Genomic DNA, 72,089 nt, shown 5'->3' on the forward strand with positions numbered 1-72,089 from the left:
TCTAGATACTATGCTGAAATACAAATGGACACCACAAATTTCATGATGAGCGTGCGGAAAAATGTTGGCAACGGATGTTGCTATAGATGGAGACCTATCAGATATAATTGTAAGCTCCTGCATATTTCCTATGCAATCACATAGTTTTTGAAAAAACCATGTCCAAGAATCGGTACACTCATTTTTGCATATACCATACGCAACCAGTAATATTTGGTTTTGTCTGTCCTTAGGAACTGCAAGTAACATGGTACCTTTGAACTCTCCCTTTAGATGGGCTCCATCTACTACTAGGGTCGGTTTACAAAATTTGAAAAAAGCGCGTACCTACAATACATTGTATATCTATTCAAATACAACAAAAAAATTAAAAAATTAATAAAATATTATAATACTAACCGAGCAACCGAGTGCGACATACAAAAACTCAAAGCGATCATCACCATCTGTTTTAATATGTGTGACAGTACCCGGATTATGTTTGGCCAAGTTGTGGAAATAAGCTGGAAGTTTGGTAAAAGAATCATCTTTCGTACCCCTTAACGACAACAATGCATATTGCTTCGCACACCATGCCTGATGGTATGAGATATTGATATTCAATTGAGCATTCATATCATTAACAATATCTTTTCCCCGATAAACTCTACTATAATCTTCAGCCAAAACATCAACAAGATATTCACCCAAAACATATTTGTTTGCTTGTCGATGATTAGGTTGCAAAATTGTTGAGGAACAAGTATGTACATCAACAAATTTATTCACTTGGAAAAGTCCATCAGAATTTTTAATTGCTTTTGCTCTTAGTAACCAAGAACAATTTTTCGAAACACACACAACCTCATACCTTGATTTGGTGGATCTACTTGTCCTCGTCTGAAAACCTTCTCGAAGACACTTTTTACCAATACACCGCTTTAAAAGTTCTTTGTTCTTAAATATACTCTCACATTCAATCTTTTGAAGATTCTTGTCTACCATCTGTGTTGGGATATCTTCATTAATATCAACTGGGCATGCTGGTACAGAGGGCATACCGTACAAAAGGTTATCGGGAAACTTAGCTTTAACTTCATCACCCAAGTCATCTCTATCTGAATTGGTTTGTAGGTCGGTTATATCTAAACGTACATCAGCAACATCAACATAATCCCCGTAAACATGCTTTTTTTTCATTTTTTTGACTCTGATTTTTTTTCTTTTTACTTTTATCTACCACACGCCTATTCATAACTTTAACTTCTTGTTCGGCAACATCATCACAATGACCACCCACATCATTAAGATATGTACCAACATCATCATCACCAACATACTTGTAATTCTCAGGATCCACATAGTTAATAGGTGAATAACTAACATTAACATTTTCAGCAACACTGTGAAATTGAGGTACACTAGGAGTATTGAAAGTACATATCGGATCGTTGCTCCCTTTATAACTGCATAAATTACCAACCGGCTGATTTCCACTGTGACCACCCTCCTTAACCTCATCTACTGCATCAACCACCACAAACACTTTCACAGCCCTTCCTCCACTACATTTGATTATATTTATCAACATTCTAACATCTATGTCTTCAACTATAGCTATATAATAATTTAATTCAGGATGATAGAAACGAAGATTAATTCTATATTTGTCTAACAAACCAATTTTGCTTCTCACCAAAGATACAAAATCACTATAACTAATATACTCAGAAAATATCAAAGCAAATTCAGAAATACCTCCCTGTGGACATACGTATTCCAGATTTGTTCCAATAACTTGCCATCTTCCACCGGTTACAAGACAAACCAAATATTCAATCATTTTTTAGAGAAAATTTTAAAGAAATTTCCTGAACAAATAACAACTAAACTGATAATTTTCTAAAAAACTTTTTATATAGTAACATTATTTCGTAGTCAAACCAATTGATTTCATAGTCAAACTAGAAAAAAAAATTTAAAAAAAAACACGTAATTTCGTAGATGGACACAGAGTAAATCGCAGATGGACACAATCCATTTGCGATTTTAAGCTTCAAATGCCTTACATATAGAGTAAAAAAAATTTAAAAAAAAATCCACCTGCGAATGTACAAGCTGCTAAAGCACACTTGTGCTTTAGCCACTTGTACATTCTCAGATGGAATGTGCAAATCGCAGATGGGGCAATTCCATCTGCGAAATTGAGGGCTATTTTTGTCATTTCGATTTTTTTTGGCTATTTTTGTAATGTAATTAGTATAAATGACTATTTTTGTAATTTTCTCAATAATCAATCATTTAAGTCAAACTGCCATTAAGAGGACTAAGAACAGTCCCTCCCTCCGAAAACCTTAACAGTTTTAGTCCTGGAAACTCTAAAATAGTTTTAAATGTGCATTTCCAGCCCATCCCATCGAAAATCTTAGCAAGATGGGTCCGAAATTTGGCATTTTAGGTTTTGAATGTACAATTTCAGTCCATTCCTTGGAAATATATTACCATATCAGTCCCTCGTTGAATGGTTTTAACAAAATAAATCCCTAGAATTTATTTATTTTAATAAAGACCACTCCATACTTAATAATTAATATCAAAACTACCCTTTTTGGTTTATTAGGTAATATAAATAGACCTTGTCATTCGTTTTAAGGGCATAAAACGTCACAGAAAGACATTCACGACAAATTCACTCTCGAGCCTCGTTCACGCTTCAAGGGTGAGTGTTTACGGCCCTTTTTTAATATTTTTACGCTTTAGGGGAGAATACATGTGCTATATATATATATATATATATATATATATATATATATATATAGATCTTGACAAACACTTACCGTTTTCAAAACTAGTTTATAAATATTATTTCGTTAAATAATATTTTATTTACAAATAAACTAGTAATAACTATGTTTTATGTAAATATGTTACAATTGTTTCTAAATAATTCAACTAGTCGAGACAAATGATTTCTGCATACTAAATATTATGATTTTATGACAAAATATGTTATTCAACTTATGTCATAAAAAGTTACCACCTTTGTAGTATTTCAAGTTCATGCCAAACATACATATACGAGTTACATAGCTTGGTTATAGGACTCACTATAAGCAACTAGATCTCATAATCCAGAAACCATGGATCCGGTTTCTCTGATTATCAAACATTTTGAGTATGCATTTACTGCAAACATTTTGAGTATGCATTTACTGCAAACATTTTGAGTATGGATTTACTCACACTTCTCTGAGTACGAAACATTTTGAGTATAGATTTACTCGCGGTTCCATTGGTTACTAAACATTTTGAGTATGAATTTACTCACGGTTTCACTGATTACCAAACATTTTAATTTCGTATTTACTTATGATTTCTCTGTCTATCAAATATTTTAAGTATGAATTTACTTACAATTTCTCTTTTATCAAACATTTCCAAATATGGTTTAAACTAAAACATGAATACTTTTTAGTCTTTTAAAGTATCGTTACTGCGGTTAGCAGAAAACCTGTAAACTCTCACTAACCTTGTGTTGACCCTCAAAATTTCATGTATTCTTAGGGTATCACCAAACGAGCTTTCAGTAAGAAGATTAGTCATGGATTTCAAGCGACCTAGTTTATCTAGTTTTTGTTAAATCGGCCTATCTGTTAAGGAAACTTTATGAATTTATTATTATGAACTTTGTATTCAAATCTTAAAGTGTAATGTAACTTCTATGTTGTTATAGTTGTAACTTGTGATATATATTCAATATGCTTGTGATCCATGATTTAAGTCACATAGCCCGTCATATTCCACCGCCTTGGCCGGGGGTGTGACATGTAACAACATACATTGTTTACATCGAGTATTGTGTTTAAATAGTACATGCCAAAATAATTAAGTATGATGAAACAAAATATAACAAAACATCCATTAGATTGTTCAGCCCAACCTGCTTCAACGGTTTCCTGAGAATACAAGTTAATTTCAAAAGGTCAACATAAAAATGTTGGTGAGTTCATTAGCATGTTTGAGAAAATGATTTGTATGACTTTGTAATCACAAGAAAATCCTGTATTTTCTTAAAATAGTTTAGTATGTTCGTGTCCGATCTTGTATTAATGCATTTGTGTTATTGTTTAATAGAATTCCAAAAGTGAATGAAGAGAATGTAAAGAGAATGCCCCGAGACAACCCTATGTTGCCTGTAAAAGAGAATGTTGGTATATCGACCCCCGAGTATAATTGAAAAGGAAGAGAGAATGAAAGAGTTTAGGCCCTTTCTTGATTTAGTTTGAATTTAGGAGGCCCAAGATGAAAATTTTCGGCCCATTGGGCCATTATGAGGGTTCACTGCCCAATGATGCCCAAGAATGTAGTTTACGGCCCATTAGGGCTTATGAAACCATTTACGGCCCATGATGGCCCATTAGAGATAAGATGAATCATTCTAGGCCCACATGACTCAAAATACATTAGTTTCGTGGATGTGGGTCCAATTAGAGCCCAAATAGGGTTCCTTGGCTCAAAATAGCCAAATTGAAAATTTACTGGTCCATTAGACCCAATAAGAGGATCCTAGTCCATAATAAACTTGAACCGAGATTTTTTGGGTTTTCAACCCATAGTTGAATATATGAGATGTATTGTATTAGGTTTTGAACTTCAATCAGGAGTTTAGATTCAAATTGATGATTTCATTTTATCATATAGCATGATATTCACTTAGAGTACAAGTCTTACAATAGCTGATGTTTACATGAAAATAGAATCTCCTAGCTAATAATGCTAGTTGTGACAAGTAAGGGTTAATTGACAACTTAACCCATCAAGTGAAGGTTTGTGTCAATCGATACACTTCAAGTATAATAAACAAAAACAAAATTACTAAACGAATAAATAATAGAAAAAGTAAAGAACACAAGGAATTCACCAAATTGTCTTTCACCAAGAAAGGATTTGTTTTCACCAAGAAAATGAGTTGTCACAAAGATGCTCACCAAGACGATTGAATTATGATTTCACCCTAATGTTGAATATATACTAATCTATACAATTATATCCATTGATTGAAGGGATTGTATCTAATCTATACTAAGAATCGGTCTTCATAACAAAGATATCATATCTGCTATCTATTCTATACTTATCTGTATCATTACCTAATATACAGAGGTTACACGAAACTACTATCTACATGCTGACGCTGATAGACTTGATACACTGACGTTGATGTTGATCTTGACACAGGTGCTAGCAGATAGCATATATGGTGTTTGACTCATCAAATCATAAGGTGTGACCTTACAATCTCCTCCTATATGATGATGTCAAAAATAATCTTCTTCTTCAGAGTCATCAAAACCATTGTAGAACTTATCAAATTCTTTTAAGATATCAGGCTTAACCCATCTGAATTCATCAATTTTAAGTTCTTCCAATCTTTTACTAAGCTCCAGGGAGATCAGCACTAGATATCCTCTTTCTAGTTCAAAATGACTAAGTCCTTCCATGCGAAGATGAAATAAGTGTTCAGTGGGAGCATTAGGAAGATCATCAGTGCATTGAAAGCACATGTGATTTTAACTATCAAGATAGAAAATGCCATGTTCTGGTTCTTGAATAAACATGTACTAAACTGGTTAACACACTCGTTGATAGTTCATTGTTGATGTAGCAGGTTCTATATGGAAGACGAAACTTAGTATTCCTAGACTTTCTGGGAGCTCCTGGTCTTCCTGAGGTAGATGGTCTAGAAGGACCAACTGATGGTACAAGATTCAACTTCTTGACTTTATTGAGTAGCTGCTGAATCACTAACTTCACCTATTGAGCACGAATACCTTTGTGTTTGTCGATAATTTCTTGAATTTTTATCCACTTGCTGTAACCAAATTTGACTAGCTTACAAGCAAATACAACCTCAGTGTATTCGTACTCAGTCTTCTGAAGGGTTTTGAGCATTCTAACACTTCCTAAGTGTACATGCAACCCTAATAACCTTGGATCTATGTTTGTCTAATTATCATGCAAAGTTGAATTCCAAGGTTATATTCCTATCTAGCATACATGGGGAACAATTTTAACTTGAATCATAGATAGAATAACTTACCTTGTTGTTGCTTGTGTTCCTTGAAACCTTGTGAGCCTAGCACCCCAAGTGTGATGCCTCAAATGCTTCACACAACACCAAATGCTCTTGGAAAGACTCTTGAGATAACACACACTTGTCAAAATCGGCCAAGCCCTCTAGTTTCTTTTGTCTAGCCGATTTTGGTGGAGAATATGATCCTTATATAGTGTTGACACATCTAGGGTTACACCATGTAAACCCTAATGTGTCATGACTCTTCATTTCCATGACCCATGGGTTTGTAACTCCCATGGAGCATCCTATGGGTAGAACCCAACTTGATAATCCATGGAGCCTCTTAGCCCACTATACAAGATATGGATGATTTACATAATCAACCCATATATTTAATTAGTTATCCTTTGATCACTTAATTAATTCCAAATTAATTCTTTGATCAACTAATTAAATAATATTATTAATATATTAGAACTTATAATATATTAATAATCTCCAAGTGTTATTTCTCTCATTTAGTCTATCCAATTGCATGGTGCCATGCAACCCAAATGGACCATGCCGGGTCGGGTCAAGTACAAGCCCGAAATAGTTATGGACTTAGACACCTTATCCAACAGTCTCCCACTTGGATAAGTCTAATAACTATATCTCTAGTACTTCAGGAACCGACCGGCAATCGTAGCTCTTTCAAGGTCTCTCGGAACTGAGAAGATGATGATACGCCATTTAAGATAAGTGATCATATAATCCTCCGTTCTAGATATCAGCCGGACAAATACATGGAACATAGTCTTGCTTATTGTCCAGCATTTGTTTCCCGATTTCCGATTTGTTTGACATAGAACTTAATTGAACACATCAACTTAGTTCTGACCGGGCCCGGTACATGGGTCAAAACAAAATCATCGAGGGGCCCAGATATCAGCTTCTAATCCAAGAAGGAACAGATAAATTTCGACTCATATGTTTGTTCTACCACTCATTGAATTACACACAAAAGTACGTTTTATAACATCGAGTTACCAATGCGGTTTCGTACAGTCAATGCATAACCAACTCGTAAGTAACAAATCATATCTCTAGGTTTGAAGACTTATATGATATTACCGTCTCACGATCACTCGAGATAGAATTCCATGAAGTGATTCCAGTGAGCGTGGGTTGAGTCCAATGCTCAGAACTTATGAGCACTCATGATTGTTGTAGCCTTGTCCAAGACCTCTACAACCAAACATGACAGTCTTGATTCATATCTACTTCCAACATATGACCGACTGTGGAGGTTTGAATAATATGTTATACCAAACAAAATTATTCTGGAAGTCAAAACATGCAAAAGAAATATAGTAAACGATCGACAAGAGATAGCAACACTTTACTCATAAATAAAACTCCTTTTATTCATCATCAAATGTCAATTACACTTTACAAATTTCTGGGTTATCTAACTACTAAAACTTATATCATCCTTCAGCCCTATGCTCCGAGCATGCTGAAGATGCTTAACCCTACTCAGTCCTTTCGTGAGGGGATCTGTTGGGTTCTCATCCGATGATACCCTCTTTGCCACGAGGAGTCCTTCTTCGATCCGATGTCTAATGAAATGGTATTTTCTGTCGATGTGTCTGGATCTCCCATGATCCCTTGGTTCCTTGGCTAAGGCAACAGCACTTTCACTATCACAGAAAATTTCCATTGGCTCTTTAATAGCTGGTACAACTCCAAGGTCTCCAATGAAGTTCTTCAGCCATATAGCCTCCTTTGCTGCTTCGCTAGCTGCAATATACTCTGATTCACAAGTAGAATCTGCCACTGTCTCTTGCTTGGAACTCTTCCAAGAAATTGCTCCTCCGTTTAGGGTAAAGACCCAGCCCGACTGAGAGCGGAAATTATCCCTATCAGTCTGGAAGCTAGCATCACTATACCCTACAACTCTCAAGTTATCACTCCCACCGAGGGTAAGAACCCGGTCCTTAGTCCTCCGTAGGTACTTGAGGATATTCTTTACCGCAGTCCAGTGTGCCTTGCCAGGGTTCGCCTGATACCTGCTAACCATGCTCAAGGCAAAAGCTACATCGGGTCGAGTACACGTCATAGCATACATGATCGATCCTACAGCCGAAGCATAAGGTGTTCGACTCATTTCTGCTATCTCAGCCTCAGTGCTAGGGCTTTGTGTCTTACTCAATCTGGTGTTACTCTGGATGGGTAACTCTCCTTTCTTGGAATCCTGCATGCTGAATCGCTTCAGCACTTTATCCAAGTAGGTACTCTGACTAAGTCCAATTAGTCTTTTACTCCGATCTCTCAAGATCCTTATCCCTAAAATATAGGCAGCTTCACCAAGGTCCTTCATAGCGAAACACTTCCCAAGCCAGGACTTTACTTCCTGCAGAGTTGGAATGTCGTTTCCTATGAGTAGTATGTCATCCACATACAATACCAAAAAGCTAACTATACTCCCACTAGCCTTGACATACACACAAGATTCATCTTCACTCCTAGAAAAGCCAAATTCCTTGACCTTTTCATCAAAGCAAAGATTCCATCTGCGAGGTGCTTGCTTCAATCCATAAATGGATTTCTCAAGCTTACACACTCTATTAGGGTACTCGTTGCTGACAAAACCCTCTGGCTGACTCATGTAAACATCTTCAGCCAACTTTCCATTAAGGAAAGCGGTTTTGACATCCATCTGCCATATTTCATAGTCATGAAATGCAGCTATGGCTGACAGAACCCGAATAGACTTAATCTTGGCTACCGGAGAAATGGTCTCATCATAATCCACTCCAGGAATTTGAGAGAAGCCCTTTGCAACCAGTCTAGCCTTATAAGTGTGTACTTTACCATCCATGTCAGTCTTCTTCTTGAAGACCCATTTGCACCCTACTGTCTTACGACCTGGTACATTTTCAACCAAGTTCCAAACTTGATTGTCATACATGGATTGTATCTCGCTATCCATAGCCTCTTTCCATTTAGCAGACTCGGGGCCTGCCATGGCTTCCTCGTAGCTGTTAGGGTCATCTTGACTTACTAGTGTTTCATCACTAATAAGTGTCTCACCTTCTGCAGTAATATGGAATCCATAGTAATGCTCAGGTGCACTCCTAACTCTCGTGGAACGTCTCAGAGGTACAGATTTGTCAATTGGCTCAACAGGAGTTTCCTCCTCAAGTTGAGGGCTAGAGTTTGAAGTTCCTTCACCGCTTGATTCTTGAATTTCTTCAAGATCAATTTGTCTCCCACTGTCTCCTTGGCTTATAAACTCTCTTTCTCGAAAGACTCCTCTTCTTGCTACAAAGACCACATTGTCACTAGGTCTGTAGAAGAGGTAACCAAAGGATCGCTGTGGGTAACCGATGAAAATACACCTCTCGCTTCGAGGTTCGAGCTTATCATGAGTCTCGCGTCTCACGAAAGCCTCGCAACCCCAAATCTTGATGTGGTCTAGTTTAGGTACTTTACCAGTCCACATCTCGTGAGGAGTTTTGGCAACTTTCTTTGTAGGGACTAGATTAAGAATATGGGCGGCAGTCTCTAAGGCATACCCCCAGAATGAGATTGGTAGCGAAGCTCGACTCATCATGGAACGAACCATATCCAACAAGGTTCAATTACGCCTCTCAGCCACACCATTCAACTGTGGTGTCCTGGGAGGTGTCAATTGTGAGACTATCCCACATTCCCTTAGATAGTCGAGGAACTCTGAACTAAGATACTCACCACCACGATCGGATCGAAGCATCTTAATATTCCTACCCAATTGATTCTCGACTTCCTGTTTAAATTCCTTAAACCTCTCGAAAGTCTCTGACTTATGCTTGATCAAGTAGACATATCCATATCTACTATAATCATCAGTAAAAGTCAAATAATAACGATTAGCATCCCTTGTGGCATGTTTGAATGGTCCACACACATCCGTGTGTATAAGGTCCAACAAACCTTCACCCCTCTCACATGAACCTGTGAAGGGTGACTTTGTCATTTTTCCAAGTAAGCATGATTCGCAACTATCACCTGACTTTAGGTCAAACGACTCCAAGACTCCATCTTTTTGGAGTTGGCCTATGCGTTTCTTGCTTATATGTCCAAGACGACAATGCCATAAAGATGCTTTATCCAAGTTATTATTAGTAGAATCAATACACAAAACATTATTTCCCAAGTTATCTACAACAGATACAGCTTCATACACACCATCACAAGGTAATGCTTTAAAATAAAAGACATTATTATAGAAAACATCTATAGAACCAACTTCATTATTAAATGAAAAGGTAAACCCTTGTTTGTACAAAGCATGAAAGGAAATAATATTTCTTGCCATTCCTGGCGAATAACAACACTTATTCAAATCTAAACTAAACCCACTACTTAGCGATAAAGTATAAACTCCAATCTTGGTAACAGGTATAGCTTTCCTATTCCCCATGATCAAGTTTATTCTTCCTTGCTCCACATCCTCACTTCTTCTTAGTCCCTGCAAGTCACAACAAATGTGAATACCACACCCGGTATCAAGGACCCAAGAATTAGAATGGGGTGAGTTATTAGAAATGATAGTGTAAATACCTGCATGGTTGGGTTTAACTTTCCCATCCTTCACATCTTGCTGGTATTTTGGGCAGTTCCGCTTCCAATGAGCTTTTTCATGGCAATAGAAGCATTCAGCCTCTTTTGGGTCAGAAGAAGGAGTAATGAAACCTTTCTTGGTTCCACTTGAAGAAGAGCCATCAAGGGTCCGAACCTTGGTACCCTTAGAAGAGCTCTTTCTCTTCCTCCCTCGACTTTTCCCGATTGCCAAAACCGGAGTAGAGTTTTGAGTAGGAGTGATAGCAACCGACTTCCCCTTAAGACCTGTTTCTGCGGTCTTGAGAAGTCCCTGAAGTTTGCTGAGGGTGACTTCTTCCTTGTTCATGTGATATGTCATGCGGAATTGATCATAGCACGATGGTAAGGAATGCAAAATAATATCTATTGCAAGATCCTCCGGGAAGTTCACATTAAGCTTCAGCAAACGATCCACATACCTTTGCATTTTCTGCATGTGGCTCGTGACGGATTCCCCGTCCTTCATCATGGTTGTTATCATGGAGCAAATGATTTCATACCTCTCTTGTCTTGCACTTTGATGGTATCTTTCCATCAAATCTTGGTGCATTTCATAAGGGTAGAAATCCTCATAAGACTTTTGGAGTTCCGCTGTCATCGTGGCCATCATGATGCAAGCCACTTTCGTAGCATCCCTTTCATGTGCCCGAAATTCAGCGATCTCCTGAGGAGTTGCAGTGGACTCATCAATCTCCTTAAGCTCCTTGTCAAGGACATATTCTTTGTCCTCGTAGCGGGTAATCATCCTGATGTTTCTGATCCACTCATTGAAGTTGGATCCATCAAAGGTGACTTTCCCACACAAGTTCATAAGGGTAAAGGAGCCATTAGGATTAGAGCCAAAAGCATTGTTGGAAGACATCTGAAGAGAAGAGAACAAGATTAGTTTAGATATAAGAGAGTCCTTAATAAAACACCCAAATGTAATATTAAGGCTAGGATCCAATCACAATATAATATAACTTAGAAGAGGTATGCCGTAATCTAAGCTATACCATATTTGAAAGGTAGGTGAATGACGATTCACCAATTTCCACCACGAAAACCGAAATGATTAAATATTAGGTTTTTGATTGGTTCTTAGAAATTCCTAGATTCTTTTGAGATTCAATGAACTTTTCAAAGGCATGTTTCAATCTCGAGTGTGCCCTCCAAGTTTTGTGACTGGGATGCCGAGGATCACAAAACGAGGTGTGAAGTAACCATGCAAATCACTTGGTACCCTTAAGGTTTATCACTCAATCGATGTGCCGGTTAACCACACACGCTCCATCGATACTATAATAAACCCTAAGTCACCCTTTACCTACCTTGTTAAGTCCAAGTTAGTGTGCCGGTTAACCACACACGCTCCACCAACGACTTAGTCAAAGTGTAAAGTGTAATTTCATGGAATAGCACCTTATTCACATTTTTCCTAAAGTAACTAAGATTGGGAATTTAATAAAACATTTAGTTACTTTATAATATTCATCATACTTTGAATGAGAATTAATAAGTCCTTGTCTTACCCGTTCGGCTAACGACCCTCCACCGATCAAGCAAGCGGTGGGTGAGAGTGGACACCCATTAAGTCCCCATTTTATAGGCAACAACCTTATACCCACCTTATAGACCGGCTTCGTGAATGAGGCGTACTAGCGGTAAGACGACTTTGTTCTTATACATATATATATAATTATTAAATCATAATAATATAAGTATAAGGGTTGAATTTTAACTTTTAAAATTCTAAGGGTTGGAACTAAAGTTTTAACTTGACTTTACTTGTTCCAAAACTTGAGGGCAAGTTTTGTAAACTTTCAAAACTTTTCATTTCTTGTAACTTATGAGTTTAATAGAGTAATAAAATGAAGACTCTTCATTTTTCTAACTCTTATGTTCTTTTAATGGTTTTTAATCCAAAAGACTTTTGGTTTTCCATAACTTGAGGACAAGTTATGGACTCCATTAAAACACATTATGATCAAGAATTAAATTACCACATAGGTTACAAATAATTCCTATGATCATCTAAACATCATAAGAACAAGAATATGAATATGAACACTTTCAAGAATCAAAATCACATAAAACTTTGTAATTTTGATAACTAGTTGTTGTAAATGAATTAGCAAAAACATTACTCCATCTAAAACAAGTTTTCAAGTACCAAAACAGTTTAGAATAATGTTTCCAATCCATTTTCCAGCAACGAAAGTCGAAATTCCGTTTTTTTTTTTTTTTTTTTATAATTATTTTCGACTTTCTTCAACTTTTAAGCACAAATAACAAACAAACAAGCCTAGGCTCTGATACCACTGAAGGGTTTTGAGCATTCTAACACTTCCTAAGTGTACATGCAACCCTAATAACCTTGGATCTATGTTTGTCTAATTATCATGCAAAGTTGAATTCCAAGGTTATATTCCTATCTAGCATACATGGGGAACAATTTTAACTTGAATCATAGATAGAATAACTTACCTTGTTGTTGCTTGTGTTCCTTGAAACCTTGTGAGCCTAGCACCCCAAGTGTGATGCCTCAAATGCTTCACACAACACCAAATGCTCTTGGAAAGACTCTTGAGATAACACACACTTGTCAAAATCGGCCAAGCCCTCTAGTTTCTTTTGTCTAGCCGATTTTGGTGGAGAATATGATCCTTATATAGTGTTGACACATCTAGGGTTACACCATGTAAACCCTAATGTGTCATGACTCTTCATTTCCATGACCCATGGGTTTGTAACTCCCATGGAGCATCCTATGGGTAGAACCCAACTTGATAATCCATGGAGCCTCTTAGCCCACTATACAAGATATGGATGATTTACATAATCAACCCATATATTTAATTAGTTATCCTTTGATCACTTAATTAATTCCAAATTAATTCTTTGATCAACTAATTAAATAATATTATTAATATATTAGAACTTATAATATATTAATAATCTCCAAGTGTTATTTCTCTCATTTAGTCTATCCAATTGCATGGTGCCATGCAACCCAAATGGACCATGCCGGGTCGGGTCAAGTACAAGCCCGAAATAGTTATGGACTTAGACACCTTATCCAACATCTTCTTCCTAACTAAGTGAAGCTTTAAAGACTCATTCCTTGGTTTGGTGCATGTCACCCTGATGATGGGATCAGACTTTGTTCTACGAGTGAGAACATCTCCAAACTTCTTTCTGTTGATCTAGTCATTCGGCTCCGAAACCTTGTGTTGTTTGTCCATACTATTATTGAAGAGCTGATTTTTCTTGACTTGATCATTAGTGCTTTGAAAATCATCATTTTCATTAGCGGAAGCAAGAGCTTGAGTAAGTTTGGCAGACAAACGTTCTCCTTTTCTGGATTCTTTTCTTTCTCAAATAGCAACATTATTCTCTATCATGATTTCTCTTACTTCTTCAACAGTTATGCCCCATAATTTAGCTAAAACATTATGATAAAAAATAAGTTTGGTTTTCATGGAAGGAGTAGGTTCTGAAGGATCACCAGCAGTGGAAGAGCTTCCAGCTTGAGCGTCATGGGCTCCCCCTGAGAAGGAAGCCTTCCTCTTTTGAGGATTAAGTTGATCATTATTAGACTCAATATCACTATTAGTTCCCTGAGGAATCACCCTCTCAAAGTATCAGTCACGGTAGACAGAATTTAGATGAACAACTGCTTGTGGAATGAATCCTAGATCAAGAAACCCTTCATAGTCATTAGTTTCTGATTGATCACCAACGTCTAGAATGGGCTGATTATCAGTTCTTGAATCAGTGTCTGGAATGTTGCTTCCTTGTCCAGCAACAACAATTTCCTTTTGACAATCAACTTCAAACCTTCCATGTTTAGTCATCTCAGGCTGAGATGAAGTTGATGCAGTAACCACCACCATTTACATATGTTGATCAGGACTCTCTTGACTATTCTCCCCCTTTTTGGCAGCATCAGATTAGGGAGGAGATCCAGGTGGTGGTGAAGGAGTACGACAAGGAGGATGTGATGTTGGAGGAGGTGGTTGAGGAGGATTTGATGATGGAGGTGGAGGTGGAGGAGGATTATCACCTGGAGAGTTTGGTGGGGTGTCATCAATAACCATATCATCATCATCATCACCCCAGGCCATAAATCACTTCATATCAACAACATCCTTTTCCATGCTAGTCAGCCTTTCTCCCAAGTACTAAGTTATCTTCACAAGTAAAGAGAGTTGAGAAAGCATAGTTGTTTTAAAATTAGAGCTAGATTCCCCTTGATAAATAGTAGCAATCTGTATAGGTGTTGGCATAGGAGGAACATTCTTAGGTTGAGGAGAAGAGGACGCTGATCTTGGAGAGATCACATGTTGGATCAATGGCTCAACAGTTTGGACTAGAGGTGGGTTTTATCCATGTTATGTAACATAATCTTTGGAGGGAGTGGATGAAGAAGTATATGAGAATCGGATGTGCTTGTTCACTCTATGAGGAGATTTCATTCCCTAAACAAAGTCTTCTCCCTTATCAGTGTTTAGATCATCTTCTTCATCAGCTTCAACCTCTTATTCATTATAAGCACTTTCTTCACCATCATCCTCATCATCCTCTTCTTCAGAGCCAGAGGATTAAAAAACATAGGGTGTTTCAACCCACTTTTGCATTCTCAGGGTGATATGCAAGTCATCTTCATACGGAGCAACATTGATGATCTTTGAGGAGAGAGTAGGAATTGGAATGGTGATCCCATGATTTTCAGTATAGTCTTCCTTACGAACCAAAATCAATCCAATACAACAGGGATATGGAACATATATTGGCTTCTTGTTCCCAGTGATACAATCACACACCAGATCAAGAAAACATTGAGCAAAATCCAATCTTTTATTGCACACAATAGAATACAAGATTCTTTGCTCAGAAAGATTCGGTTGATCCAAGCTTCCAGTCTTGTGTACAAGACACTTCCCAATAACCCCTGTTAAGTACTTCCATCCTACACCAAAACACTAACGAAGAGTGTATTTGTGTGGATCACGAGAGGTGTCATGAAGAGGAAAATTATACCCTAATCTTTCACGAACGAACATGCACTTTTCTTCCGAATGAGTTTCAGAATAATTTTCTAATCAAGGAAAATGAAGAGAAGTTCAAAAATATTCCACATCAGTAGTGACCCTATATTGGCCATCTCCAATGGTTCCAGTAATGGTTTGAGCATCATAATCAACATAACATGAATACTAGAAATCAAATACTTGTTTAGGGTAAAAGTCTTAGGGAAGTCACAGAAGGCGTATCGAAGAGGGCATTTTTTGACATAGTCGACGAAGTCTTTGATGCCTGAATTCATGAACTATTTTGGAATGCCATAAGAGAACACCACATGTTTGCTTGAATGATGATGGGAGAATCAGGGGCATGAGGACCTTTGAAGACATCAAATATAGGGGAAAACTCATAAAGAGGCTTTGACATTGTGAGAGCTTGAGGAAGATGATGGTTGGAAAATCCTTTTTTGAAAGAGAAAGCTAATTGCTTGAATAGCTTGTAAACGTAACCTAAGACGGAGTATTCCCAATTTATACCAAAAATTTTCTTCCCTTTTACGTAATCATGATCGAAGAGATTGACACCGTAAAAATCTCGTATCCGAAGATAATGATGGACCGTTTAATCGTCATCCAAAAAGTTACCAATGAGATAAGGAAGTTATATCAGTGAGACATGGCATCATCGACAATGAACATCAGCAGAAGCAATCAGCGTATCAGAGTTGCAACTTGTAATCTAGTAATTTTGTGATGTATCTTGATAGTGTGGGCTTAAACTACCATTCACTGACATAGTATTGTGAGATTTTATCAATGTGTGGTTTCATATGCTGACTCATTAATCACTTTTATTAGAAGAAAAAGGGAAAGAGTGGTATGATGCATGTAATACATTCTGGTATCAAATTTACCCATCGTCAAAGATTTTTCAAATTCTCATCTATGTCTGGCTTCATACATTGAATCATAAAATTCTAAAGAAGAATATATGGAGAGAATGGATTGATGTGTGTGATTAGCTGTGGTGTTTTAGCTTAACCATAAACATAGATTTTCCAAGCTCTCATCAGTGTATGGTACGTTACGCCGAATCATAAAGCTTTAACGAAGAAAATGAGAGAATGGATTGTTTCAGTCATGCTGAGGTGGAATCAGCATGAATCATGAACAATGATAACCCATCAGCAAGAAATGGTTTCATCCTTGCATCATAGAGTTAGTTACAGTCTAGAATCAAAGAGTCATTGTTAATTCGTTATGGTACCATGTCACACCTTAGTAACTATTACATTGATGACTATGTAATCAGGGTAAGCTATTGGGTTATGCTCGATGTTTCAACAGAGCATGAGACTTGATGCATACGACAAACATGCTTCCAGGGACGGAGTCGGGTAAGATAGTTAACTAAGAATAAACACCCAAGCCTTTTTATAATTTTTTTTATTTGAACCAGAAAATCTCACTTAGAAAGTTTAGACGATGCTAGACAATCAGTGTGAGGGGTGACTCAATTTCATCTCAGCAGATGGTCTTCCTGATGAGATACTTAGAGAGATTTAGGCACATACAACAACATGCTTCTATGGACAATTATGTCAGTAGTTACATACTTGGATTATGAAATGCCACTATCAAATCTTTAAAAGATGGTACAAAATAATAAATAATATAAGAATACAAATAAAAGAGTCAGTCAAACAAGGAAATATTCTAAAAGCGATACCCTATCCAAATTATATGATGACCTAGTGGGTTGGAAGATACCCACATGATAAGAGCATAAGACAACACTAACATCGAATTGTTTTTCTAGACAACCACTTGGGGAATGGTCCATGGTTCCCGGGAATGGAGTGCTTGTAACGACCCAAAATTTTCAAATAAAATTTTCATTTTTAATTAGCCAAACATTCCCATAAAATGTGGAGTAACATTAACCACTGTTTTCAAAATTCATAACATTAACATTTTATTATAAACATCAGAGTGTCCCATCAAAACAAATGACGAAGAGTGCACGTCGCACCATCAAGCCTTGCCCTTGCCCTTAGGCTCAGAGGTACCTGAAACAAATCAACAAACTGTAAGCTAATGCTTAGTGAGTTCCCCGGAGCATACCCCACACAATCCACATAATCACATAATCATATTAGTTGTTAAAGCTACATATATCACAATAGCCATGCATACAAACATATAAGGATGTCGTGGGCTCTAGGATACGATGGGCTCCCCACATGGTCTTACACCTAAGTGTCATGGGCTCTCCCATGGTCTTTAATAGGAAAGCCATGGGCTCTCCACATGGTCTTACATCCGAGTGTCATGGGCTCTCCCATGGTCTTTTAGTAGGAAAGCCATGGGCTCTCCACATAGTCTTACATGCAGGTACCATGGGCTATCCCATGGTCTTCCATACAAGCATACCACATATACCACTAGCATACTTCCTAGCTCATACCAACTAACATGCCACATAATACAACTTCAGCTAGGATACCACATATCATAAAATGAGCCGACCTTGGTGCCTTAGACCCATTGGTATGGTGAGGAGACTTACCTTTGTCTGCTGAATCCGAAAGCTGCTCTCCTAACAGTCCGTAACCTCCCATGCTGAACAATAATAACATTACCCAAGGTTAGGACTGAACACAATCCAATTGAAGAACCCAAACCCCAAGTCCTTACATAATGGCCCAAAACGTCTTCCTTTGCTAATGGGCCCAAAGTCTGTGTCCAAAATCATTAATGGGTTCCATGGCCTAATAAAGCCCAACCATAGTATCCGTGGCCCAAAACAAATAAGCTAGACCACTAACTCCAAAACGTGACCATGCCTAATGACTAATTAATGCCCAAAAGCTTACAAGCCCAAAACAAGTCCAAGCCCATCTGAGGTATGTACGCCTTGCGTACCGCCCTGGTACGCGCAACATACTGAGTCCTTGAGTTGTACATGCGGTGTACTCTAAATTACGCCCGAAGTACAAATAGATCATGCATGGAGTCTAGATACTCCCCAAGCAAGCACCTTTATGCATCTAGCATGCACATAAAGTTCAGATCTAACCATTTCAGCCTTTGGAGTTGCTCAACTCTCAGGAAGAGGTCCAAAACAAACTAAAGGGACCACATAGAAAACCCTAACTAGATCTAATGAATAAGATGGCAAGATCAAAGCTTTATACCTCCAGAAGCTCTTCAAGGTGAACTAGATACAGATTCTTGAAGCCCAATGCCACTCCAAGCTTGCTTAGCAACTCCTACTTCTTGAATGGACACTAAAATGGCCACAAATGCACTCCTTAATCTCAAAACACACTCTCTAATGATTTTAGGGGTTTTTAAGGACATTTGAAGGTGAAGGAGGCTGATTAGGGTGAGGCTCAAATGAGATAAGGATGCTGGCTCAAATGAGATAAGGATGCTTATATAGGTCTCAAGTCCGAAAATTAGGGTTCGAACATCCGTCACGTACGCCCCGCGTACTCTTTGGTACGGCAATCATCTATTCATGGTATGCTAAGCGTACTCATGAAGTACACCCAACGTACCTAAGGGACTTAATATACAATAATTAAAACTTCAAGGGCTTCTATGGTAATACCTGAATTGGAGTGTTACAACTCTCCCCTACTTGGACTAGACTTCGTCCTCGAAATTCGTAGATACAAATAGATCGGGGTAATGCTCTTGCATCTCATCCTCCGGCTCCCATGTCCATTCGGAGCCCCTTCAGTGCTGCCATTTCACCTTTACAAGCTTCACTTCCTTGTTCCAAAGAACCTTGGTCTTCCTATCCAAATCGCAATGGGCCTCTAAATGTAGTTCAGGATCTCATCCACCTGAATGTAGTCTAGAGAAATGACTGTAGCCTCGTCCGTGACACACTTCCGAAGCTGAGACACATGGAAGGTGTTGTGTATCTGGCTATGTCCATCTGGTAGATCCAAACGATAGGCCACCTTGCCCAATCGGGCTGTAATCCTAAACGGTCCACTATATCGGGGTCCCAACTTGCCTCTCTTCCAAAACCTGATGACTCCCTTACATGGTGACACCTTTGGTAACACGAAGTCCCCCACTTGGAACTCAAGATCCAATCGTTGTCGGTTAGCATAACTTTTCTAATGGCTCTGTGTGACTCGCAGCCGGTCGCGCACCTACTGAATCAGCTCGGTAATATTAAGCACTACCTCAGTGCTCCCCATGACCCGGTGTCCAACCTCACCCCAACAAACCGAGGTCCTACATCTCCTACCATACAACATTTCAAATGGGGGTCGGTCGATACTGGCATGGTAACTGTTGTTGTATTAAAACTCTGCCAATGGGAGGTATGTATCCCAACTCCCTCCAAAATCCAACACGCATGCCCGAAGCATATCCTCCACTGTATGGATCGTCCTCTTACTCTGGCCATTTGTCTGGGGGTGGTACGCCGTGCTGAAATGTAACTGAGTGCTCAGTTCCTTATGAAACTTCTTCCAGAATCTAGATGTAAATCAAACATCTCTGTCAGAGACTACCGACACTGGCACCCTGTGTCTAACCACCACCTATCGCACATAAATCTTCGCCAACTTCTCAGCGGATATACTCTCAGAGATCGAAATAAAGTGGACACTCTTCGTTAATCTGTCCACAATCACCCATATGGCGTCCACACCCCTCGCTGTCCTCGGTAGCTTCGTGATGAAGTCCATAGTGATCTCTTCCCACTTCCACATGGGAATGGGTAGCGGCTGAACCTTGCCATGCGGCCGTTGATGTTCGGCCTTGAATTTTCTGCAGGTCAAGCACCGCTCTAGGAACCAAGCGATCTCCCGCTTCATTCAGTGCCACCAGTAACTCAGTCTCAAGTCTCTATACATTTTTGTAGCCCCCGTGTTTATAGAGAACTTGGAATTGTGTGCCTCCTCCAATATCTTCTGTCTCACTCCTCCAGTCACCGGTACCCACACCTGGCCACACTGTGTCAGAAGACCTCGGCTATCCCAAACAAATAAGGGATATAGACACCAAATCCGCTCTATCTTCCAGTTCTCCTTCTTCCCACCCTTGACCTGAGCCTATTTGATCATATCTAACAATGGAGAGATCACCATCATCCTCAAACAAACGTTTCCAATCGAGGAACCCACCGTCTTGTAGCTCAAAGCATCGACCACCACGTTGGCATTCCCTGGATGGTATAAGATCTCATAATCATAGTCTTTCAGCACATCCAACCACCTCTTATGTCGCATGTTGAGGTTCTGTTGATCCATCAAATACTTCAGGCTCTTATAATCAGTATAAATAGTGCACCATGCCCCATACAAGTAGTGCCTCCAAATCTTGAGGGCAAACACCACTACCCCCAATTCCAGGTCGTGGGTGGGGTAATTCGCCTCATGAGGCTTCAACTGCCTCGAGGCGTAAGCTATCACATGCCCCCTCTTCATCAGTACCACACCTAAACCTAAGATCGTTTTATCGCAATACACTACCAAGTCATCCAACCCCTCAGGTAGTACTAGAATTGGAGCCTCACATAACCTCTGTCTCAAGGTCTCAAAAGCCAACTGTTGATTCGGGCCCCATCAAAATGTCACATTCTTCTTGGTCAAACGAGTTAAAGGCATGACGATCTTTGAGAAATCCTGGATGAATTTCTGGTAATATCCCGCTAAACCCAAGAAGTTACGGATCTCGAATGCATTCTTCGGTACTTCCCACTTCATCACTACCTCAACCTTAGCTGAATCCACCGAAATACCCTCCTGGTTGATGATGTACCCCAAAAATTGCACCTCTCGCAGCCAGAAATCACACTTTGAGAACATGGCATAAAGCCTTTCCACTCTCAGTGTCTCCAATTCCTCCCTCAGATGCTGCTCCTTGGTCTTAGAATAAACCAGGATATCATCAATAAAAATGATCACCTACCGATCCAACATCGGTCTGCACACTCTTTTCATGAGATCCATGAACGTTGTTGGGGCTTTGGTGAGCCTAAATGGCATCACGACAAACTCATAGTGCCCATACCGAGTCCTGAAAGTTGTCTTCGGTATATCCTCATCCCGAATCCTCATTTGGTGATATCCTAACTGAAGATCAATCATGGAAAACCAAGACGCACCCTGTAGCTGATCGAACAAATCATCGATCCTCAGTAACGGATAACGGTTTTTCACCGTTAGCTTGTTCAGCTCTCAATAATCAATGTACATCCTGTGTGATCCATCCTTCTTTTTCACGAATATGATCAGAGCTCCCCACGGGGAACTACTCGGACGAATAAACCCTCAGTCCAATAGCTCCTGAAGCTGCGTAGATAGCTCTTGCATCTCAGGCGAAGCTAGTCGATACAGTGCCTTGGCTATCGGAGCGGCACCCAGCACCAAATCAATGCGAAACTCCACCTGCTTCTCCGGAGGTACCCCAGGTAACTCCTTGGGAAAGACATCCCGGAACTCCTATTGGCCCCCAACCAGTCCATCCCGACGATCACCTTCAGTCCTTGCAACGGTATCGGGACTAGATCAATGCGGAACCTCTCCCCAAGCACATTCAGGACACAGTCCTGGTACACCCTCGCATCACTCATAGTGCGTTCATCTGCAATCTCACCCTTAAGCGCGAAACCCAAATTCCCTGACGCATCCCAAAACTTCTTGCTAAGTGCAAGAAATACAAACAACCGAGCAGCCCCCGAGTCGAATAGAACATGAGACGACATACCATTGACCAAAAAGGTCCCTATACATAAGCACAATACACACATAAACAATGTAAATAAATATAAAGCAGTAGAATAGAATACGTCCCAGCCACAACGTTTGGCGCTGCCCGAGCCTCCTCGTTAGTCGACTAAAATGTGCGACTCTTCACCGTTGGAGCATCTGCCTTAGCAGGGCGGCCATCTGTGATCCTCAATGTGGCGGGCGCAGGCACCGCCAATGCTCCTCCACCTCCCTGCAACCTCGGACAATCGACCCACTTGTGGTCGGTCTGGTTGCAGTGAAAACAAATCAAGCCCTTCTTGGGGCAATCCCTGATCATGTGACCAATATAGATAACCTTTAAATTAGTTATCGGTGCAAATATTCTCTCAAAATTAGTGATCGGTGCAAATATTCTCTCACAATTGGTGATCGATGCAAATATTCTCTCAAAATGTGAGGTGAGTTTTCTCATTGTATCTGTGGATCGTAGGCACCAGTGTCGACCCCTTACTTGTTAAGTAGAATGCTAGTTGTCTCTGTGATACTTGCATGAAAGACCAAGATTTTTCCCATGGAAATTGTATGAAAGAACAGGATTTGGCCCCTGGAACTTGTATGTAGGACCGGGATTTGGGCCTCGACATTGCAAGGAAAGACCATGGGGTAGCCCATGGTACTTGTGTGTAAGACCGAGATTTGGCCCTCAACATTGCAAGGAAATACCATGGGAGTAGCCCATGGCACTTGTATGTTATGGTACGTGGTATTTTAGGGTACTAACTAAGCTATGTGCTTATATTTTATGTTTAGGGTTACAGGTACTTTAGGTTTGGAAGGGAAGGACCCAATGTGACTGCACCGCATTCACCAGAGTTTTCCGCATTGACAATTTTCAATATTTACTTTGATTTTTAAATAATATATTCACCTTGATCGGTTTTTGAACAACTCGTTTGTATGGTTTATTGTTTTAAAATGAAAATTTTACTATGATTTTTTGGGAAGCTACAACACACACACAGATATATATATATATATATATATATATATATATATATATATATATATATATATATATATATATGCATACAAAGGAAGGAAGTCCAATAAAGGGGTGGGGATAGAGGACGATAAAAGTCAAGAAAGAGACATGTATCAAAAATATATGAAGGACATTACTTGTTTGAACTGCAAAGACAAGGGTAATTTCAAGAATCAATGTTTGAAGCCACTTGCGGACAAATGCAAGAATGAGATGAATAGTGCATCATATTTTGAAGGAAATAACTTCTTTGTGCAATAAAAAACTCAATTAAATCATGGATCGTAGGTTCTGGTACGTCATTATGTGCTAGTCATTTTAGAGATGTAATGAAGAATTTCAGGTAGTAGAAAGGAAATGTCATACTATCATATAACATGACCCTAAGTATTACAGGTGTTTGGGATGTGGTCCTCAAAACTACTTTGGGTACAAAGTGGACTTTGAAAAATGTCAATTTCATTCCAGAGATGAAAATAATGTTAATATCAGTGGGACAACTTGATGATGAAGGTCACCATGTTACAATTGGTGATCATTAATTGAAGGTGATAAATGGAAACTTAGTGGTTGTTAGAGGTCAGAAGCGGGTACACTTTATATGTTGTAAGTTTCTGCATTAAGGCACATGCTGTTGAAGAAGTTGGGGCATCCACTCTATGACACTAAAGAGTTGGGCATATAAGTAAGAAGGGAATGAAGATGCTAGCCACCAAAGGAATAATTATGGATATGAAGAATGTGACAATGGATTTATGTGAGCCATGTGCTCCTAGTAAACAGAAGAAGATTGCTTTCGCAAAGATAGGTCATCTACCTAAGACATGGAAATTGGAATTACTTCATTCAAATGTTTATGGTCCCACTTTAGTTGCTTTAATGGAAGGATCCTAGTATTATGTTACCTTCATTGATGACACCATAAGGAAAGTTTGGATTTATTTCTTGAAGCATAAGTTTGATGTTTTTGTCCCTTCAATAAATGGAAAGTTATTATAGATAATGAAAGGAACTTGAAAATCAAGTGTTTCAGATCTGAAAATAGGGGCGAATACAATTGAAAGATTTCATTGATTACTGTGATGACCATGGAATCAAAATGTAGAAGACCATTCCAGAAACACCTTAACATAATGAAGTAGCTAAGAGGATGAACCGAAAATTGAATGAAAGGGAGAATTAAGACTGCATGAAGGTTTACCTAAGATGTTATGGATATACTCGATTAACACAAGAACATATTTAATCAACAGAAGACCCTCAGTCCCCCTAGGGTTCAAGATTCCAAAAGAAGAATTGAAAGGTCACGAGATTTCTCTCAAGTATTTGAAGGTTTTTGGTTATGTCTCCTATGTAAAAGTCAAAGAATGTGAGAGACAAGCTACAAGTGAAGGCAAGAAAGTAAACCTTTATAGGTTATGAGTTGGACGACATAGGGTACCGCTTTTGGGGTAACGAGAATAAAAGGGTTATTATAAGTAGGGATTTCGTGCTCAATGAGAATGATCTATACAAGGATGAACTTGCAAAGAGCTCCAACAAAAACAGATAACCAGAAAAGGAAGACCAAGTTGAATTAGAAGAAATTTTAGATGGTGACATTATAAAAAATGTTAGTACTCCAGAGATAGGTGAAAGTTTAGGAAGAGGTGAGAGCTCCGATTAACCTAAAGATAATGAGCGGATGGGTGATAACAGTTTAAAGGTTGAGGTTGTAGATAATATAGGGATTGAAACTCCTATTATCCGTATTACTAGAGTATCAAGGCCTTTAGTCAAGTATTCTCCTTTAATAAATTTCTTGTTGCTGGAAGAGAATGGTGAACCTAGGTCTTATCCAGAAGCCTTACGGATGAAAGAATCCATACAGTGGAAAAAACTATGGAATATGAGTTGATCTCACTTGACAAGAATCATACTTAGTCCTTGGTCAAGCTCCCAACATGGAAGAAAGAACTACAGAACAAGTGTGTGTTTTGGGATAAGGATGAGATTGACAGCACCAAAATATACAAGGAAAGGTTAGTGGTCAAGGGGTTCCAACAGAATAGGGGGTTGATTATAATGAGATATTCTCTAATGTTGTGAAGATGATTACAATCAGAATGGTTTTGGGTATTGTGGCCTCTGAAGATCTATCTAGAGTAGTTGGATATGAAAATAGCTTTTATCCATGATGATCTAGAAGAAGACATCTACAGGGCACAACCAGAAGGTTTTCCTACAGTCGGCAAAGAAAATATGGTGTAAAAATTAATTTTTTTTGTTTGTATGGTTTGAAATAGGCTCCAAGGCAGTAGTACTTGAAGTTTTGATAACTTCATACATAGGAATGGATATAGCTGATGTGAGATAGATCACTGCTATTATTTGAAGAAATTTAAATCCTCTTACATCTTGTTTTTATATTTAATGACATTTTGATCATTGGATCCAACATGATGGTGATCAACAAGATTAAGAAGTAGTTCAAAAGTGAGTTCGAAATGAAGGACGTAGGGACTACGAAGCAGATATTAGGCATGATCATAGCTAGTAACAGAGTTGATGACACACTAGCACTTTCACAAGCCAAGTATATCAATAAAGTTCTATAAAAGTTCAACATGGCAGATACAAAAGCCAAAAGTACACATTTAGGGAGTCAATGAGACTCTCAAAGAAGCACCCCTCCCCCCCAAAGACGTAAGAAGATAAAGAATATATGGCTAAAGTTCCCTATGCATCTACGATTGGTAGTTTGATGTATGTAATGGTATGCACTAGACCAGAAAGAACTCATGTAATGGGAGTTGTGAGCAAGTTCATGTCAAATTCAGGAATATAACATTAGAAAGGAGTCAGTGGTTGTTACACAACTTGAAAGGAACAACTAAGGTTTCCTTATGTTTTAGAAGAAAATGGGTGGTTTTAAAAGCATTCGCTAATGCAGATTTGGGTGGATGTGTAGATTTGGGTAAGAGCACAACATGTTATGTGCTCACAGTTAGAGGTACAACATTCAGATGGATGTCTAGGCTCATAAGAGTATTTCTCTTTTAACCATGGAAGTAGAATATATGGATCTTACGGAAGCAGCCAAAGAGATTGTGTGGCTGAAGAACTTCTTGTCAGAACTTGGAAGCAACCAAAATGTATTTCACCTAGAGAGTAATCTAGTGTTTCATAATAGAATGAAACATATTTGGATGAGATATCATTTCATTCGAAAGTTATCAATGATGGAACTCTAAATATAAATAAAATCCTTGGAAAGAAGAATCCAATAAATATGTTCACCAAGGTGGTTACCACTGAGAAGTTGAAGCTTTGCATGGCTTCAACTAGCCTTCTAGAAGTTTAATGTGAAGGTTTGGCAAGAGAGAAAAAGAGAGTTATTGAGGAATGATGAAAAACTAAATGACATATGAAGACTAAGTTATTTAAGCCTTCAAGTGGGAGATTGTTAGAGTATGAAGTCTTGATTGAAAGCTCTGTTGGTGAAAGAAAAATCTATTGGTGGCAAAAAGATTTGCTGGTAAAAGAAAGCTTTGTTGGTGGCAGAAAACTTTGCTAGTGAGAGAAAGCTTTGTTTTGTGGCAGAAAGCTCTGATGGTAAGAGAAAACTCGGTTAGTTAGTGGCAGAAATCTCTACTGGTGAGAGAAAGCTTGTTGGTAAGAGAAAGCTCTTTGTAGGTGACATAAAGCTCTGTTACCGAGAGAAATCTATGTTAGGTGGAAGAAAGCTATGCTGGTAAAAGAAAGCTCTGCTGGTCAGAGGAACTGTTTGATCGCAAAAAGCTTTATAGTGAGAGAAAACTCTATCTGAAAGGAAGTATTTGTTGTGTGGCGTGTTGTGATTGGCTAGGATTTAGGGCATCCCTTTTCATAGGCTAATTATGGATGGGCTTGACCCATCGGATTTAGACTTTCCCACACTTGCCTATAAATAGTCTTACATCTCCATCCTTATTCACGACTAGTTTTTATGAGTACTTTTAAGAAAACAATCATTGTGAGAGTACACCCACCCTTTTGGAGTCGTTTGTAAGCAATAGTAATTCTTTTGTTTTGAGAGCTTAAATACGGTGCAACATTGAGTGATTGTAATAGTTCCTGAAAGTTTAATAAAATATTCTCTCTCGTTTGCGTGTGGACATAGGTCACTTTGACCGGACCATGTTGAATACTATCTTTAGTTTTGATTATATTTTTTAGAAGTTTTATTCTCCAAGATTCACCAAAGTTTTTTTTACCATTTGTCTGAAGTGCTTAACTTGTTTTATTGAATTTCCCAACATGATGTTTGTAATTTTCACTTACGTTCGCATACGGTAAGTGGTATTCATTGCATTTTGGCTTCATAAAAGTATAACTTTGTTTCCATAGTAAATGATGTTAACACTATTGATACACATTAAAAAAAATAATATATTTTTGATGTTATTACACCGCGACCTTATGTAAAATATTGGTTGGAGTCAAATTAGACTATCAAAGCAAATTGATCAAAATTTTATGTTGGTCGATGTTGGAAGGCACACAAATTGATTTTGTAGGGGGTGGACGTTCTTCATGACGATGAACCGTCGATTACGTGTTAGTTTTGTATTGTAATTTAATGCATGTGAATCATGTAAATTTTATTGACATTATAATCGACTTTTTAAATTTATCTTGTAATTATGTGTTAGTTTTATATTGTAATTTTGTTTTTAGTTAATTTAGTAATTTTGTAACATTGTAAAAATATTCAATATTTGTATAAATTCAAAGGTATCGAGTTTTTTTTGTTATCTTTTATTTATTTATTTATTTATTTATTATTATTATTATTACACGAATGGTCCCTATGGTTTAGGGTAATTTGCATGTTTGATCCCTAACTTATTTTTTTAACTCGGATGGTCACTACTATTTGTTTTTGTTATGTGTTTGGTCCCTGTCTTACCTAAAAAAAGACTATTTTGCCCTTAATTTTTTAATTTGTTTAAATAAACACACTCTCAACCCCACCCCTTACCTTACCTTTCATACCCCATCATTTTTCCTTATTTAAATAATAGTCTTTTTAGGTAAAACAGAGACCAAGCGTGTAACAAAAACAAATACTAGAGACCAAGCGCTTAACAAAAACAAACAGTAGGGACCTTTCGAGTTAAAAAAATAAGTTAGGGACCAAGCGTGCAAATTACCTCAAACCATAGGGACCACTCGTGTAATTTACTCTATTATTATTATTATTATTATTTTGTAAATGGTATAGTATGTTAGAGATAATACATACATTTTAATTAAATAGTTAAAAGAAACAAATTTATATAGAGTTAATGACCTAGAAAGGTAACGAACTTTGGTCTTTGTCCACAATTAGGTAATTATGTTTTTTTTCGTTCACATTTGACCATTGAACTTGTTTGACCTGTTCAAAATAGGGTAATATGACTGGTAATTATGGTAATATTATCCTATTATGAACAGATCAAACAAGTTTATTAGTCAAATGTATACAAAAAAAACATGGTTACCTAAATATGGACAAAAACCAAAGTTTTTTTTACCCGTTTTGGTAATATTAGACAAGAACCGTCTGACTTGGTTTAACCCAGTTCAGTCCTGACTAGTCATGGGCTAGGCTATGTTGTTAGCTCTTTAAAACACATACAACCTAGCCCCTTAAGCGTATACAACTTAACCCCTAACTAGTTGGGCCTAAACTGGTTAGCCCAAGACTTACGGTTTCCTCATACATAAAGACCGGACAACCCAATTTCATGTCACATCAATGGATCTTATGACTACTTGCACTTACCATAAATAACCTAATATTACCAAAATGGGTAATGAACTTTGGTTTTTGTCCATATTTAGGTAACTATGTTTTTTTCGTACACATTTGACCGTTAAACTTGTTTAATCTGTTTGTTTATAGGGTAATGTTACCGCTAATTACCGGTCATATTACCTTATTTTGAACAGGTCAAACAAGTTCAATAGTCAAATATGTACGAAAAAAAAACATGGTTACCTTAATGTGAACAAAAACCAAAGTTTGTTACATTTCTAGTTCATTAACCAAAAAAAAAACTTTTGTTATAAGCTTGTTGAATTTTGTATGTTGCTCCTATCAATTTTCCGTATTCAGAACTTTATGATTTTACCCTAGTTTTTCAAAATAACTCAAATTAAGAACTCTGTGAAATACGAGGTGATAACGAAGACTAGTGAGATACAAGGTGCAAAATGCAGATGAAGGTCAGGCCACAAAATGCAAAAGAAGGTGGAGAGAAGAAGAAGAGGTTGAAGGTGTGCACTGCATCAAAGGTGATGAAAATTTTACCTCACTTTTTCTGTTTCAGTCGCTATGTGCATATTTGCTATCTTTTATTAATAACATCATCGAGATATGTGAAATTGTGAATCACAATAACAATAACAATAACAGTTCCACAAACAATATAACTACAACAACAAAAATGAAAAGGCATATGGTTATGAAGCAAAAATAATAGTTTGTAAAGAAACCAAACACACATATGTACCATCCTTGATATTGATAAGTTTTTCATGTTCCCCTCTCTTTGCAATGACTCCATTTTCATCACAATGACAATAATAACAGTAGGAATAAAGTGACACATGATTACGAAACTGAAGCACTAGTATGTAAAGCAACTAAAGACGCATATATACCATCTTTGATATTGATGAGTTTCTCATGTGTCCCTCTCTCTGCAATGACTCCATTTTTCACCACTGCGATAACATCCGCCCCTTGGATTGTGGATAACCTATGAGCCACCACCACTGTCGTTCTGTGTACAATAACTCTATCAAGTGCATCTTGTACCACTTTCTCAGATTCAGCATCTAGAGCACTAGTGGCTTCATCTAGTAACAATATTTTAGGAGCCTTTACAATTGCTCTTGCTATAGCCACTCTTTGTTTTTGCCCTCCCGACAATTGGATCCCTCTTTCCCCTACATTCGTATCATACCCCTGAAAAAATTCACGACATGTAACAATAATTAACAGTATTAGCAAAAGTAGAGTATCAATGAAACTAAAAGTAACATGATCACCTGATGTAGGCTGCTAATGAATTTGTGGGCATTTGCCAATTCTGTTGCTGCCATGACTTCTGCTTCTGTGGCATTGCCTTCCTTCCCATATGCAATGTTGGCATGGATGGTGTCATTAAACAAGACTGGCTCTTGGCTTACTAGACCCATCTGCTGTCTTAACCACCTCACTTTTAGCTTTTGGATCTCAACTCCATCCAGAGTTATTTGGCCTGAATCAACATCGTAAAACCTTTGCAGCAAAGAAACTACAGTTGATTTTCCACTTCCACTTTCGCCAACAAGAGCTACAGTCTTGAAGATTAAAAGTCAAACACAAATTAGTCCATGTTTCTTTTTTTTCAGGATAATGTTTTTTCATGGTAAGTGATGTTTAAAATCGTTTTAAGAAATTGTGGTACACTTATGGAATTGGAAGGAAAAAAATGAATGAGTGCAAATTTGTGAATGTTTAGGAGGTAAACGGGAAAAACTACATTTCTTTGGCTTTTTCTATCAAATAGTTCGTTATGCATTAATTCGAAAAGAAACAACAATATATAGAATATACAGGTTAGTAGATTAAGTCATGTTCCCCATTAAGACATTGAGTAAAAAATAAACACTTTAGTCTTACTAGAAATATATAGCGTTCATGTTATTAGCTTCTATGTAAAACTCTAGTGTGTACAGACTCAACGTGCTAACCGACTAAAATCCTTAGGTGACTTTTTCAGAAAGGCAAATTGTAGAAAATAGCAATGTAATTTACTCTATTTACCAATATAAGTAATGTAATTTATTTTTTGTGCGTAATAGGAATGTATTTACGTTCTTTTACCGGATAAAGAAATATTTAACCCATAATAGCAACACATCTACATCTTATTACACATAATAACAATGTACTTACACTTCATTAGCCATAATAGCAACATACATAAGTACGTGACAAATAAAGTATAGTGCATGTATTGGTAATGAAATGTATGTAAGTTGCTATTATGGGTAGAAATTATTAGTGTATCTTGCTATTATGGGTAAAACATAGAGTGTATTGCTTTTATCAATAAAGAATTACAAGTATGTTGCTATTATGGGTAAAAAAGAAAAGTACATTGTCCATATTGTAGTCGGAGTGTAGTTAATTTCATAAAATACCTGGCCAGAATGAATAGTCAAACACAGGTCTTTGAAGATTTGAATGTCAGGTCTAGAAGGATACTTGAAATTAACATGAATAAACTCGATGTCTCCCTTCACATTTTGTAATGTAGTTCCAGACTCGTCAGTATAGTCTATTTTTGATTTTTGGTCTAGAAGAGCAAAAACTGAAGCTGCAGCAATCTTGGCTTTTCCAGAGTCCGGAACGAATGATCCCGATTGAGACACACTCATTGCTGCCATACTCAACCCCATAAATACCTTCAAAAAGACAAAAAAAAAAAAGGGCATTCAAACAGAAACATTCGTTTCTAATCCGTCGTTAACTTTCAGATGTAATTAGTGATGAAGATTCTTAAAATTAGCAAATGAATTTTAGTTGCTAATTTCTCTCAAATTTGACAAAATAAGGCAATTTGCAACAAATTGTCACGAATGCCCTAAATTGACAGCTGGCGACCGTTTTCGTGAGTTTTTAGTAACAACATTTCATCGCTAATTATCACTAATCATCCAAAAGAGATGTGAACCTTTTGTAAAACAAGTATGATGGGCCTACCTGGAATACTTTAGAAAAAGTAGTCCTTCCGGCTTCAACAAAGCGAGCTCCAACATAAAAGCTGGTTGCATATACTATATATATCAAGAACATGGACACACCAAAAGCAGCACCACTAACTAACCCTTGTTGGATTCCTGTTTTTCGAGGTTTTTCACATTTCTTTTCGTATAGTTTCATCACCTTCTCTTCTGCACAAAAAGCAGCAACTGTTCTAATGCTTCCAACCGCATCACTCGCAACTTGACTTGCATCCTCGTATAGTTTCTGAAATCAATACAAGTTCCCGTCATTTGTAATTTCCATTCAACTAGTTTTTATTTTGGCTAGATGCAAAAATATTGAAAAATCTAACAATTTATAACAATGTTGTCAAAATAGAGAACAATTTTCACTACTATGATTGGATATTTTTTTTAAAGTAAAATGTTGTAATAATAAGAGGTTGAAAATACAATGCTATAGTTGAGTAGATGATCTATTGTACAGTTCCTTAATAAAATAAAATCGTAAGTACATTGATGTAGTTGAAGGAAAATGAAAGTATGATGGTAGAATGCACAAATAAATACAAGTACATTTCTATTACTTGCATTTAGCCCCTTAAATGTCAAGAACACTATACCCACCTCTACTTCCTGTATTTTCCTTTATTTACCTAAGCATGCCATCACTTTCGCAATACACATCATTTATCTGAAAAAAAAAATTAATGGGGAAAAAAAGAAACATGGCTTAATCTAATAACCTATATATGTGTGTGTTAATTCCTCATTTAGTTTTAACTCTTTACAAACTCTCCCTCATGTGGTGTCGTTTTCTCAAATATTTTTTATACATTATTTATCCTCGTGTCACATGTGAAAAAAAAAAAGGCCTTACTTTATTTGCCAACAAATTGTAGGAAATAGTATTGTACTTACTCTTTTTATGAATATGGGCAATGCACTTTGTTTGACCTAAAGTAGCAATGTAGTTACATTTCTTTACCCATAATAGTGTAATTTAGTAACTCTTTTTACTACGAATAATAACAATATGTAACCCATAATAACAACTTACTTGGATTTCTTTACACATAAATAGCAACCTATATACAATCCTTAACCACAACAGCAACATACTAACTAACTTTTAGGAATAAATAGCAATATGCAACATATGAAGTAAATTGCTATTAGTGGTCAAATATGTCAGAAAAAAATGCATGCAACTACGTTACTACTATGAGTAAGAAGTAATATATAAAAGGCAAGAGTAAAATAGTACATTGCAATTATGGAAAAAATAAAACCTCACCTTAGTATCAGCACCGAAACCGTTAATGAATTTCACTTGAAGATACCCATTAAGTCCAATCAAAGGTAACAATAATATAATTATAAGAGCCAACTGCCAGTTTCCAACAAACGCAATGATTAAACCGGAAACAGCTGTAGAGGTATTCTGAACAAGTAACGAAAGTGTATCCCCCACCAAACCTCTCACTGATACTGCATCCAAAGACAACTTTGCTCCAATCAAACCACTTGAATTTTCCAACTTATCAAACCAACCAATCTCCATCTGAACCACTCTCTCGAAGCATTTTAATCGGATTCTCCTTATCAACTTACACCCAGCGACACCAAAAAAATACGTCTTCAGTGGTGTCGCTATTAAACTCGCCAAACCAAGAACAAGAAGCATCAACGCCCAAAACTCTGAATCCTTTCGAAGTTTATGAGCAGGCTGGAAAAATGTCTTTATAATACTCGAAAGAAGATACCCAAAAAGAGGTAAAATTGCCCCGTTAATTAAAGCGGCTATGGAACCTAGTAGGATCACCGGGATTTCGGGTTTGTTAAGATAAGCCAAGCGAAAAAGGGAAGAGTTTGTTTTTTTGTCGGGTATCGGTTCCTTCTGATTATCTGTTGGGGCTAAGTTAACCAAGTGGCGATTACTGTTATTAAGATTAGGTGATTCGTGAGTTATGGATTTTGAGATAGAAATGCGTTGACTTGAATGTGATCCGGATGCCATGGTAATCTCGGCCCATTCTTGATCAACTTTTTCATGATTTTGTGAGTGTTTTTTGAGTTCTTGTAATCGTATAAGCTGGGAGTATGCACCTTCGGGATCTTGTAATAGCTCGGAATGTGAACCTGCTTGATTAATTAAAAAGAAGTTGCGTAATGTACTTTTATAAGTTTACTTTTCCGTGTAACAGATTCTGTATAAATGTAATTATGAAACGAGAAAATATGTCGAAAGACAAGGTAGATAAAAGAATGACCTTTCTCGATAATCTTCCCATGATTAATAAGGGCGATGACATCAGAATTTTGTATAGTGCTCAATCGATGGGCTACAATAACAGTAGTTCGGTTAACCATGATTCTATCAAGCGCCTCCTGAACAACCCTTTCAGAATTTGTATCAAGAGCACTTGTAGCTTCATCTAGTAGTAAAATCCTTGGGTCTTTCAAGATTGCCCGAGCTATGGCTATTCTTTGCTTTTGTCCTCCTGACATATGAGTTCCATGATCACCCACCATCGTGTCGAGTCCCTATATGCATATAGGTAAGGTTTGGAATGCAATAATGAAAGTTAATTCTATTTAGTTAATTTTCTAGCAACGTATGAAGTTCAACCTCAGGGAATTTGTCGATAAATTTGGCAGCATTGGCGAGTTCAGCTGCTGCTTTGATTTCATCAAGTGTTGCATCATCTTTCCCATAGGCAATATTATCTTTAATAGTAGAACTAAACAAAATCGGTTCTTGGCTAACAAGACCAATCTTCCCTCTAAGCCATCTGAGGTTGTACTCTTTGATATTAAAATCATCAATAACAACTTCTCCTCCTTGGGGGTCGTAAAACCGCTCTATGAGGCTGATGACCGTTGATTTCCCACTCCCGCTCTGTCCCACCAGAGCCATGGTGGTGCCGCTTGGTATGGTGAGAGATAATCCATCAAAAATAGGCTCCTTGGGTCTAGTTGGATAGCTAAAAGTAATATCCCGGAGCTCGATATCACCATGAATGTCGTCTAGTTTCCGGCCATTGGTGTTGTAAGGATCTATATCTGACTTTCGATCTATCACCTGGAATAGTTTGAAAGCTGCAACTCTTCCGGAGGTAAATGCACTCAAGCATGGTGAAGCCTGCCCTAATGAACTAATTCAAAAGTTTCGTGAGGAAAAGTTTTAAAAAAGTTACTGAAGATATTGTACCAAAGATAGAACTTTATGTTAAAGGACCAAGTCTGCAAACACAGTACAACCTGTTCTATCATGTCATTTTCTGTCGTGTGTAAAAGATGGGCCTTATTTATGTCTGTATATGATCATGAGAAGTATTTTGAAAATATAAAAGAGTACTTACGAAGAGCTTAATAAGATAGCGATCATGATGTTTATGACTTGTCCGCCTGTGTATCCTTTTTCTATAATCAATCTGCCACCAAACCATATGGCCAAAGAGTAGCAACCGAATAGACAAAACATAAATATACCCGAACCAAGTCCGGAAACCAGACCCTCTTGCACCCCAGCCATATAAGCTTTCTGTAATGACTTGTCATACTTGGCAATGGCTTGCTTCTCCCCCGTGAATGATGCAACCTGTAGTTATAAAAAATCATTATCAAAATTAGATTTTATAAAAATGAAAGAAATAGCAACATACTTTTTAATATGAAGTTTTTTAAAGTACAATCGGGTAGTCTTTTCAAAGTGCAATGCCTTAATAATAAGTACAAATTTAAAGAGTCTTAAATGCATGAAATAGCAAAATACTATTATACACATGTTTCTTATAGCATCCTATATACTTTCATTTGGTCATATTATAGCGTTGTACTTTCAAAAACCAGCCCACTTATAGCAATGCCATCCAAATACAAAGCAATATTCATTGCTATAATTGGGTAGATTTTTCAAAGAATATCCTAGTAAGGAAAAAATTGAAAGTCCAATGTTATAATTAGGTAGATTTTTCAAAGTACAATGACGTTGTAAGAAAAAAATAAAAATACATATAACCGGGTAGCTTTTCAGTGTACTATGACCTAATAAGAAAAAATGGAAGTACAATTCTAATTGGCTAGATTTTAAAGGTACAATGACCTAATATGAAAAAAAAAGTACAATGCTATAATTGGGTCAATTTTTAAAAGTACAATATTTTAATAAGAAAAAATATTAAATACAATGTTGTAATAAAAAAACGGAAGTAAAGATAAAAAAAAATCTCACGGTTCTGATAGAGCTGACTGTCTGTTCAACCACGGTTGCACCAACAGAATAAGCAGATTGGCCCCTAGACGTTAGCTTTGCCATTATGGCAGTCATAAAGGCCGCTGAGATCACAAGAACAGGAATTGTAGATAATAACGCAATGGAAAGAAGCCACCCCTTTGAAAAAGCAATCACAAAGCCTCCAAAGAAAGTTGAAGTTAGTTGTATAAATTTCCCAACCTAAAAAATGAGACGGATTAACTCTTAAAACTTATATCAAAAACATTAGATATAAACCTTGTCCACTTTTGTTACGCATTTTACGCAAGACAAGACATGATATAACAAGTTGTACTGCATTTGGCATGCATCAAACTGACAAAATTTCATTTTTTTTCCAACCTAAAACGTGGAACAATTTGGGACAAAGTCTGACATTCCTTTATTACCTTTTCTCCCATAGCCGCCTGAATAATAACGGTATCGCTAGTCATACGTTCAACTATTTCTCCAGTCTTGCTTTCTTGATCAAAAAATCCCACATCTTGTCTAAGTATTGTTTTCAAGTATAAACTTCTGATTCGTGCAGCCTGCCTCTCCCCTGTGATCATCCAGCAAAGCACCTCTACAAAAGTGACAAATATTGTTCATGGTTAGAGTTTTAGACACTCCAAAGCCTAGTAATCATATGCTAGTTGTTATCCCTTTTTGTTACACACAACAAAACCGGTTATACTTGCATTTGACGTGCATTGAACTGATGTCAATGAGACAAAGATTGCAATTTTTGTCCCACCAAAAAACGTGTAACAAAATTAGCTTTAGTTTCATAAGCTTACGGGAAAATGCTGCAATTCCCGACCCCAAAGCCAAGTAGACATATTTGAGGGATACCTGAATACGATTTATGAATGAGAGAATAGCTAATTAATGCACTTAATGGTTTAGTCATAGAAAGTAATAAAAGATTTGATGAAATGGGCATTAGTATTGAGATATGATTTTATACCTTGGAAACTGCATGAACAATGGCTTTGTTATCTGTAGTGTCTCCAAATGTGTCAATTAGCTCCCCAAATAACAACGTCTGGAGAGGCATACTGATTCCACCTCCAATTGCAGTGATTGTCCCTATGATCATTAGTACATAATCGGTGGAGTCAGCAAAGGCAAAAAGCTTGTGATATGGTACAGCATCAGTTGTCTCCTTCGGCTTTTCAGACATTTTTGGATCCACTGCTGTTGATTCAGTGCCTTGTTCTGGCTTCTTTTCTCCTTTCGAACCACTCATGACTTCCCTAAATGCTTTATATATATCAAAGTGGATTGGGGCTACAAGAGAAAACAAGAATAACTGTCATAGTAATTTAATATGTATTGCTATAACTCAGAATCCATCATTCACTAAGAACTGAAGTTGTGAAAAGTAAGCATGTAATAACCATTAAGAGTATAAGTTTGTTTGGTGGAACGGATGACAAAGGAACGTTGTGACCAAGGTGATTAATATAATAAGTAAGATTGTGTTTGGTTAGTGGAATATATTTCAGTAATAATGTTATGTAATATTATTTGATTATAAAATTTAACTTTTTACAAAGCTATAGAAGAACAAAAGTTCATTAAATTTAAGTATAATAATTTCAATAATTTTAACAAAATAAAAGTTTAATATAATAATCATAAAGTTCTTTAAAAAGATTTGTCATCAGAACTTTTATTTTTCACTCTAATGGCATAATAAAATAAAACATTAAAAACCAAAAAGATAAAAGCATATATTTTGTTCCTTAAAGAGAATCTATTTCAATTCGTTGAACAAAATACAAAATGCCGTTCTAAAAAAAGTTATCGAAAAAAACAAGTAACTTTCATCCTAGAACGAGAACTATCCATTTGTTCATTTGCGATGTCAAGCCATTATTTTATTAATTAAATTTGAAATTTTGTAGCTGATGCCGGATTTCTAGCAGCTGCCATGAAGAATGTCTCCAGAAACCCTTTTATATAATCAACTAGCAAAATTCTATATCGAACTGAAGAAACGTATAAAAGAGAAAAAGAAAACAGTTTTTACCTCAAAACACCAAATGGCATATGTTCTTTGTCAAATCTTAACATCCAAGGAAGATATGTCGCTATGACTGAACTATCGTGGAATTGATGCTGTATAGTAGAAATGATGAAAAGTGAATAGTACTTATATCCAAGGATGATTAAACGAATTTGTCTGGTCTCTATTGAGATCCGATGTGACTCATTGACTAGACATTGTTCAACTTGAATGATATATGCGATTAAACTTTGCTTCTTACCTTCTTAATTAGCTTATGACGCAGCTTAATAATAGCATCTTACTGATAGTGACTTTAACTTACATGATCTTTATACTTGTATGGTCCGTCGTGATGAAACTTTCTCTGCTAAAAATAATAATAGAAACGAGGATAACCAATTTGTTTTTAATATCAGAGTAAATTATTGAAATGGCCCATGTGGTTTGGTCAAGATTACAAGTTTTGTCCCTATCTTTTGTTTTTCACTTCAACCGTCCTCCGCTTTTGTTTATATTGCACGTTACATCCATGCATTTGCGAGTTTTCTCAGTTGCTAGTTTATTTGTTTGTTTACTTGAGTTACACTTGTCGTAAATTCCTTTTATATGTTTTCTTTTGAGGTTGATTAATAATTAGATTTAACAATTGTAGTACATTTTTGTTCCCTATGTCTTCAACATCCTTATATAAACTATGTTATTCAAGATCTTGTACACTGTCTGGTGTAGATGGTCTAAGTTTGGTTTGTTCGGTTTTAAAGTTTAAAATTAAAATTTTATTGTTTTTCATGTGATTTTTAGTTTTTGTTTTTCATTGATAACATACATGTATCTTGTTGGAAAGGTATTTTGATGTTGTGGTGGTAATGAATTCAAAGTAAATCAAGTGTGGGGTCATAACGGAAGAAATCCAATCAAAAAAAGTGGAGTTTTTTTTTATAAGAATCATGTTTCACCTATCATCATCGTGCTGCAAAGAACCCTTTTTAATCGTTGACCACAACAAGATTTCTCTAATCGTGCCGCGAATTTTAAACATAAGCAACATAATTCTTGATTTGTCTACTTGCATGGGTTTGGCGATTGCACACGATTAGGGAATGCTTGGCCCAAGTAGTTTACAAATTGGATGATTCTTCCAACTCACAAGACGTATAACAAGGCGTATCATGGTGATTAAGCGGAAAACCGAACTCTTGCTGCTCTTTACTAGTTTGGTTCCTTTTGTTATGCTTATTGGTTATGGCGTGAAGAAACCGCCTGATATAGTCTAATTGGTCTGGAATGTTTTTTGTTTTTACAAACCTCTTCTTGCATGCAAAAGATTTAGTCAATCATCCCTACCTTTAAAACCAATACATCGAGAGTACATGAGCAACATAGCTATTTCTAACAAGGATGTTTACCCCTCTATATTATCTTTAGTTTGGTTTATTTATTTTGAAATACTTGTTTACTTTCCATTCATTAAGCTGAATCACCTAAATTGATTATTATGCCCAAATATAATATACATAATTCTACTTACAACAAGACCGGTGTCAGAAAAGTCAGATTCGGCTTGATTGTTGGATTTCGGAAACGTTTTATTCTTAAAGGGTCCTACCTCCTGACTTTCTTGATCGGTGGCACCGGCAACCCCTAACTTTTCCGGTCGCAGTCGAAATTTTTTCGAATTTTTTTAAAATTTTTATTTTTTCTACTATCGTGCAACCTCTGACTTACCCGTGCACCCCTATTGTGAAATCCTACGTCCGTCCCTGATAATACCCCACAAAGAGCGGAAATAAAGAATGAAGAGTTGAGGATAACGAATGAAGCTTAAACAAATGAAAGGAAATAACGTTTAGCGTGAACACGAGTTGAATGCTCATTATTTACTTCATTCCGCAATAATTAAATAAAAAAGATGTCATTTCTCATATAAACATATAAGACAACCAAAATTCCGCCTAATGAAGGCGTCCGAATTTCTCAACTTAGAGTGCAAGCTGAAAAATAATGCTAATTCCAGTGAAACAAACAAGTTCCAAAATTTAAAACAAAATTTTCATCAACAATATGATATTAAGTCAAATATCGATATTGTCACTTCTATCTCATGGGATTCATTTCCAATATTTTCTCTCTTATTATTGTTTTTAATTGCATACAACGAGGGCGGTGTATTGATCAAATGTGGGATAGGAGATCCATAGTATAGAAATGCATATATTGAAAAGAGGGACACAATTAGGATTTTCTTATTTTAATAGACTTAAATCATTGTTTTTTTTGGAGGTAATGGAGAGCAATGATTGGGGACATGGGAGGAAACACTTCGTTTTGCCTAGTGACTCGATGAATAGCCTAGCATGGCATGTGGATTCATTAACAAAGGAAATAGATGGCTGACTGGTGGAAGGACTTAACATGCAACAAAGATGAAAGTGGGGAATGGTTCAAGTGAAAAAAAAATGAGGATGAAACTTGTAATTCTGATCAGAGTACAAGGACGATTTTAGTAATTTACTCTTGACATTATTATTACTATTGTTTTATTTGCTCTATTAATTAATTTAGCGTTTCTTGCAAATCGAAGATGCTTGGGAAACATAGCATCTACGTGATCATCACCTACTGATTGTTACCGCTTTGGTATTTTGTATGATCTCGTTTTCAGATGACTCATTCAATATTAAGACAACCAATTAATATTATTGTGTGCATGCTCATTATATTATATGCGATGGGTTGATATAAGCATCCTTTGGTCCCGAAAATGGTTTCAATTATTTTGTTTGTGGAATTGAATATTGTTGAAGTACATTATGATTTGACAAGTAAACCGATACAGTCCTTGAGAGCATTTTAATATGCTAGCTTGTTATTATTGTGAACTTTAGAAGACATAAATCCATTTAATCGTTGTGTAGTACTAATGCTAACATGGCAAGCATTTTCTTGTTGATGTTTACCATCAATTAGGTCAACTTCTAGAAATAAATAATAGTTTTTTTCAAAAAGGAAAAGATATGGTATCCATGGTTTTGTTCACAAAATAAAATTAATTACTTTTGTACGATGTCATTCAATGACAAAAATTGAAAAGGAAAAAGATAACGAGAATAAGAGTACTCTGAGAATAATAGAATATCATAGTAAATAAAATAGACAAAAGCATATTCGTAGTTGTATGCATGTGACAAACAAAATCGTTGAGATGGGTCAAATTATATTTTTTGGCACAGCAGGAAATTACTAAATGAAATCGATGAGAATCAGAAAATATCATAGTAATTAAAATACAAAAAGCGTATTCGTAGTTTTATTTTTTTTAGCAAACAAAATTGATGAGATGAGTCGAAGTATAAATATGCTTGTATATTAGTATTACAACTTTATTCTATCACCTTGGGTATATGTTTTATGCTTACGAATTAGTAAAAGAAAGGCGTATATGTTCGTAAACGGAAATGCCATCAAGGAAGTCTAGCTCTAGACGACTTTTTTTTTTTTTTTTAACAACCAAATGATTTTATTAAGAAACTAGAAAGCTAGCAAATTGTTGTACATAAATAAACATCAAAGGTTTTGTAACCTTAATCTTCTTGCTCCTATTTAGATAATTAACCACTTAAAAGCCATTAGATGACCTTCTCCACAATGCTACTCTTCGGAAACTTAACGAATTGAAAAACAACATTGTTTCTAAGTCAATAGTGAATATTATATTGGGAAATGCAAGTTGGCTAGTTTCTCTTTATCTCACATAGGTGGGGAAGAAACCAAAAGTGGGCTTATAAGATTTATCTCTTGATAGCCATACAAGCGCATTAAGTGGATCAAGAGATGATACATGCCCACATGTGCACCAAGCCTAGTCAATGACACGATTTAGGTGCACGACTGCGAGGCCCAGAGAATGTGTTACTTGGAGAGCCAAGGTAACCGTAAATTTAGCTGCATTTTCTTGGGGCCAGCCATATGGAAGATTTTTTTACTGCAATCTAGGGTTTCTACAACTAGGAATACAACTCCTATAAATACAACTCTCCAGGAGTTGTATTCCACACCCTCGATTTTTTTTACTACAATCTAGGGTTTCTACAACTAGGAATACAGCTCCTATAAATACAACTCTCTAGGAGTTGTATTCCACACCCCTCGATCTTCTAGTCTCTTCTCTCCATCTGTTTGCGATTTTTGCTTTTGCAAAATCTAGTTTCTTCTGTTTTTCTGAGTAATAGTTTTGCATTTATTTCTTCTTCCATTGTTGTTGCAACGAAGAATAATCTGCATCAAATCATGGGTGTTTACGTTGAAGCTTACAGCCTTAAAGGGATGTAAAAATATTGAAGGACAGGAGCTTCTTTCGTGCAGTCATTTACAAGTCGAAGATCTACAACTACAAGTTTGGTTTTACTTTACTATTACATCTTTTAATTTTGTCCAATAACAGGACAGTCTGTTTCTACCCCTTTCATATAATTTGTTCTGATTACAAATGATCAATCTGGTTTTTGGATGAAACTCGGTAATTGTATTAATAATAATTGGATTTATTATTCTCAACTAATCAACATATAATTCTCAATATTATTTATTTGTTTCCTTGTGTTTCTATTAGATCTGATAGTTTACAGTTGCTACATCACCCATATTGTAGTCAAAATGATAACCTCTAAAGATTTCCTCTTCATCTTGGTAAATTGCATTGTATCTACCCAAGTTAATATGAGTTTGGAAAGGAAGATTCACCCACCTTTCGATGGAAACCCAAACTTGAACCAAAACCTCATTGAACAAGAACACATAATTTGAATGTTCCTAATTATCACCATATGAAGGATAAACGGACGAGGGGACACCAGTTCCATGGTTGACCAAATTAACTAGTTGAAATTCTAGCAAGTATGATTCTCCATATTAACACATTTATCTTAACTAGGGCGAGCTTATTCCAACGATTAGAAGTAGAAACAAGATGAAGACGACAATCATTTATATGCCTTTTGGTGGTTCCAACTGAGAACTGGCCATCCACGACTAGTTCCCATTCCTACCAATCAGGATCCTCACTCAACCATACATTATAAGAAAAGAAGCCATACTAGTCAACTATTTAGCATCCACATCATCATGTATATTCCTACACCATGACCTTTTCCAAGTCTCAATCGACCCTCTATCCATAATTACACAATCTTTATCCATCTCCAACTCATAAAGTCTAGGAAACTAATCCATAAGTTGTACACTACCAATCCATGCCTCCTTCCAATACAAGTATGTTTATCATTACCTAAAATTATCCGAACCATGGAGTGAGGAATGATCGGTTGGTTATTTAGCTTATCAAAATATAGGACCATACTTGAAAGACTCAAATCCATGTGATTTTCATTACTCACATTCAAGAACTTTACAAAAGCAAATCTTCTTCCCACCATAGAAAGATATATGGATTTGTAGAGACATATGCCACCACATCATGTTAACACAATTTCTAGAGACCCTTCAAGTCATCTTTCTCACATTCGCTTCTATCCTCTATTCCATTTTTGTTATTCCTGATTCTTTGTTTCCGTTCATTAGTTTTTATGGTACGCAATCATGGAGCAACAATCACACAATAGATTAGGAGAAAAACATGGACAAAGACAAATACAAAGTAAAAATGTAGCATCCTAAGTTCCAAAGCAAGAGATCAGGGTGTAAAGTGTAAATGGAGGTTTGAACTCAGCGAGTTGGAAAGGTAACTCGGCGAGTTGAGTCGCGTGTGGATCGCGTGAATAAGTGACCCGACTCGGCGAGTTGGCGGCTAGACTCGGCAAGTCGGTGCTGGAATAAGAAACCCTAATTTTTAGGGTTTGCACCCTATATAAGGAACCTTAAGCCCCACCCCAGCCTCTTTAGCACTCCCTTTGACGTCCAGAAGCTATCCCCCATCGATTTCAAACCCTAAATTGAGAGTGAGAAGGATTTAAGTGTGTTTTGGAGCTTGGAGAAGAAGGATGCTTGAAGCAAGAGTTGGTGGGATCATAGAGGAGCGAAGTGGATCTGATTTCCTTGCTTGTTGGCATCAGATTGAAGGTAAAAAGCTGTTGCCTTGGCTTTGTTGTGCTTAGATTGTTCATAGATGAAGTGTTAGGGCCAAATTGTCATATATGAGTCTTTTTTCGAGTATTGGGTTCAGATCTGAGGTTGCTACTACAGATCTAGACTGGTCTTGACTCATGAATCTAGAAAGTGGTAGCTTTGGGGATTGATTGAGAGTGTCCTTGACTTAAACCTTCATTTTAGTTTGATTAGAGCTTGTTGAGCCTTGCATGCACGTAAAGTTGGAAACTTAACGTGTGGATCTGACCCTAGGAGTCCAGATCTATGTATTGGACGCAATGGAATGGCCTGGAATCGTCTGAATGAAGATGTCACGTTTGGACTTGGCGAGTCTGTTGAAGATTGCCTTAGACTCGGCGAGTCTGGTCGTGGAACCCTAGCCTTTTCTGGTTGAGTGGTGAATCGGTAAGTCGAGGAATGACTCGGTGAGTTGAGCAGGATGGGACTCGAAGATTGTTGGACTCGACGAGTCTTGGGGTGACTCAGCGATTTGAGTCATGACTGGATGTTTCTGAGTATAGGGACTCGACGAGTCAATGAGTTGACTCGGCGAGTAGGGTCAACCAGGAAGGTTGACTTTGACTGAGGACTTTGACTTTGACCAAGAGTTGACCAGTTGACTTCCAAGGATATTTTGGTAATTATTGGTATTTATTGAGTTCAGTTATTTGGTATTGATTAGTTGTGGAGTTCGTGTCGGTGGTTGGAGCAGCGTGATCTTATTTCTTAAGTCGACTGTAACAACGTAAAATTTTCAAAACAATTTTTCATTTTTAAAACATACACATACTCATAAAATATTGTCAAAACATATTGTATCAATTGTTATCATCACAAAACATCTCCCCAGAATCTCAAACATAAACTCCATAAGTGTGTACGAATCATGCCGGCGCCTTCCCGCGCTCATCACTAGTACCTGAAACACATAGCACACAACTGTAAGCATAAATTCTTAGTGAGTTCCCCAAAATACCACATACAACATATACGCCACTTGAGGCTATATTACGACCTTCCGATCGATGTGTCTCAGCGGGACCCTCCAGTCCCGTTGATTCGTTGGGCCCTCGGCCCGGTCTAAATCGTTGGACCCTCTGGTCCGATCTGTATCGTTGGACCTTCCGGTCCGGTCTACACAATCATATTGCATACAAATAACACATAGCACATAGATTCACTTAGTCTTATACATAAAACTTAAGACCCTCCGGTCCACATAAATACCACTCTAGATAACGTATAGTAAGAAGACTCACCTCGTGTAGCTCGGTAACTCGCAAATCTCGGAAATCTCGGACTCCGTGGGATAAGGCCTAGCCTCCACCTAATCATATGAAATAAGTACTCGATATCAACACATTTCCCAAGGCTAGACCATCCCTTCTCTTAATACTCTTATGAGGGTAAAAGACCATTTTACCCTTCACATGGCTCAAATACCCGAAAGTTGACCAAACCCTAAAAGTCAACAAAAGTCAACCCTTCGGGTTACGCTGCACGTACCAAACATGTACGCTGGGCGTAACCGATAACATCAGAAGATCGGGGTGCGCCACCCCCTATGCTGCACGTACTGGAATTACGCCCGGCGTAATACCCAGTTTCAGTCCTTCAGCTCTTGGGGTCTTAAACAGTTAAGACCCACGTCCAACTTTTAGATCTGACCATATCTAACCCTCCAAAACCATAAAGTCGATGACTTTAAGCCCTTGAATGGCTGAATAAGTCACTAGTACCCAAAACATCTCATTCTCTAACCCTAGAAGGCATAGAACTCAAGCATGACCTCATATCATCGACCAAAATGGGGACTTTATGGATCTAGACCACAAATACTACAGAAAAGGGACAGATCTTGGACCATGGAGCACCTTACACTCATAAAGTCTCCACCTTTGGGGTTTTTAACCCTAGAAATTGCACATGCAACCACAACCAAAAAGAAGAGGAAAGTTTTGAACTTTATACCTCTAAATGCAGCTCCTTTCTCTATAGATCTCAGATCCAAGCTTACACTTCAAGCTTTTAATCTCCACAAGCTCCTTTCTTCCTTCTTCAATAACACACCAAGGCACTATTAGCTCCAAGAACACACATACACACACTCACTAAGGATGATGGAAGGCCCTCTCTTTGGGTTTTACTCACTGATATGGAGGCTGAGGAATGAGCCTTAGCATCCTTTAAATAGTGCACAAGTCTTATTAGGGTTTTGCATCTGGGCCGAGTACGCCTGACGTAACTATGGGTACGCCCAACGTACCTAGCGACTCCGCGTCCAAAATAAGTGCATGAGTACGCGCAGCGTACCCCTCTGGTACGCCCAGCGTACTCACTTGCAAGGTTTCCTCCGCTCAAGGACCAATCACGACCAATTGACAAAGAATAAGGGTGAAAGAAATGCACCTGAATCTCGGGGTGTTACAATTCAATTTCAGGTGAGTTATCCTCACTCTATCAACAGGGTCTAAGGCACCAAGGCCGGCCCTTTATCGGATGGGAATCCGGGTAGTTGTTTGTTATGTTATTGCCTTGCTATGTCTGCATCCTGGTAGTTAGGATGGTATATGTTAGAGACCCGGTTAAGGTCGGTATCCTGGTAGTTAGGATGGTATATGTTAGAGACCTGGTTAAGGTCGGTATCCTGGTATATAGGATGATGCTATGTTAGTATCCGGGTTAGGATGTTGCTATGTTATGTGATCTTCTAGATCGGTTGATTAGTTGTGAATTTCTATATGATTATACGTTTATGTGCACATCGTTGTTGGACTGGGGTTGGGTTGAGGCGGGTCCTGCTTTGTGCTATAAGCCAACATACCCGGGGCAGACCGGTTAGACCGAAGGCCCGACGAGCGGTTCGGATAGGCTGAAGGCCCCAAGAGAGCGGACTAGAAGTGCCGAGGCTCGGAAAGTGGACCAGACAGACTGAAGGCCCGGTGCGGGCGGACCAGTCATACTGTAGACTCAGAGAGTGGACCAGGTGGACTGAAGGCCCGGTGTGGGCGGACCAGTCATACTGTAGACTCGGAGAGAGAGTGGACCGGGTGGACTGAAGGCCTGGTGTAGGTGGACCAGTCACACTGTAGACTTGATACGCATGGCCGTTCTATTTATGATATGTTATGATATGTGTGTGGTATTCTGGTTGGTATTTTGGGGGTAACTCACTAAGCTTTCGGGCTTACAGTTTCAGTGTATTGTTTCAGGTACTTCGAGAGGTCGTGGCAAGGCGAAGGCGTGATCGTACCGCTCCTCATGTTTTGTGATTTATGTGATATGGTTCTAGGAAATGCTCTGATGTCCAAACTATTTTGAAAACAAATGTATGAACTTAATGGTTTTGAATGAATTAAAATGTTTTAATTTGGCTCGAATTTTATGGTCGTTACAAAAAAAATATCTTTAACATCTTCTGTCAAACCGAAGAGTCAAACAAACGTTTAACATATTTACTCAAGAATAACGATCTATGATGACTCGAAACATAATATGAGTTAAAGCTTTACTAAAAATTGAGTTCAGGATGAAGGATTTGGTTGAATGCAATGCAATTTGCAGCTAAGAATATGACTAAAATTAATGACTGGAAAGTTTCACTGAAAAGTGAGTTCGAGATGAAGGATTTGGGTGAAACACATAATATGTTAGGCATGGAAATTTAGATGGGTAAATGAGTGATGTTTTTATTTGTTTCCCAACAAAAATATATTGAAAATTTCTTGTAATCGATGTATATAGGTCAATCTACACTGTTATGTATACTAATAACAACATACGAGGTAATTTCACCCTTATAGTCACAAGAACCTTTAAAAGGACCGTCAATGATTGAATTTCAAAATGATGTCACTAATGAATCTCTTTTAGTCACATTTTTCTATTTTCAATTGAACCAACTACAATATACTTTAAGTTTGTTGCTAAATCCATTATGGTGTATTACTTGGTACTTGTCCAAGCTGATACTTCAACATTCAGTAAAAGCATGAATTCCGACCGCGAACGAGAACATCTTTATCAATGTGGAACTTAGCATCAATGTAACCTTTACATTGATCTCTTCCATTCTTGATCTCACCAAATTGATCTAATCTGAATTCTTTTGCTCGAGGCATACGATTCATTAAATCATGTACATGTCATGGCATATATGATTGATCCTATAACATAAGCATGTAGGGCATGAATAATTTTATATTGCTCAATAGTAGAACTAGGACGTTATGTTAAATTCATGTCGTATTTTACTCAGCACGAACCCTTTTTGAGTTCTGCAAGTTGAGTTTCCTCAATATTCCATGTACTATGGCTTAATCCAATGAATCACTTATATTTATCTCCATAGATCCTTATATTTTACATGTGTGATGTATCTCCTATGTGTATCATAACAAAACCATTTCCAAACGAAGCTAAGCTTTTACACTTGCGAAGTTAGAACATAATTTCCTATGAATCATACACTCTCTATACACAACATAAGGGTAACAATAATGTTCCCACTAGCATCGATATATATATATATATATATATATATATATATATATATATATATATATATATATATATATATATATATATATATATGGCTCATCTATGTTTCTCAAAATTCAAACTCCTTAAACTGTCTCATTGAAATAAGGATTCCAATTGCTCCTATTAGCTTTGACATATATATATATATATATATATATATATATATATATATATATATATATATATTGCTCATCTTCATTTCTCAAAATTCAAACTCCTTGATCTTTCTCATTAAAATAAAGAGTCTAATTGTGAGATTCTCATTTTGGTCCATAAATGAACTTCTCAAGCTTACACATCCTTCACAACCTATCTTGGTTTGATTATGTGTTTATTACTATCCATGCTTTGAAGATCCACTTACACTTAACAGTTAAGTCTAAATGCTTGATCTACCAAGTTTCAACATACATGGACTGAATCTCACTCTCCATGTCCTCCTTCCATGTTGCAGCCTTTATGCCCAACCATAGCTTCCAGTAACTGGCATTCTCTGATTACTATCTACTAGTTACTCATATAACCTAGTAACATAAACTCTTATATAATTACGTGTATGACTTCGGTTATCGGATCTATAAGAAAGAGGTGGAGGTATTTCAATTTCCTAAGTAACTCTTTCAATCTTGAATTGAATGATAGGTCTAACTTTAGATTCTTTGTTGGTTGACTCTCAAATCTTATCAAGATTAATATGGCTCCCACTAGCAATTTTAGATATCAACTCTCTCTCTCTCTCTCTCTCTCTCTCTCTCTCTCTTGGAAGACTCTCTTTCGAGCAACACACACTTTGTTCTCGGAAGGCTTGTTAAAGAAATATCCAAAATTCTTGTTGGGATGTTCAATGAGATAACACATCTTTATTCTAAGTTCTATAGTTTCGAGCACTTCATGATAAACGTAAGACTCATAATAATAGTCTTCTATATGTGTTAGTGAGGAGTGAAACCTACTTAACATATCATAGAGTGTTCATGAACTTTCTTAATTGGTACAAGACCAAAGGACGTTTCATAACATTATTCATGGTACAGTCCATGAACTTTTAGTAAGCGTAGTACAACTCATCCAGTGCAAAATCAATCAATGATTTGTTTCTCTATCTAACTAACATTATTTGTGGTAGTGTTCCAGGTGGAGATAGCTCGTGAAACTCTTTCACTGTTTCGTAGATGGTCGATAAAGTTTTAACTGAGATGCTCACTATCCTATCTCATCCTATTTCCTAGTTGATTCTTAGCTTCGCTTTATGAGTTCTCTGAACACCTAAAAGGTTCCAGACCCATGTTCATACAAATTTGGTCTTACCATGTATCGTGGTTAATCTAAAAGGTCCATTTGTATGAACTAATTCCAACAGATATTCACATCACCTAGTGATGTATTCATCAACTATCTTGATAAACAAGAATTGCAGTTATCATAAGAATTATGATCAAATGATATCCTCAATATGATCTAACTAGGTACTTGGTAACGCATTTCTTGTTTATATGATCAAGAATATAATTCCAAAAATAAACTTCACCCAAAGCCTTTTGGATGTATTTAAATCAGTATGTATAGTGGAATATTGGTCAGTCTAGATGATCCATTAGTTGAACTAATTCCAACATATATTCTTACTATAGGGTAGTATTTTCATCATCCATCTTGACAAATGACTAGAATTTATCATATAACTTGCGTTCAAAGGAATTCTGAAATCCTATCCAGCTGGATATTTGGTAATGCAATTCTGATGTCCAAGAAGATGATTCCATAATAATACATCTTATTCAAATATTCGAAACAGCTTTGAACTATAGTCATTATACTAGCTTCATAGATTTCATGAATTTCCTTTAACATGTAATAATGTTCTATATTTATATAAGTCCAAACGATATCATGAAAATTTGTATAAAAAATTTGAATTATAATACCATAGACAAAACATTTGGGAAAAATATTTGTCAGCTGATTCTATGAATAGTAGTAAGGGCTTAGTGTTCATGATCAAATTACCTTTTTCATTTTTCGTCTAGTCGTTGTACGTTCTTGAAAATGTTAGTACTTAATCCTTAGTAAAATACTCAAATGATTAGAAGTAATTTTCAGTGGTATTATTAATTCATATATTTGATTGAAGACCAAACATTAAGGGGGAACGAGTTGTCTTTGGATCTTATGGATAGTAGCATGGGCTCGTAATCCATGATCAAATTATCTTCTCCATGTTTTAGTCCTTTCATATATATATATATATATATATATATATATATATATATATATATATATATATATATATATATGGGGCATGTATGCTTTGTTGGTCCTTTTCATGTTATGAAAACGAATAGCCTATTAGAACATTTCACAGAATAAGCCTTTCTTTGTCCTTGGCGTTTGGGCCCAGATTAGGTATACTGACACTAATCGCCTTTTAACCCACAAACAACTTGCTTTCCTTTTCTTGACACTTCTATTCATGATAGTAAATATATGGGAGTATTTAAAGTTTGAGTTTCTATGATTGCCCATGTTAGTTCCAAAAGGAAACCTTAACATGTCATACAATTCCTCCATGGTAATTCGATGTTGTTTATATAAAAATCAGAGTGAACTGATCATATGTACATGTTAGCTAGTTGACTAGCCCTAGTCAGCTCCTAACTCAAGGAAATTCCATTTTACTTCAATATGTCAGTTTACAACATATATTGATAAATGCTCTTTCTACTATTTAAGAATGCAGTGGTTGGAGGAACTTTAGGAAGAGCTTTATTAAAGGCGTGATCTTTCTTTCGTTTATGAGAACTATTCCTAAACTAAGAATTGGGACAAGATTGATCATTCTTATAACTTATCCTTTTCGAGGTTTAGGAGTAGTAGATTTTAAGTGGATAAAAGTATAGACATCATTCAATATCAATTTCCATTATAGTTTGTTTTGCTTATTATTAGAAAATAATTACCCTAAATAAAATTATGTCTAGGATCCATATTTGGCTTCATGATGTGTAAAGGGTCGTCGTAAACACACCATAAAGTTATTTAGGTAGGCAAAGTCATTTGCCAATTTGAATTACCAAGAAATTCCTAGATCTTTGAGATTCATTTACTATCAATGACATGTTAATCTCATATTACGTTCATCTCAAATCCAATGACGGAGTCATCGCATATCATTGAATAGAGGGTGGATCATTCATATAAAATTCTACGCTCCCCAGCTTAAGTTACGCTTGTAACACCGTAAAAATTTAAACAATTTTTCGCATTTTAAAAACCATATAATTTCATTCACATCCACATTTTAAAACATTGTATCATCATTATCTTAATACAAAACCCCAAGATCAAAACATATGAACTCCAGTGTGCATGTGTACGAGTCATGTCGGCGCCTTCCCGCGATCATTGCTGGTACCTGAAACACCACACATAACACTGTAAGCATATTTGCTTAGTGAGTGCCCCAAAATACCACATAAACACATATCAGCCACTCAAGGCTGTAACTCTGTTGACCCTCCGGTCGAATATCTCCGTGGGACCCTCTTGGTCCCATAACTCTGTGGACCCACTGGTCCTAACTCTGTAAACTCTGAATCATACATATCACATATCAAAAGAATCACAACACATAAAAACATGCAAATACCCTGGCATATAACTCTAAGATACTCTGTCACATAATTTTGTTACCACACTAGGTAAAGTATAGTGAGAAGACTCACCTCAGATGTCTCGGTAAATCTCTGACTCGGTAGAAATATGATCTAGCCTCCGCCTAATCACATAAAGTAAATATTCTCATAAATATAACTCTCGGGACTAGACTCAACCCTCTCTAGGCACCCTCAGCAGGCAAAAGACCATTTTACCCCTCTTTTAGCTCAAAGGCCACATTGTTGGCCAAACCCTAAAAGTCAACAAAAGTCAATGGTCAAACTTTGACCCGACTTGTCGAGTGCACTTGGGCGACTCGGCGAGTCGACACGTGTCCACTAACTCTTTAGTACCGCTTGGCACATCGAGTTCCTCCCCTTGCTCGATGAGTCACACCTGACATGAATCGCGGGGCCACCCCGACTCAACTCGCCGAGTCTCAAGAACAACTCGGCGAGTTCCGCCTTGAACTCCAGTCCCCTAACCCCCCTCTGACTCACTGAGTTATTTCCCCAACTCGGCAAGTCTACTCACTGAGTGATTTATGGGAAACCCTCACCCTACTCGCCGAGTCTGATCTTTGGACTCGGCAAGTTCATGCCATGCACAAACTCCATAGACCTCCCGAGGTCAGATCTGTTCCTTTAATCCATAGATCTGACCTTCCCAATCATGATAATCATGTAAAGTCCAGACCTTGACACTCATATAACATCTAGATGGTCTCGCTTGGTGATTTAGCCCCAAAAATAACATCCTAAGCTCATGGCTCCCAAAATAACTCATAAATCTCCAAGGGTTAAGGTCTCTGGACCTCTTTGAGTCCAGATCCAAAGCATAAACTCGAGAGGGGACCAATTGCTCCACATATCCATCCTCTAAAGGGGTTAGAAAACCCTAACTCTAAAAATCAACACCAAAACTAAAGAAGGTCCAAATAAATACCTTAAGATGAAGTCTATGAACTCTGAAGTCACCAGAATCGCACCTCCTTCAGCCTCCTCTTGCCTTGGTCACCTCCTTCTTGCAATTACACCAACAAAATGATCAAGAATGGCCTCTCCTTCCTCACAACCGCTCTAGATCTCTTAGGGTTTCTCTCTGGGGTGTGGTAGCCGCAAATGATGGCCCTAAGGGCCTTTAAATAGGTCCCAAACCCAGGAAATTAGGTTTTCATTAAACAGCGTGGCTCGCCGAGTCCACTCATGAACTCGTCGAGTCCAGCTGTGAACCCGGATAAGAATCCGCGACCATACTCGGCGAGTCTAAACACCAACTCGCCGAGTCCCCTCCCAACCTCCGAAATATAAAGGAATAAAATAATATACCTGGGAATCCGGGTGTTACAATGCTTGAGATTCATGAGTTCCACATCATTTTCTACTTATACTCTCAAATTGATGTGCCGGTTGACCACATGAGCTCCATCAACTAGTTATAAAGATAATGTGTGCAACTTTCATGGATAACATAAGATTCACATTTAATTAATGAAATGGGATTTTGTTTTATGCTTTTAGTGTTAATAATTTTAGATCGACCATTATCACAATCAAATACTTTCGGTAACTCCATTATCAAAATGCAATAAGGTGGTGAGGGTGGTAAGTATGAAGCATATTAAAACCAAACCCCATTAGGAATCATAGATATCTTATTAAACGTCTACATTAAAGTGGGTGAGCCTTGTCATGGTAAGATAGACAATGTCAATATTTAAATATGCGAGGACGCATGTTGTCATTTTTTTAATCATATAATAGATACAATTCTAAAATATATAAGGGGTAAATTTGAAACTCTTTAAATTTAGTTGTATGTGGCTCTGATACCACTGTTGGGTTTTCTATGCATCAAATACACTTAAACTAGGTAGCGGAAAATCAATCTGTGATATAGATAAGTGTACATGTACCCTAGGATCTTGGTTTCATACTAATTACAGCTACCCTATGAAATATAAATACAAAAGGAAAAACCACATACCTCCCGTGCAACCAACAACATTCATGCTTTAGCCCTTGTGCATGCCACCTTGTTTGGATGAAAGGATCCCAACCAGAATCTCTCTCTTGGTTCACACCCAATGAACTCAAAAGGGTAGAATAGAAGATAACTATGAGGTGGGATGAAAATTCTACAAACCCTAAAGAGGGTTAATAATTTCGTTTCCTGAAAGGGAGAAAGAAAAAAGCGAAAAATCAAGCCAAGGTGTAAGGAAGGATGTGAACCCTAAGGCCTATTTATAGCCTTGGATCCCTTCCTAGGTTTTCTCCTCCATCTTATATAGGACAAGGAGTGTTTGTCCATCCCCATATCCCTTAAGGTTCTGGAATATTCCTGATCAACCAACTATTGATTAATTGATATTCAACCCTTAAATTAATTAAACTGTTTTAATTTCCAAATTTTACGATTAGTTTCTAATTAATTATTAAACTATAATAATTCATGAACCAATTCCTCCATTTTTATTCTACTCAATCTAGGTCTTGAGTGCAACCCAATATGACAATGTTATTATTAAAAATATTACCAATAGTTAATGACCTTGGACACTCTTTCCAACAATACATTAGGTCCATGAGAGAAAGAGGGTTTTGTGTTGATTGTGCATGATGTATGCATGTTATGATTTCTTGAAAAATTCTTGTTTATGATGATTAGGACAAAGCATGCTAGTGATGTAATAAGCCATCATTATGAACTGATCAAATATGCATGATAGTATGTGATGATGTAAATGCTTTAACTTGTATTGACTTGTTTGCATGTTTACATAATGAGAAACTTGTGAAGTAAAATGCTCTTACAAATAATAATAATTATGCATAATTACTTAAGGAGGTTTAACAATAATATTTGTATGATAAATTAATAACTTAGTAATTAAAAAGAGGAATACACTTAGAGGGGCAAGGGTAGCAACCAAGACTTAGGTGTGTATCCTATTCGGATTGTCTGATGGCCTAGTACATTGAAAAACACCTATAGGATAAGAGCTTAATCCATCATTGACTTCAAGTGGTTTTTCTAAACAACCACTCGAGGCATGGTCCATGATTTCCAGGGCTGGAGTGATTTTGACGATTGATGGAACGTCAGCGCAAACACCACATGGTATTCGGGAGGTGTATTGGTAGAATTAGCATCATTTATATCAATCCTTAACAACAATGCATGTACTAGTATATGCAACTCTGGAGTATTGAACGCATCAACTAGGGGAAATGTTACGGGTGAGAGTCACATCTCATATAATACATTAGGTCATGTCGGTCATATTAGTAGCGAACATGATACTTACATTGGGATTACTGATGAAGATATAGACTCGTCATAGGAAGTATTATGATAATAATTACGAAGGTGATTAAGAGGAGAGTAATTGTTAATGATGAAAATGGAGATTAATCTTATCTTATAATATTGTAGTGATGAATTAAGTAATAACTAGTTTCAAAGATGAATAATGAAGTGTAACTAAATGTAAAACTATAACGCCTCGATTCTCAGGTATTGTTTTAAATAAGATTTCTTGGGTTAAGCCCTAGTCGACGAGTTGGTTGTCCTACTCGTCGAGTAGCAGCGGGGTGGGATCGCGTGTTAAGTGACCTACTCGACGAGTCCAGATTGGGACTCAACGAGTAGGAGCTGGCTGATGAAACCCTAAATCCTGGGGTTTTGCACCCTATTTAAAGGAACCTTAGCCTCCCTTGGGCCTCTTTACAGTTCTAGAGAGTCCTTGAGAACCCTAATACGTGTGTGTATGTGTGCCCATTGTGTGTTTGAAGCTTGAAAAGAGGACCTTTGGAGGGAGAAGGCTTGGAGGAGAAGGATATTGGAAAAAGTAGAGTGTGGGAATCAACACTTATCTCACTTATCATCTTCTAGAGGTACCCAAATCGCCATTTTCCTTGTAGATCTCTTCTATTGGTTGAGTTTTAGGGTTTTTATGGAATATTAAGTTGACAAGATGAGCTATGGGCTAGATCTGAAGTTGTAACTTCAGATCTGGACCCTCCTTGGGTTCTAGAAGCATAAAGTTGCAGTTTTGGTCATGATTAAGGTCCCTCTTGAGCATGAAGCTCCATTAAGAACTTAAAATAGGCATTTAGAGCCTTTATAGCCATGCATGCACGTAAAGTTTGCAACTTTACGTGATAAGCATGCCCTAGAAGCTTGGATCTGTGATTTGAAGCCGCTGCATGGCTCAAAACAAGTCTGTATGGAAAAAGGACTGAATGGGCTAGGCGAGTCGCAAGGTTGAGTCGGCAAGTCACATGAAGATGGCCGTGAACTCGACGAGTTGGATGAACAACTCGGCGAGTCCGATGAATATTGCCATAAACTCGACGAGTTGAAGAACAACTCGGCGAATCGGATGGGTTTTCTCCAGGATATGTATGTGTGTGTGTCCGTCGAGTTGCAAGGAGGAAACTCGACGGGTGGCCTTAAAGTTTGATCGAGAATCGAAGGAACTCGACGAGTCACCCCGATAAATCGGCGAGTTGGAAAGTGCTTCAAGGAACTCGGCGAGTAGCCGAGGGTACTCGGGGAGTTAAGGTCAACATGGACTGTTGACCTTGACTGAGGACTTTGACTTTGACCAGGGGTTGACTAGTGGGTTATGGAGTACCTTATAAGGTTAAGGACTTATGAGTATGTGGTACTATGATAATAGGTGGTGGAGCCTGTGTCAAGTGATCCGAGAGTTGGAGTTTACCTTTCGAGTCGACATCTGCAAGGTGAGTTATCCTCACTATATTGATAGGGTCTACGGCACCAAGGCCGACCCTTTAGTTGTTATTGTTATGGTATGTTATGTCGTGTTATTATCTGTTAGATCGGAATCAGGGTAGACAGTATGTTATGCTCTTATGATCCGTAGGGATTGGTATGTTAGTGACCTGCTAGGTCGGTGCTCTAGTTACAAGAGAATTCTATGATTGATGATCAGTGAGATAGATGTGTTTGATGTTTATATATGCCAGTATATGGTAGTTATGCGAACGTGTTTATTTGCTTGTTGGTTGGGTTGAGGCGGTCCTGCTTTGTGTTGAAGGCCAACATACCCTATGAGCGGTCCGGCGAGACTGTAGGCCTACGTGGCGGACCAGTCATGCCGATGGCTCGGGATAGATCCATATAGACTGTAGGACCTGTAGGGTGGTCCAATCAGGTCGAAGGCCCAGTATGGATGTTGTTGATTATCTGTTATTGATATGGTATTAGCGGTGTGGTATTGGTATTTTGGGGGTAGCTCACTAAGCCCTCGGGCTTACAGTTTTCAGTTTATTGTTTCAGGTACTTCAGGAGATCATGGCAAGACGAAGGTGTGACCGTACCGCTCTTCATCCTTATGTTATGATTTTGGGACACTCTGATGGATATTGATTTGAAAACATTTTTGTAAACAAACATTGTTTGATTCTAATTATGATTGAAAAAGTTTAAATTTGGCGTAAAATTTATGGATGTTACAAAAACCTGAAAAGAAGAATAATAGTATTTCTACATTATTGTGTTGGTTATGCGATGTATCTGATGCCATGATATGTGAGTGTTTGAATGCATGTTTATATGATGCAGTGTCTGACTCATTTGGGATATGTACGTTCCATAACATCGTACTTATGACTGGGTCACTTAGCGTATGTTGGCACTTATTTCTTTCCTTGTTTTTTGCCTTGCAGTGGTACATGTAGCGTAATTTGATGGCTTGGTGAGTATGAGGACTTATGTAGTCCATTTAGCATATTTTTAGTGATGATACTACCTTGTACTTGTCGATAAGATTTTATCTACTTTTGGTTTTAAAAACTTGTTTGGTGAACTTAAACTTTTGAAAGAGGTTGCTTTCGATATTTAAGTAACATTGGTGATGTTTTCAAATAAACTTTTAATAAGACTTTCATTGCATTATTCTGTTAAAAAGTGTTTAAAATAAAAAGAAAAAAATTGGGTGAAAATCACGATGTTACACATTGGTGGTTAGGGATGGTTCAAGTCTATGCGGAGATTGCTGGAGCCTGATTTGGTTTTTGATAGCGGTAACGGATTTATGACCGGACCTGATTGAAGTGACGAAACCCAAAATCACCAACTCTTATACAAGCTCCCGACAATTCATTGATCTAATCGTAAACTAGAGCTGCGTTTGATTCTGGAATATTTTTTCATTAATTACTCCATATTCTTTCATTTACACATAAAAATCATTTCCTTCACGAGTTTGTTCACACATACTCTACCAAATATAGATACACCTTTGGTGAGCTTTGGCAATATTGTTAATCAACTCCATATTAAGTAGTGTTTTACCCATGCCAGCTCCCCGAATAGTCCGATCTTTCCTCCACAACGATAAAGGGCTAAAAGATCTACTACTTTAATTCCGGTTTTAAAAATAGACAATTTTGTATCTAACTGTATAAAGACAGACACATATCTAAAAATAGGAAATGTTTAACTAGTATCTACAGGACCTAAATTATCAACATGCTCGCCAAGCACGTTGAAAATTCATCTGAAAGGATAAATGTTTGAAGTAGGATTTGAGCCATTATGTTCGAAACTGTACATGACAAAACACGTTTCCTACGGAGAGTGTGAGGGGGCGGAACCAACATGTATGGATCTGTTTAATTATTTCATATTTACTTATATATGGGTTCGACCCAATAATTGTTGGGGTTTTTAGTTATAAATATTGGTAACTAGGGTTTCCAATGTATCATTTGAAACAATTGCTTAATAGAAGAGATATTTGGTTTGTATAGGTAGATGTATCTCATATTGACACACCACATTAATTATTTTTTGTAATGTATCTTTTTTTTTTCTTTGCTTGCTTGTTTAACAATTGGGTAATTGGAGTATTAGATATCAAATTGGATATTTAATTGGATAAATTGATCGGATCTTGTGTTGGGCTTAGATCTGGATAATTTGATTGGATCTTGTATATGGATGTGCTTTCCTAGTACGCTTCCTTGAATGCCTTCTTTCCAATCTCATCGAGTCCGCCATGAAACTTTCCAATCTCATCGAGTCCACCATGAAACCATATTCATTTTGCATTTTGATCATCACACAAACCTCTTCATTTTTAACGCACTGAATTACAGATGGTGACTACTTCCTTTATCCTATAAAATTCTAACACTTACTTCTAAACATACATATATTCATATATGTTTACTAGAAACTACCTTTCATATACACTACTTCCAAACATACATACATACATACATACATACATACATTATACATAGCCACACATATGTTCAATTCTTTTGGCCTCTCAAACCTTTCTAAAACCAACATATATACACTAACTTATCTGGCAATCTTGTTTTCCAAATATACACCACTTTACAATGTTTATTTACAGCCAAGGGTCAGATTCAAAAACCACATTAAATTAAAACATGGGTTCTTAAATAAATTATAATTTGTATATCTTCAAGTTATGGCAAGCCTATCTTCAAGTTCTTTTCTGTACACCTGGATCAAACCACTGCCATCTGTAACTTGAAGCTTCTCATTTAACATCGTCTTGTATTCATCATCTCTATCTTCTAAACCACGCATTAGTTCAACCTGTCCAATACAAAACACCACATCATTTATGGCTATTTTTGATTACGATGATGAAGATGATAAGGAGGGCATTCACATCTTTTGTACAAACAAGAAATCGAGAGTGAACCCTCTCCCACCTTGTTTCTTGTGAGTCAGGAGTACAATTTTTGTCTCATTGACATCAGTCAGTCATATGATGTCAAGTAACGTCGTCAGTCCAACACATACCAAATACAGTACAAAGTGGGGCCCACATACAATATAATGTTTACCTGTTTTTGGAACATATCAAATTCATCGGAACTCAAAGAACCATCACTATTTGCATCAAGGAGTTGCATCATCTCACGTGCATCATCCCCTTGTGCACCAAGCTCTATCATCACTTCCGTGAGCTCCTCAATGCTAATTTTACCATCTCCATTCTTGTCCAGGAATCGGAATACACGATTCCGATTCCCGTCATCAATCACATGATTTTTAGGGTTTGTGGAAATAAAATCTTTTAAGCGCAATGCAGCGTATTCTGCAGCAGCAATCATAATTGTCTTCAGGTGTTTCGCCTGTGGATTACAAGTATATTGTTAATAATCAAAACCACATAAACTAAATGAATGCGTCATGTGTGTAAGAAACTTAGGTGTTGTTTCTTTTTTGTTTAAGGTCTAAATGCAAGAAATAGCAATTTATTTTCATTTTCTTAGTTTCATTTCTTTATATTATCATGTTTTACTTTCAATTTTTTTCTCATCAAAACGATCACCTATTAAAGAACTTTTTAAAAAAGAAACTGAAAGTACAATGTTGTGATAGAAAAAAATAGATGCACAAATAAATGAAAGTACATTGTTATTTCTTGCATTTAACTCCTTTTTTGCACTTAATGAAAAAAAAAAAGGAAATAAAACCTTACTTCTTCTGGATTAGTAAGACCACCTTTATAAAAAGCATGTGAAGCCATTCCATCCAATGCAAACGTATTCATCTCTTCGGTCCTTATCTGTATCTCCATTAGCGGTCTAACCCCACCACCACCATTAACATCAACCGCCATATGCAAACTCTTATAACCATTAGCTTTAGGTTGTGAAATATAATCTTTTGATCTACTTGGCACCTCATTCCACAAACCCCTAATCACCTCTTGAGCCCTATAACACGCTTTCTCACATTCATTTTCCTTAATCAACTTCAACGAAGGCTTCAGTATAACACGTAACCCTAAAATATCATTCACCTCCTCAGGCTTTCTCCCATCTCTCAATAACTTCTTCATAGTGCTATAATGACTTTTATACCTACCCTCAACCGATATCCCATCCACCATTTCCCCTAAAACCGAATCCGATTTTAGCAGTTGGAGCAGTTGTTCCTTGAGAATGTCTACTATCGGTTTACTTCCGGTTTCGTGGCTTCTTAACCATGTGTTTACGTGAAGATAGGAGTATGGAAACAAATAACGAAAACAAAGATCTTCAAGTTCGAGTGATAAAGAATTTGTCCCTATAGCGTGTGCTAATGGAGCATGGATCTTCATAACCTCAAGAGATACCATTTGTTGTTGGTATCGTGGGAGGTGATTTAGGTTTCTCATTTTATCAAGCTTAAGGGCAAGATCGAGAATTAAGGCGCGTACATCGTAATATGTTAGACAAAATTTTCGAAGGGCGGAAGCGGTTTCTTCATCGTATATGTCGATTTTGGACGCGATGTGTTTGACTCGAAAGGTTTCGTGTAATAAATGAGCAGTGCTAATACCGATTCTATCCTTTATTTGGTACATTGTTAGGGCATTTGCTTCAAGAACTTCACGTAGAATACCAACAGAAATAACTTCCGCATCCATCTAGAGGGGAATGAAATTTAATTGTTAGAAGTAGTTTGTTTTAAGGATGATATCACTAAATAGCAATCAAGTTTCACACATGTTCACCCTTTTCAAGAATTTTCACCTACTTTCAATTTTGTTCTATTGTTATGGAACTTGGTTACTGTTTTATGAAATTGACTCAATAACCTTGCAAAATTGTTCATCTGCTTTCATACCAATGGAGCAAGTTTGAAAGTTAAATGGTTATATAACCTATTTGGAAAAGTGTTAAACTTTTTAGTATGTGGTGTCGATTCTTATAACTGAAAGTTATATTGTAAAACCCTTTTGGAACAAGTCTAAAACTTGGTTACTATCTAGGGTGTTTCCTTTAATATACAATTTTATCGGGAAAAGAAGATATAAATGGGTGGTGGCAATGCGAAATTTGGCAATTGCAAATGAGAATATAATTATCTAATAATCAAATTGGGAGTGGCATACGAGATTCAATCTTTATTCACTCAAGATTATGAAAATCCCTTCATGAAAGAAAACCCCATGTTTAAATCGTCTAATATATGTGGTTACCTGAAGATCGGCGAGAAGGATAGCTGCAGATAGTGCACGGGAGAGAGGGGAACGACCATCGGGAGCAAGAGGTAGAGTCTGTAAAATCGGGAGACAAAGTTTTAGGGTTTTGAAGAGCAATCCAGAAGAGCTGGTGGAGAGCAATTGGCGATTACTGTTCTTCATCCTCTCGGTTAGCTCATTGAATGTCCCCACCAGTTCCACCACCATCTTCCCTCCAGGCTGTTCAAGGGAAACTGGAGAAGTTGGAGGAAGTGGAAGAGGGGTACTGGTTGCGGCGACGAAGAAGGAAGTGTGATGAAGTCGACGGGAGGTGGTTGAGGTTTGAAGAAGGAAAGGGAACTTGGTGAAGATCTTAATGCTACTTTTGGGGAAGATGAGCGTAAGATGGTATGGCGATCGAGTGTGCATAAGAACCTCCATTGAAGTTGTTTGCGAGGGCTTTACGGAGTGAAGAGGGAAAAGAAGAAAACTGTGTGTTTGTGTGTTTTGGTTCCTTGATAACGACGATGACTACCGACAACGGCTTTCTGGTTTAGAAGGAAGCACGTCATTTCACCATTTTACCACAACCCCGGCTTTCTTGGTATGTTGTCGACGGTTGAGTATATGTGTGAAACTCATACATAAAGAATAAAAAAAAAATAAAAAAAAAAAAGTAATTAAATATAACATATTTTAAGAGTTATTTGTAGAAAATGAGATAATTACTTTGGATAAAAACACAATCATACTATGGGTGGTCAAAAATATCCGCATCCGAACATCCGATCCGAAAAATCCGAAAATACCCGAAAAATCGGATACCCAAAATTCGGATATCCGGTTTTTCGGATTCGGATACGGATATTAAAATGTGAAAATTTCAGATATTTCGGATATCCGAAATCCGAAATATATAATATAAAAAAATATTAAAAATAGTTTTAATGCATTGGGTTTTTCATTTGAAATTCAAAAAGATAAATTATTAACATTTTTACTTGGTACGCAAAGTGAGGATGGTATAAATGTTACCTTTTTTATGTTGATTTTAGTAATTTGAGTTTGATTTCTCAAGATCTGCAGGTATCATGAGGTAACTTGCATTTAACCAGACCAAATGAAGTCTTATTATACCTAACAAATGCATGGAAACGTTCTTGTTCTTGGAGGGTTTATTTTCTTTATTTAAAACTAATGAAATTCGGATATCCGATTTAATATCCGAATCCGTATCCGAAATTTCGGATACGGATTCGGATATCAAAAATCAACTATCCGAATTTTTGGATATCCGAATTTTTCGGATATCCGGTTTTGAACACCCCTAATCATACATAGCTTTGTCAAATCATCATCTACTCTTCATCATAAAATAGTGGCCCAAGGGCTGTTTTATGGGCTGTGAGCGTTGGGCTTAGATTTAGTGGGTCTTAAGCCCACATATGGATTGAAATCCTTGGGCCTAGAATTGGGATTATTATATTGGGCCTTAAAGCTTAATCAGTTGGGCTTGGACATTTTATTATGGAAGTTGGGCTTTGGGAGGAAGAGGCCCAATTGGGACAAAGATTAGGAACCTTTGCCTTATATGTTAGAATTGGGCCTTTGGAGTTATATTTGGATTCAATAACTAGTTAGGAAGTTGTTGTGTTTTAGGGGAGAGAAGCCCAGAGTCATTTGTGGAGTACGATTCGTCATTCATAGTTAAGGTGAGTCTCCCTTCATGGAATCTATAACATCGTAAATTTTCAAATAAAATTTTCATTTAAAATCGCATATTTCTCATAACATATTTCACAAAAATCTCATTTATTTAATTTACAAATCGCAACTCCCTAATTGTTTGATTAAAATCTAGAATCTTCAAACCATAACTGTTTCACTGGTGTGTACAATCAACTCGGTGCCTTCCCGCGATCCTAAGAAAACTTGAAACACATAACACATAACACGGTAAGCACGAAGCTTAGTGAGTTCCCTAAAATACCACATATAGCACATTAGCCACTCGAGGCTATAACTCTGTAAGACCCTCCGGTCTATGTGTCTCAGTGGGACCCTCCAGTCCCACGGCTCGTTAGACCCTCTGGTCCGGTCTCACAGCTCGTTGGACCCTCCGGTCCGGTCTCGGTGACACATAACATAGCATATATCACACAGACAAAATGTACAACTCAAGAAAGCACATAAGACCCTCTGGTCACACATAAATATCACTCGAGTTAAGTATAGTGAGAAGACTCACCTTGCAAGCAAGCAAGCAATTATCCTTGAACTCGAATCTCGAACTAGCCACCGCCTAACACTTAGGGTAATTATCTCAATAAATACTCGATTCTCGACTCTAAGTAAACAAAAGGTTATTCTTCCTCTTTCTAACTCTTGAAGTGGGTAAAAGACCATTTTACCCCTCCATGATCTCCATTACTTATGTTTGACCCAGCCCTAAATTCAATAGAAGTCAAACTCGAGTTAACCGTCCATGTTTGACCCGACTCGCCGAGTGCACCTATGTGACTCGTCGAGTCCACTCATTTCCTCAGAAGTACCATGAAGGTCCAACTCAACTCGTCGAGTTGACCCCCAACTCGCCGAGTTATCGCACGATCAAGCTCATCGGGACAAACCCTCACCGACTCGTCGAGTCAGGCAATGGACTCGGCGAGTCCCTTCGATATGATTTCTTATTTAGACGATTCTAAGCAGATCTACAACCCCACACTCCAGATCTATCCTCCCAAGGCTCGAATAGCACATAAAGCTGCAAGCTCTACGTTCATACATGGCATATAAGGTTCATAATGCCAACACATGCACCAACAAGGTCTACATGCACAAGGGCTTGCCTCCAGATCAATAAAGCTCAAGTCTTTGGACTCACAAGGCTACTTATAGTCCAAATCTGAGGTTCCAACCTCAAGCCATGCACCAATCACTCTATAACTCAATATAGATGGAAGAAAACCCTAAAGATTCCCTAAACAAGATCTCATAAGGAAATGGTCAAGCTAGCATATTTTTACCTCCAAATGAATAAAAACTCTGAAGAATCTCTGGATCCAAATGCCTCTTCTTGATCCAAGCTTTGATGCTCTCCGCTTCTTCCTCCAAAAGGTCATAACATGCCCAGAATTATGTCTCTTCTCTCTTTTAGCTACCTCTAAGCGATTAGGGTTTCTCTCTAGAGGTAAGGAGGCTGATGAGGCGGCTTAAGGTCCTTTAAATAGGACCCAAACCCGATAAATTAGGGTTTCTCTGCCCAGCACCTACTCGGCGAGATGACTCTCTGACTCGTCGAGTCCATTCATTAATGTCACGCGGACAACTTGACTCTACTCAACGAGTTGGACTCACAACTTGCCGAGTCACTCCACGAATCTAAAACTTAAACACCTTAATGCACTTGAAAGTCTGGATGTTACAATTCTCCCCCACTTGAATTAGATTTCGTCCTCGAAATCGCTCCTCAATAACACATAGATCGAACCCAATAACCCGAAAAGCACCACTAAAAGGATCTCATACCACACAGATATATTTCTCCATGTACACCTGAATCCAAACAGGAACTCCCAAAACTGGAATAAGACAGACCCTTCTGCCACTATGATACCCCTTTTGACTCTCCAGAATCTGGAAACTCTAGTGGCCTGTCTGACTGCCAGACCGCCCTCTCAAGATATCACCATGTTATTCGCTCTTCGAATAATAGACCCCGATAACTTACTGCCCCTCTGATTCTCTCGTTGCGATTTGATAGAAAAAGTCAAAGCCCAAAATTTGGCTACCGATCACTCATACCAGACATACAAAACGATCCATATCATACTCCAAGGAACGAAATGGTCAAATTACACCAGAGACCCATCCACGGTACCGCAATCGAAACCCATCTGAACAAAGAACTCTCAACACTCTGTCCTCAGACACAAGAAAAATGATCATGCTTGCTCAGAAGTATCCTCTGACATCTAAAAATCATAAGCCCCAGCTCCCTCTCAGATATCCCTCTCAACACGGAGCACCAGGTCAACCCCTGACCCCATAGATGAACCTCCAAAGGTTACCCTTTGCATGCCCCCAAAATGTCTCACTGACTTCCTTCTCACAACAATTATCTCGGCCCATTGTGACACACAAGTCACGAAGTCCGCTTTACCCCAAGCGAATACTACAATCCCAGCGGAAATCGTCTCACCCTCGACCTTTGTCCTCTACTACTCATTAGTTCCAAGCATTTCTCGGTCCTTCCTATGCCAACGAACTGACCCACTCAGGTCTAAGACATTATATGACACACAATACCCCTCAAAATGAAACCCATCTCTGAATCTGGAATCTCATTCGCCAACTCAATACACCACCAAAGCCAAACTCAAACTCGAGAGTCTGGTCCGACACAGAATTGGAACCACTCGTCCCAATGAAGCACTCAACTCATGACCCATGACCCGCAACCCACACGTACATCACTCCTCCAATTCCTCTTGATTGCGATAACCACAGGATATAACAATCCTTGGCAAATATGGAGACCCTAGTCTCGCCCCTGGTCCGACCACCAGGTTCCCGAAACTCAAAGAATAAGGCTACCCAAGCCTAAAAACTCTTTTGCGTCATGCTCTGACTAGCAAATAATACGTCTCCCCGCAGTATCACAACACTTTCTTGCAGACTGGTGAACACTACGGCTCCCCGTAGTATCACAACACTCTTTTGTAGACTGGTGAACACTACGGCTCCCCGTAGTATCACAACACTCTTTTGCAGACTGGTGAACACTACGGCTCCCCGTAGCATCACAACACTCTCTCACTGACTCACCATGCGCTCACTCCATGGTTTTCCCCTGATAATCCGAAGTGATTACTCCCACACGGATCCACTCACTCTCTTATCTCCCATAATCTCCTCCTCGAGTCATCACCCTACTGAGTTCACTAGTGAATACTCCATGGCTCAACATAGATAGGTACACACACCCACCCAGGTTAAGCATCACCACTCCTGACGACAACCGTCGTGACCAACACTTTTTCTTGCTTCAATTCACATTTTCAGATACTCCCATTTGATGACAATTAGCTGAAGGCCGCTGGAACCATAGTCACTTGATACTTCACTTGCCATCTCATAACTCAAGTCTAAAAATAATCCGAAATTCAGGGCATTCTACTCGGATACCTTGGTACACCATCACAGAACCTCACGATGTCTTGCCTCAACCACTAATCTCCTACTTAAGGCATCATACTCAGATACAACAATGCATCCTTTCAAAATCTCATAACTGATCTTCCTCTCACACAACTCGTAATTTCGGAATATTCCAATTCTCAATTGAAACACGGAGGATTCATCAATGACTCAGAACACGTTGACGACCATCCGAAACTCCCTCCTCTATTGCTCAGAACCCATGCAAGAATACACATACTAACCCTGAAGTTGGTTGCCCAATCAACTTCTACCCTTCCTGGAGTGCATAAAACAACCCATACATTGAACCAGAAATTCTCAACCGCCGAAACTATCCTTACGAGCCACCCACCTTGAATTTACCATTACAACCTCGAAGAATTCCTAACCACCACAAGGTCCCCGCCCCATAGTCGCCTTCCGTGGAGACACTCATCCTTTCCTGAACTCGTACAACATGCATTATCTCGCTCTGCACCTCGCCTCGACCACCAATAACCATGGTCTCATGTATCCGAACCGTAGGTCACTATATCCAGTCCTCTAACCGCTCTTGAACAAATCTATGATACTCTCAATAAAATACCCGGTTCTCCCCCGCTCAGGGCTCAAACCATCACCATTTTCTACACCAACAATCTATTCCACATACTGATCCACTAGGTACATCACACTTACTCTTGGAAAGTACCACATAACACTCGGTGATCTTCCCGATAGAGACCAAGCAACTCCAAACATCCCGAATCTCAGATAAAATCCTCAAAAAACTTCCCAACGCGTTATCCAAAATCTCACACAGATACACTACCGGACATCTCAATTGTCCCGTAGTAGCCATGACTCACAGTCTGAAAATAATTAACTATCACACTCCTCATCTTCGACTCCCCAACCAACGTCCCATCATGAGAATTATCATCAGAGCAGAGACCTCACCCCCACACTCGATATCTATCATAGAAAATGAGAGCCACCGCCCCAAAATACTCCTCTTGATCACCCGACACTGCTACTAACATATGCCCTACTATCCTAAAATGGGGGTGTATCAATGTCCCTGACCATCTCATTCCCTAATGATGACCCTATCATGCTATAATATTACCTTGCGACAAACATACTGCCCAGATACTCAGGTGAAAGATCGCAACCAACGCTACCCCACATGGGTTTACCTCTAGGCTCAGAAATCGAAAGCTCAATATCCCATCTGCTTCTCCCAGAAAATACCACAACTCTGGTCACAGAAAGTGGCATCTCCGCTATCGGCCTATTGCTCAACTCAGACCGTAATCCTCCAATAAGCACCATCTCTACTCGTCCCTGAGTCTTGCGACTCAAACTGACATATGACCAAAAATCTCTCGGAAACTAACTCGATTTCCCTCCCAAGGTATGCTCTATTGAAACTAGTTCAACATGACCCTCTGGCCCCACACTCTATCACATCTGATCTCAGTCTAACCAATCACAACGAGATAACTGGTAAAACCAAAAGCACTAACCGCCACGAGTCATGGTACTCGAACCATGTGGCAACCTCTCGATCGGCTATGAATCATGGTACCCAAACCATGTTATCTCCTCTCAATCTGCCACTTAGAACCCCTAGAACTCTCCCTATTTCAAGTACGGGTCCTCTGCTTTCAGTAGTACAGGCCCATACTACCTGCCACATCTACCCATACTTTCCACACGGATCGTCCCAGATTTCCTAAGTGGCTGATCAACCTTCTCGATCACCAATCTCGTGAAACCTAGTTGCTCCCTAGCGAATACTCTAATCTATCATCTTACTCATCTGACTAAGGTCACTCCCTAGGCTCTTCCTAGGTTCTCACACTTCTCTGCCATCAGCTGCTGAAGAACTCCTTATGATGCCAGCCATCTACCTCCTGAATATCGTCATATTCACTTAGTAGCTGACTCCCATCACCAAGAGTTCCACAAAGCACGAAGCAAGTAGCATGCGGGCATCGAATAATCTCCACCATCACGTAAAACCACTCTAGGGTACAACTCTATTTGCTCTACTCACACTCAAAAGGTGTCACCGAACTCAAACAACACTACCCCAGGTGGGTATCTAACTACTCTCTCAGTAGGCTCCTCTAATACTCATCTAGGTGTCTCTCCTAGATTACTCCTCTACTCAAAGCTCGATCTATGTAATATTCCTGCTGGATACGTACTCCACACATACTCAAAGCACATCACAGATACCAAAATCCCTAGGCTAAGGCATCACAAATCAGGCAACTCTAGCCCTAAAATATGAAATACCTAGCCTACTCTCTAGCATACATAATATATTGCATAAATATCTCATAACACAAACAGGAAGGGTATTTTGGGAAATCACCGTTCGAGCTCTCTGGCTGATTGTACACACTGCTCTTTCTCATTTTTCTCTTAGAAACTCTTACTCATTTTAGAAAAATTGTTTCTCTTGAAATTTTTTCTCAAATCCTCATTTTGAGTCCATACATACTCGAAGGTGCATCCGAATCCCTCAAACCAAGGCTCTGATACCAACTTGTAACACCATAAATTTTCAAATAAAATTTTCATTTAAAATCGCATATTTCTCATAACATATTTCACAAAAATCTCATTTATTTAATTTATGAATCACAACTCCATAATTGTTTCATTAAAATCTAGGATCTTCAAAACATAACTCTTTCATTAGTGTATACAATCAAGTCGGTGCCTTCTCGGGATCCTGAGAAAACCTGAAACAATAACACATAACACGGTAAGCACGAAGCTTAGTGAATTCCCTAAAATACCACATATAGCACATTAGCCACTCGAGGCTATAACTCTGTAAGACCCTCCGGTCTATGTGTCTCAGTGGGACCCTCCAGTCTTATGGCTCGTTGGACCCTTTGGTCCGATCTCGGTGAGGACCCTCCGGTCTCACAGCTTGTTGGACCCTCTGGTACGGTCTCGATAATACATAACATAGCATATATATCACACAGAGAAAATGCATAACTCAATTAAGCACATAAGACCCTCTGGTCACTCATAAATACCACTCAAGGTAAAGTATAGTAAGAAGACTCACCTTGCAAGAAAGCAAGCAATTATCCTCGAACTCGAATCTCGAACTAGCCACCGCCTAACACATAGGGTAATTATCTCAATAAATACTCGATTCTCGACTCTATGTAAACCAAAGGTTATTCTTCCTCTTTCTAACTCTTGAAGTGGGTAAAAGACCATTTTACCCCTCCATGGTCTCCATTACTCATGTTTGACCCAACCCTAAAGTCAATAGAAGTCAAACTTGAGTCAACCGTCCATGTTTGACCCGACTCGTCGAGTCCACTCATTTCCTCAGAAGTCTCATGAAGGTCCAACTCAACTCGTCGAGATGACCCCCAACTCGCCGAGTTATCACACGATCAAGCTCATCGAGACAAACCCTCACCGACTCGTCGAGTCAGGCCATGGACTCGGCGAGTCCCTTCGATCTGATTTCTTATTCAGACGATTCTAAGCGGATCTACAACCCTACACTCCAAATCTATCTTCCGAAGTCTCAAATAGCACATAAAGCTGCAAGCTTTACGTGCATACATGGCATATAATGCTCATAATGCCAACACATGCACCAACAAGGGCTAGATGCACAAGAGCTTGCCTCCAGCTCAATAAAGCTCGAGTCTTTAGACTCACAAGGCCACTTATAGTCTAGATCTGAGGTTCCAACCTCAATCCATGCACCAATCACTCTATGACTCAAGATAGATGGAAGAAAACCCTAAATATTCCCTAAACAAGATCTCATAAGGAAATGGTCAAGCTAGCATATTTTTACCTCCAAATGAATAAAAACTCTGAAGAATCTCTGGATCCAAAAGCCTCTTCTTGATCCAAGCTTTGATGCTCTCCACTTCTTCCTCCAAAAGGTCACAACATGCCCAAAATTATGTCTCTTCTCTCTTTTAGCTGCCTTTAAGCTATTAGGGTTTCTCTCTAGAGGTAAGGAGGTTGATGAGGCGGCTTAAGGTCGTTTAAATAGGACCCAACCCCGAGAAATTAGGGTTTCTCTGCCCAGCACCTACTCGGCGAGTCGACGCTCTGACTCGTCGAGTCCATTCATTAATGTCACG

At 37.9% G+C, this 72,089-nt stretch overlaps 2 protein-coding genes across 3 annotated transcripts; both read right to left on the bottom strand.

Moving 5' to 3' along the window:
• Window positions 1-29,919: 29,919 nt before the first annotated feature.
• LOC145056718 (ABC transporter B family member 11-like) lies at window positions 29,920-38,856 on the bottom strand. 2 transcript variants are annotated; one of them, XM_079004436.1, is made up of 14 exons: window positions 38,752-38,856; window positions 38,514-38,602; window positions 37,446-37,768; window positions 37,276-37,330; window positions 36,886-37,061; window positions 36,455-36,676; window positions 35,583-35,821; window positions 34,850-35,375; window positions 34,491-34,764; window positions 33,515-34,359; window positions 32,216-32,482; window positions 31,654-31,917; window positions 30,514-30,807; window positions 29,920-30,430 (listed from the first exon to the last, which is right to left on the bottom strand). In XM_079004436.1, the coding sequence occupies exons 3-14, from the start codon at window positions 37,725-37,727 to the stop codon at window positions 30,074-30,076; spliced, it is 3,801 nt and encodes a 1,266-aa protein (XP_078860562.1). In that variant the 5' UTR covers window positions 37,728-37,768; window positions 38,514-38,602; window positions 38,752-38,856; the 3' UTR covers window positions 29,920-30,073. The 2 variants fall into 2 exon arrangements, with proteins under 2 accessions (XP_078860562.1, XP_078860563.1); XM_079004437.1 differs by having other exon boundaries at window positions 38,815-38,855.
• A 21,133-nt stretch (window positions 38,857-59,989) lies between these two features.
• Window positions 59,990-63,356, bottom strand: CRSH (Ca2+-activated RelA/spot-like protein). Its single transcript, XM_079004438.1, has 4 exons — window positions 62,779-63,356; window positions 61,291-62,223; window positions 60,650-60,940; window positions 59,990-60,395 (listed from the first exon to the last, which is right to left on the bottom strand). Exons 1-4 carry the CDS (start codon window positions 63,199-63,201, stop codon window positions 60,258-60,260), a joined length of 1,785 nt encoding a protein of 594 aa, XP_078860564.1. The 5' UTR covers window positions 63,202-63,356; the 3' UTR covers window positions 59,990-60,257.
• Window positions 63,357-72,089: the final 8,733 nt, after the last annotated feature.

Source organism: Lactuca serriola, chromosome 6, assembly GCF_051521515.1.
Source record: "Lactuca serriola cultivar US96UC23 chromosome 6, Lser_US96UC23_V15, whole genome shotgun sequence".
Taxonomy (NCBI): domain Eukaryota; kingdom Viridiplantae; phylum Streptophyta; class Magnoliopsida; order Asterales; family Asteraceae; genus Lactuca; species Lactuca serriola.

Excerpts from the sequence above, each read along its gene's own strand:
- LOC145056718 (XM_079004436.1), bottom strand. The coding sequence starts at position 37,727 with ATGAGTGGTTCGAAAGGAGAAAAGAAGCCAGAACAAGGCACTGAATCA. Across the intron at positions 34,765-34,849 it reads TTATCGACAAATTCCCTGAG|GGACTCGACACGATGGTGGG; the intron begins GTTGAACTTCAT and ends ATATGCATATAG. Across the intron at positions 32,483-33,514 it reads GTTTCGGTGCTGATACTAAG|AAACTATACGAGGATGCAAG; the intron begins GTGAGGTTTTAT and ends TATTGATTTCAG.
- CRSH (XM_079004438.1), bottom strand. The coding sequence starts at position 63,201 with ATGGAGGTTCTTATGCACACTCGATCGCCATACCATCTTACGCTCATC. Across the intron at positions 62,224-62,778 it reads TCCTTCTCGCCGATCTTCAG|ATGGATGCGGAAGTTATTTC; the intron begins GTAACCACATAT and ends ATTCCCCTCTAG. Across the intron at positions 60,941-61,290 it reads GTCTTACTAATCCAGAAGAA|GCGAAACACCTGAAGACAAT; the intron begins GTAAGGTTTTAT and ends TGTAATCCACAG.